Here is a 72,089-nt window from a genome sequence, read left to right on the forward strand (position 1 = left end):
GTATTCAATTATAACTATTTAAGAAAGAGTTTGTAGCTTACTTAGAGTTTCGTTGCTTACTTAGAGTTAGTAGAAGAGTAGGCCTTTCTTTTATTGATCTTCCGTTGAATGCTAATACCCGAAAGGTGACGATTGGATGTATCAGTAGGTAATGTGTTAGCTGCAACAGTAACAAGGAGTTGTCCTCTATCATCAATGATTATTTTTATGTTGGCATTCTTTTTGAGTGCAATCATCTCTGGAGATCTCAATCTCGCATAACCACCAACATAAGAGTGGAATTTTTTCGTTATTCCAAATAAATTTAATTACTTACTGTCATGACAATGCATTCATACATTTACAATAGTTCTACCAACTTTACTTGTTTCAAAGTTTAAATACTTCTCTTTGTCATCATTCAATTCTAAAATAACCTTGTTATGTAAACACACTTTATTAAAATTCTCCATCTTCACTTTTTTTTTAAAGATATGACTTATGTGTTTATCATTCCACTGCGTAAAAAATACTGATTTAATACATGCAATAGATTAGGTAGTGTCAATAACCGGTCATAGAATACCGGTGGGGAAGTCACATCATGTCTCTGACCAGTCACAGAGCGCAATTGTTAGAAGTGTAAGCATATTTTGACATTTTAAGTTATGTACAAAAATAAAAAAATAAATAAAGTTGAAAAATTTCGAAGTTTTAAAAAAGATTTTTTTTTTTTTTAGAAAGAAAAAAAAAGAACAACAAATGTTTACATAAAAATAGTACTTAGAGTTCACTCTTAAACATCCACAAACGATGGTCCCATGATATAGAATAGTTTTTAACATGTCTTATGGATTTATCACGATCAGGTATGCTCTTAGGTATCCACTGTGCGAAGAACGTAACCTAGTCTTCAGGACGGTGATAACACCCCTCAAATTTAGGACACTTAAACTCTTCTAGATTGAAAAGTGGAATCCTATGGTCACACTTTTGAATTAAAACTTTATCCGCATGTACATTGCCCTTTTCGAAGAGTGCTTCAACTCCGAAAAAGCTGCAAATTCCACTGACTTCCTCCTGGACATTTCTCAGTTCCTGACCAGTATTATTAAGTGGTGTAATCACTCTATCATAGAATCCCAGTCCGTTTATATAATGTAATGTAGTACTCCACAAGCTTTTATCATACTCAAACAGATTACAGTTCACTAAGCAATAACCATATAGGGTTAACTTACCTTTTTAGGGGGTGACCATTTAGGGTTCTCCTACATGCTGAATATGAAAGTGTGTTCCCTGGCATGCTGGATCTGAAAGCTCTTTACTAGCAGTTGAAAAAACTTTTTATTAGATTTCAGATAGTTTTTCAGATAATGCCGTGAAATCCCCCCCTCTTCCATGAAAAATACTCCGACGAAAAATATCTCCATGGAAAGTTCCTCCCTTTGAAAGTCCCCACCCCCGGAAATTCCCCTTAAAAAAAATTATATTTTCACTTAAAATTTCCCCAGGAAAATTTCAGGCGCACAATTAGGCGTGGGATATTCTCCTAAGCCTACTTTCACTTGAGAAAGGTTTGTTTTCTATATTAGTATGTGATTGTTTTTCAAATCATTCCCGAAATCCCCCTCCACGGAAAATTTTTCCTGGAAATCTTCCCCTACCAACAGAAATATTCTCCCATGAAAAATTCTCCCACGGAGAATTTTTTCTGCAGAAAATACCCCATCTCCCACAGAAAAACCCCCCAGACGATGCCAACCCTGCGGAAGATTTCCCCCTTACCAGTCCGCAGGGAGATCTCCACGTGTAAAATTGAGTCGCCAAAGAGAAAGTTCGACAAATCCTGGAAACTACAATGAAATCTGGCAAAATCCCCTGTGTAAAATGTCTTCTGGAAGGTTTACCCCCGGGAACTTCCCTCCCTACGGAAAGTCCTTCCTGTGAAATATCGCCCCTGCGGAAAATCTCCCGCTCGCAACAAAAAAAAAAATCCGTAGGCTATACTTTCCAATGCTAACAATGGGCAAATTTCATACCTTACATTCTTAACCATCGCAGTACCTTTACGCTAATACCTCTTCGCAAAAAATTCGCAAATCTCGTAAACTAAAGAAGTAATTACATCACTGTTGTTAGCTCCACTCCTTACTTTCAGTTGAAAAACTTTCAACTGAAAGTTTTATTTATTTAAACTAAAATTAAGGAGCAACATTCGTAGTTCGAAAATGCTTGTTAATCTAATTTCAGGCCCTTGTGTTTCAGGCAAGTCGTTCTTAATGAATTGGGGTGTCACACTTTAGTGTAAAAAGCTAGGTATTGAGGAGGGGGTAGCCCCCTCATATACGGAAAGATTTCTGTTCGTATTAGGCTTTAATCTCGCTCTTTACTACCAGTTGAAAAAACTTTTTATTAGATTTCAGATAGTTTTTCAGATAATGCCGTGAACTCCCCCCCTCCTCCACGAAAATTACCTCCATGGAAAGTTCCTCCCTTTGAAAGTCCCCACCCCCGGAAATTCCCCGTAAAAAAAAGTCTATTTTCACTTAAAATTTCCCCACGAAAATTTAAGGCGAACAATTAGGCCTGGGATATTCTCCTAAGCCTACTTTCACTTGAGAAAGGTTTGTTTTCTATATGAGTATGTGATTTTTTTTTAAATTATTCCCGAAATCCCCCCTCCCCAGACAGTTTTTGCTGGCCCTCGCCCCCTCCCAACAGAAATATTCTCCCATGAAAAATTCTCCCACGGAGAATTTCTTCTGCAGAAAATACCCCATCTCCCACAGAAAAACCCCCAGACGATGCCAACCCTGCGGAAGATTTCCCCCTTACAATTCCGCTGGGAGATCTCCACGTGTAAAATTGAGTCGCCAAAGAGAAAGTTCGACAAATCCTGGAAAGTACAATGAAATCTGGCAAAATCCCCTGTGTAAAATGTCCTCTGGAAGGTTTACCCCCGGGAACTTCCCTCCCTACGGAAAGTCCTTCCTGTGAAATATCGCCCCTGCGGAAAATCTCCCGCCCGCAACAAAAAAAAAATCCGTAGGCTATACTTTCCAATGCTAACAATGGGCAAATTTCATACCTTACATTCTTAACCATCGCAATACCTTTACGCTAATACCTCTTCGCAAAAAATTCGCAAATTTCGTAAACTAAAGAAGTAATTACATCACTGTTGTTAGCTCCACTCCTTACTTTCAGTTGAAAAACTTTCAACTGAAAGTTTTATTTATTTAAACTAAAATTAAGGAGCAGCATTCGTAGTTCGAAAATGCTTGTTAATCTAATTTCAGGCCCTTGTGTTTCAGGCAAGTCGTTCTTAATTAAATGGGGTGTCACACATTATCGTAAAAAGCTAGGTATTGAGGAGGGGGTAGCCCCCACAAATACGGCAATATTTCTGTTCGTATTAGGCTTTAATCTCGCTCTTTACTACCAGTTGAAAAAACTTTTTATTAGATTTCAGATAGTTTTTCAGATAATGCCGTGAAATCCCCCCCTCCTCCACAAAAAATACCTCCATGGAAAGTTCCGCCCTTTGTAAGTGCCCCCCCCCGGACAGTCCCCTGAAAAAAAATTATATTTTAACTTAAAATTTCCCCAGGAAAATTTCAGGCGGACAATTAGGCCTGGGATATTCTCCTAGGCCCACTTTCACTTGAGAAAGGTTTGTTTTTTATATTCGTATGTGATTGTTTTTCAAATCATTCCCGAAATCCCCACTCCACGGAAAATTTTTCCTGGAAAGCTCCCCCGACCAACAGAAATATTCTCCCATGAAAAATTCTCCCACGGAGAGTTTCTTCTGCAGAAAATACCCCATCTCCCTCAGAAAAACCCCCCAGACGATGCCAACCCTGCGGAAGATTTCCCCGTACAATTCCGCTGGGAGATCTCCACGAGTAAAATTGAGTCGCCAAAGAGAAAGTTCGACAAATCCTGGAAAGTACAATGAAATCTGGCAAAATCCCCTGTGTAAAATGTCCTCTGGAAGGTTTACCCCCGGGAACTTCCCTCCCTACGGAAAGTCCTTCCTGTGAAATATCGCCCCTGCGGAAAATCCCCCGCCCGCAACAAAAAAAAATCCGTAGGCTATACTTTCCAATGCTAACAATGGGCAAATTTCATACCTTACATTCTTAACCATCGCGATACCTTTACGCTAATACCTCTTCGCAAAAAATTCGCAAATCTCGTAAACTAAAGAAGTAATTACATCACTGTTGTTAGCTCCAACATTAATCTCCAATAATGTAAATGCACCACTCATTTTTTTCCTCTACTAATATCCTTGCAAATAAAAACTATTCTCTTTGAATTCAATTCTCTTACTAATATGAATTGTAAAGAAAACTAAAAAGATACACCGGTTTTTCCAACACGGATTTAACCTAAAAAAAACTAGTATATCATGAAATAGAAATTCAGTTAATTGTGTCAGAAAAAACTTGAACCAGAGCAGATTAGAAATGGTACCTCTTTGCAAATGACCCTGGTAACCCAATTACTTGAAAACCTACACACATATCTATGCCACAGGCGTAAGTTTGCATTTAGGTTCTGTAGTAATCGGGCGCTTACTATTGACGAATGATTACGAACAGCTAAAGCAAAAGGTATTAAACAAGCGAAACCGAAAATTTCATTGAATATTTGCCAAACTATGACTTAAGAATAACACAATAATTTTGCCAATACGTAATTTAGAAACTTCAGAGGTTATGTGCAATGAAATATTCCTGGTTGTTACTGAATTACATAATGACGCCGATAAAGTAAAAATATTATTACTTGGAAAGAACTGGATTTAATTCACTCGTTTCTGTATCTATGATGGCAAACGATATTATACAAGATTATGAATGAATCTGAATTGCTAAAGCAATTCAGTTTGGTGAAATTGTCTTAGTTAAAGGTGAATGAAACTGAATCACAACGAGATAGGTAAAAAGAAGTCATGTGACAACAAGCGTCACAAGGAACCACAGACAAAACTGACGGACAACGAAATCTACGGCCATAAGACAAGCGTCAGCTAGGAAAACACTGCATCATAACCGATATGTCGCGTAATGGATTCTGTGGTTGGCTGAAATACAACAGCAGGAATTCACAACGAATCCCAGGCAGTGCAACTGGATTATCTTTGATTGGAGTCCTCTTAGACCAAGGACTTTCAGGACTCAGTTCCAAGCCAATCCAATGGAGTATTTTGAGGATCATCTTAGAGGGGCCCATGGATGGCCCCAACCTATTTTGCAGAATGTAACCTTGACGCAAGAACTCTTTGACGCAAGTTTCAAGCTGATCAACACAGTTTTAGGGCCCTTTTTGCGGGGGTGGAATTCCCCCAAATTTTTTTTTTAGCTAGGGTCCTCTTTCCTACTTATCATCCTCATGAAGTAAGTTTCAAGTTGATCGGAAAAAATAATTTGGCCCTTTTTGGGACCCCACAGCGGGGGGGATGGACTCAAATCAGATTTTGTGCTTGTAAATTGGGGTTCCCTTGAGCCAAGGAGTCAGGAATGTAAATTTAAGACCGATTAGAGACAAACACATTTTCGGTCCATTTTCAGCCCCTGTATCACCCTTTACCATCCCTATTAAAATATGCGGTCTAATTAATAATATGCGTTGCGGTTGTCCAAAAGGCATCATTTGACTCATTTTGGAATACTTCAATTTATAGTCCATTGCCTCAAATTGAATACGGTAAGCTAGGTTGTTTGAATCCAACCTATTGTCTTCTATCTTATTTGATTTTTTTACACACATTTAGAACTTTTTCTTCTATTCAAACTTTGCTGGCCTCCTCACTCACTCATCACCCTTTTCTTCATTCCCAGACATAGTTTGAAATTGAAGATCTTGTTAACAAAATTACCTTTGTCACATCTTAGATACCTAAGCATATGTCTTTTACTAGCATATTTTTCAATTGTTTATACTCTCCTGTAAAATTCCTGTTGAATAGAATATCGTTTTTAAATTAATACAGCTTATAAGGCTCATCTACGGTCATAAGACAAGCGTCCGCTAGGAAAACATTGAATCATAACCGATATGTCGCGTAACGGATTCTGTGGTTGGCTGAAAAGCAACAGCAGGACTACCATAGCTGAAACGCCATTGCATCCCTGCAGATTATGTGTAGAGATAATTTTGTATTTTTCATATTCACATGCCCATTGAATTTAATCTTTTCATAAAATGGTTCGGTTTTAATATCTTTCTTTCTGACATAAATTACCCTTGTCAAAGCTATTTACCTATACGTGCCTTAGGGAAACAATGCCGTTTAAACTTGGGCGTGACGCAGTCAAAAGGTTTCATAAGTGTTTCCAAGCAGTGGCGTTACTGGAATTTGTCAGACCTCTTTCTAAATCTTGAGGGGACAAAGTTTGAAGATTGCTCTTTTTTAATAGATAAGCAAATAAAATTAAATACAATAAATTAATGGGTCCATTTTCTTCGATTGAATCAGCATACCACCAATCCACTACGTCAAGGTTATCCTGAAAAAAAAATACATTCGATGATAAGGGAATAATTCATTATGTATGTAAAGTTAAAAGAACGGCTAATTTCGTTAGTGCTTGATAGGGGGGAAAAATTTGATTTCTTCCAGTTTATAACTGAAGTAATATAATTAAATCATAGTAAATAAGTAAGTATATTTATAACCCGTAATATTACAAAAATTAATGCGTAGTAAAGAACAAAGAAAAAAGTATAACCAGCAAGGAATCCAAACAAAAGCACAACATAAGAACAACAAAACATCGCAATATTCACCGATTACTAACAACAAAAGCACGAAGAACAACAGGGAAATCTTTTTGTAAGACAGTGAAGATAATTTGAATGAATATTTCGGCCCTATGTCCAAGGGCCGTCCTCATCAAGACACAAATATATAAAAGAAAAAAGACTCATAACAACTTGCGACCAATTAAACCAAAAAAATTTTTTTTTTCAAAGCAGTCCTAGAATCGTTACTTCAGCGAAGTTCAACCAGGAGTCCAGGACTGATAAGAAGTGAGGTAAAACAAAGCGTTTCAATGAGATGAAAGAAAAATAATTTAAAAACACGTTCTTAATGCTAATCCAGCCTTTTTGGCAGCTAACCTCAAAGGTCTTTTTGTGACCGGTTCTGTGATAACGTCTATTGTTTTTTTTTTAAATATTTTGTAAGATAATTTTTAATTAAATGATGCAACTGCGACCCAAGATCGGACTGCTCAATTTGCTAACAAAATTATAAATGAATTAAAAAGTTTAAAACAAAATTACTCCACAACTATCTAATAAATTTTTTCCACGTGGTAGCTTTTGTCCTAAGTTTTATGGTCTACCAAAATTACATAAGCAAGGCATCCCTTTAAGGCCCATAGTAGCTTGTAAGAAAGCCCCCACGTCCAATATTGGGAAATGGTTATGTACAGCCTTTAAAACCTTTGCTTTGCTCTCATAAATCCTATATATGGAGTTCGGTAGATTTAGTTGAAAAACTCAAAAACGTGAATATCTCAGAAAATACAATTATAAGTAGCTTTGACATTGTTTCAATGTATAAAAATATTGATGTAGCAGTATCTGAACAATTATTTCAAAATAATATCAAAGAAAATTATCATTTAATGGAAGCTTCAGCAGCAGGAATAGATTGCCAAGTCTTAATGACCTTGTTTAAACTCTGTAATAAGTACTCAGTGTATTTCCAATTCCGTAATTCTTTTTACCAGCAAATTAATGGTTTAGCGATGGGCGCGCTCTCTGGGTTACTGGCGAACATACATGTGGAACATATTGAAAATTGGGCATTAGGTTCGTATTTTTTGAAACATATCTTTTGGGGACGTTACATGGATGACATAATTTCACTTTGGAGTTATGGGGGAAATGAACATAGTTTTTTTTTACAGTAAAATTTACAGTTTACTTTAGAAATTGAAATCGCAAATAAAATCCCATTCCTAGATGTGTTAATTATTCGTAGCTTAGATAAACCCAATTTTACTATTCATAGAAAACCAACACAAAATAATATAGCCTATATTTGCATTTTATATCAAACCACCCCCCACAAGTTAAAACAGCTGTCGTAATTTTTCTTGTCGATCGTGCCCTAAGCATTTGTTCTGATGCCCACATCACAGCAGAGCTGAGCTCTATCAGGGATATACTTTGTGGAAATGGGTATCCTATTTCATTTATCAATAGTGTAATTAACTGTAGACTGAAAATACACTCCAGTAAACTCAATAGTAGTTTACCAGGTGAGATTTCCGACCAGCCTTCAGGCATACTTTACCGCCCTTACATCCCAAAAACCCCTACAAATCTTAAAAAAGTTTGCACACAAAATAATCTGTATTTAGTATTTACCAATTATTTCAAAGTCAGAGATTTCCCAAATTCTTGTAAAGATAAAACCCCAGTTACTCCCCAAAGAGGGTGTCTATCAAATACAATGCGATTGTGGCATATACAATGTTGGTAGATCACGCCAGAATTTAGAGAAACGCATACAAAAGCATAAAGATGATATTGCCAAAGCTCTAAATTTTAATATTTCTACTGTTTCATTTGATTCTGCTTTAGGCAGCCATGTATTTGAAAATCCTAGCCACAACATACTTTTTGATGAATCTGCCCTTATTAGCCATGACCAAGGCATAACAGAGCTAGTCCGAGAAGCAGTTGAAATCAGACTTAGATTAATAACATTATCATAGGCAACGCACCAGCGCTGCCTAAGAAGAGAACGATATTGGCACAATGTATTGTTTTTTTTCTCCATATCCGGGCACTTCGTATCGAAGAAGTTGTCTTACAAAGTTCAAAAAGGGTTGATTTGATTGAAAATTGGATTGGCCAGTGCCCTTTTTAATTGTCGAAAGTAATTGGAAGGCAAATAGCCCCCACACGCCCATCATTCCCAAATACGTCCAATGAAAATTTTGATATAGCCATTTTGTTCAACGCAGTTGATTTCCAGATAGAAAATATGTTTTTGAGGAGGACACTCCCCCACAACCCTCGGGGCAAGGGTTTAAGTTATGCCCTGGGGGCATATAAGGTTTTTATAGAAGGCGTTGTCGTAGAAACTTCAAAACAGGCTCATTCGATTGGAAATTCAAAGGGCTAGTGCCCTTTTCTAATAGTCGAAAGTGATTGGAGGGCAACTAGCCCCCCCCCCACGCCCATCATTCCCCCAAACACATCCAATCAAAATTTTGAGATAGCCATTTTGTTCAGCGTACTTGATTTCCAGATGAAAATATGTTTTCGAGAAGGACACTCCCCCACAACTCTCGGAGCAGGGGTTTTAAGTTATACCCTGGGGGCGTATAAGGTTTTTGTAGAAGGCGTTGTCGTAGAAACTTCAAAACAGGCTCATTCGATTGGAAATTCAAAGGGCTAGTAGCCTAGTACCCTTTTTAATAGTCAAAAGTGTTTGGATGGCAACGAGCCCCCCCCCCCCACGCCCATCAGTCCCCCAAACACATCCAATCAAAATTTTTAGATAGCCATTTCGTTCAGCGTAGTTGATTTCCAGTTAGAAAATTTGTTTTTGAGGAGGACACTCCCCCACTTCCCTCAGGGCAAGGGTTTTATGTTATGCCCTGGGGGTATATAATGTTTTTAAAGAAGGCGTTGTCGAAAAAACTTCAATAAAAGCTCATTCGACTGGAAATTCAAAGGGCTAGTGCCCTTTTTAATAGTTGAAAGTGATTGGAGGGCAACTACCCCCCCACACACCCATCATTCCGCCCCACACATCCAATAAAAATTTTTAGATAGCCATTCTGTTGAGGGTAGTTGATTTCCAGACAGAAAACATATTCTTAAGGAGGACACTCCCCCACAACCCTCGGGGCAAGGGTTTTAAGTTTTGCCCTGGGGTCATTCAAGGTTTTTATAGAAATCGTTGTCATAAAAACTTAAAAAAGGGCTCATAGGGTTTGAATTCAAAGGACTAGTACCCTTTGTAATAGTCAAAAGTTATTTGAGGGTAACTAACCATCCTCTCTCGCTCACCCTTTCCCAAAACACATCCAATCAAAATTTTTAGATAGCCATTTCGTTCAGCGTAGTTGATTTCCAGTTAGAAAATTTGTTTTTGAGGAGGACACTCCCCCACATACCTAAGGGAAAGGATTTTAAGTTATGCCCTGGGGGCATACACGGTTTTATAGAAGGCGTTGTCCTAGAAACTTCAAAAAAGGCTCAGTCGATTGGAAATTCAAAGGGCTTGTACCCTTTTTAGTAGTCGTACTTGATTTGAGTGCAATTAGCCCCCCCCCCCCCTCACGCCCTTCATTCCCCCAAACACATCCAATCAATATTTTGACATAGCCATTTTGTACAGCGTAGTTGATTTCCAGATAGAAAATATGTTTTTGAGGAGGACACTCCCCCATATCCCTCAGGGCAAGGGTTTTAAATTACGCCCTGGGGGCATATAATGTTTTTAAAGAAGGCGTTGTCGTAGTAGCTTCTAAAAAAGCTCAGTTGATTGGAAATTCTAAGGGCTAGTGCCCTTTTTAATAGTTGAAAGTGATTGGAGGGCAAATGGCCCCCCCACACCCATCATTCCCCCAAACATATCCAACCAAAATTTTGAGTTAGCCATTCTGTTGAGTGTAGTTGATTTCCATACAGAAAACCTATTCTTAAGGAGGACACTCACCCAGAACCCTCAGGGCAAGGATCATAAGTTATGCCATGGGGGCATGTAAGGTTTTTATTAAAATCTTTGTCGTAGAAACTTAAAAAAGGGCTCATTCGGTTTGAAATTCAAAGGACTAGTACCATTTTTAATAGTCAAAAGTTATTTGAGGGCAACTAGCCCCCCTCTCTCGCCCACCTTTTCCCAAAACACATCCAATCAAAATTTTTAGATAGCCATTTTATTCAACGTAGTTAAAAGTTTTGGAAATTAGGTCTTGAAGGATGAAAACCCCTCCCCCCACAGCCCTCAGGGTAGGGGTTGTAAGTTTCGCCCTGGGGGCATATAAAGTTTTTAATGAAAGCGTTGTCGTAGAAACTTTAAAAGGGCTCATTCTTGGAAATTGAAAGGGCTAGTGCCTTTTTTAATAGTTGAAAGTGAATGGAGAGTGACTACCGCCCCTCTCACGCCCACCATTTTCCCAAACACATCCAATCAAAATTTTGAGATATCCATTTTGTTCAACGTAGTTGAAAGTTCTGGAAATTAGGTCTTTTAGGATGATAACCCCCTCAGAGCCCTCAGTGCAAGCATTGTAAGTTATGCCCTGGGGGCATATAAGGTTTATATAGAAAGTTGTTGTATATGATTTATAGAATAGATTTTAGTCTACCTCAAATCCTATTTTTATAGGTTTAAAAACTAAATGTTGACTTAAGATTAAATCAAAATGCACTGTGATAATGCTAATTCCAATAAAGCATCTCAGCAGTATCCCAAGAACGACACAGGGTATTATGTTCAAACGCGTAAGTGTATCCAAGCTATCAAAAAAAGTAAACAGATTTTTTTTGCGAATGGTATTACAGGTCAACTATAGGAGTTATGAAACTAAATTAAATAGTACTATTTGTGTCCAGATTTTTAAAAGGGTGTATGCTGTTAAAAATTGCGGAAAATTTTTCTCCGGCATACAAATAGCAGGCCAAACTATAAAGTTTTAAAAAACGAAAAGATTTAAATTATTATTTTCTTTTTCCCTGAAAACACTGTGTCAATACAAAAGGAACAGAAATTAATTAAAAAAACCTTTTCCACAAATAAGTCTTTCAAAGAAAAGTAAAGAACTCCATTAAAAAAAAAAAATGAGCAAAACTAAAATCAAATAATCTACCAAGCGTGAAACTACCACAAATCAGCATTGATAAATAAATGAAACCCAAAACGAAGAGAAATTACAATAATTAACCGAGTCAAACTCAAAACGAGCAGAAATTAATATAAGTTGGGCGCAAAACCCCTACGCCTTTCCAAGGCCAAAACAAAATTTGCACTTTACTGAAAAAATAAAAATGAATGTACATTGTCAGTTTAATAAACATATACTGATATTTAGTAATCAAAATGTTAATATTATTTGATTTATTAAAGTTATAAAAGTAAAAACATTTATATTTTTTAAGTAAAGTGCAAATTTTGTTCTGGCCTTGGGAAGGCATAGGGGATTTGCACCCAACTTGTGTTAATTTCTGATCGTTTTGAGTTTGACTCGGTTAATTATTGTAATTTCTGTTCGTTTTGGGTTTCATTTATTTATCGATGCTGATTTGTGGTAGTTTCACGCTTGCTAGATTATTTGATATTGTTTTTGCTCATTTTTTGTTTTATGGAGTTCTTTACTTTTCTTTGAAAAACTTATTTTGTGGAAAAAGTTTTTTTAATTAATTTAACTTAGGGGAATATACACTAAATGCTCTATTCACAAATTTGATTAAAAATGAGCTTACAAAATATTTTAAAACCCAACAGACATTAAAACAGAACCGATCACAAAAAGACCTTTGAGGTTAGCTGCCAAAAAGGCTGGATTAGCAATAAGAACGTGTTTTTAAATTATTTTTCTTTCATCTCATTGAGACGCCTCGTTTTACCTCACTTTTTATCAGTCCTGGCTGAACTTCGCTGAAGTAAGGATGCAGGGACTGCTTTGAATTTTTTTTTTATTTTCGGTTTGATTGGTCGCATGTTGCTGTGAGTCTTTTTTCTTTTATATATTTTTGTCTTGCTGAGGACGGCCCTTGAACATAGGGCCGAAATATTCATTCAAATTATCTTCACTGTCTTACAAAAAGATTTCCCTATTGTTCTTCGTGTTTTGTTGTTTGCTTTGGAAAGGCAGTGTGGTCTTTGTCGCTATTTTCACCGATTACCAGTCTGGAAAAAACAACATAGAGGATCACTGGCACTCATCTTTTTCGGAGTATCAGCTCTCAGTCCAAAAATAAGAAATAGTAGGCCCGTTTTTTAGCACTAAGATCTTACATCTAAGATCTTACATCTTTCTGCAAAGATTATCGTTTTTTAACTGATCTTTGTTCTAAGATCTTACAGCTCACTGATGTTAGCAAAAAGTGTGAAGACCGCCACTGTTCTGCCATATAGAACAATGATGAGAGAACATTGATGATCTGCTCATCATTGTTCTCAGACCGCTGATCGGAGCAGAATGATGACAGACGTTTGCACAAGAACGACCAAAGATGTAAGATCTTTGTTAAAAGATTTCACTTTTAAGCGTTTTCTGACAAAATATGTAAGATCTTAGTACATTGATGAGTGAAAAAACGCCCCTAGTCTTTCGGTGTTTATATCATCTCGGTAAATATAATGAAAATTTGCAGTATTCAAAATAGCCTCTCCTTAACTGAAGGTCTTTTTTCCGCATTAAAGGCTGGAAACCAGAAAGAAACAGAACTGTTGAAGAGCAAAAACTACGGTGAAGTTTACACAAACCTCGACGACTATATCTTCCTCTATTTGGCGAGATTTTACCATAAACTGTTAAGTACTAGTAACCGGAGACGGGCAAACCGCCAAAGGAGAAACAGAAAAAATAATGCCAAGCAATTTTATATTTGAAACGCATTAAATTACCATGAACGTAAATTAAATTCCCATGATCTACCATGTTAAATCTAGTTAATAAAAGCAAATTTTTTTATGTTTTTGAACTAAAGTACCAAGTTTCAAAGTAGAAAACCTGATAATCTGTTTCTAGTCTTCCTCTTATTATTCTTCGTCCTGTATGGTTATTTCGAGACACTAATTTTTTATCGAAATCCATAGTAATAAACTTCAGCAGAAATTATTTTTTCTGTCTTTGTAGTTTTCTCGTTTATTAGTAAACACTTTTGTAGCTTGCCAAGTAACCCTACTGGTGGAAATTATCAAAAAAGACTTTGGTCAACCCGAGTTAGCTAATCATTTTATACCCACAATAAATACACAGTCACATACAAAAACACATATACACATGTTAAATAAAGAATCTGTCTTAATTTGGTATCTGTCATTCTGTCAAGTCCTCACTGAGTACGTCTTACCATGAGCAATATAACATATCATAAATTATCTCAGAAAGAAAAAGTGTCTTGTCCGTCCAAATGTCTTGCCCGTTAAAAAGCAGGTCTTGCCCGCTGCCAATGAACCCTCGTGCAACCCAACCCCTTTTAACTGAACCTTCGTACAACTCAATCCCCATTTAACTGAACCCCAATGCAACTAAACCCTTACAAAACTCAACCTCCGTGCTACTCAACCACCGTGCAACTTAATGTCCCCTCCCCCTTATTTCAACCCCTGTTCAGCTCAACTTGCGGGAAATTCAACCCTCATGTAACTCCATCCTCACTCACCTCATACCTCAATCCCCCGTTTAACCCACATCTGTCTTACTCAACCCCCAAACAAATGGACTGCGTTCAGCTCAGCCCTCCTCAGGTATACTTTAATTAAATATTTAATATATAGAGTTGTTTAGGTTAGGTATTTAATATAATTAATTAAAAATCTTTTTCCGCAAAACAAGTTTTTCAAAAAAAAGTGAAGGGCTCCATTAAACCAAAAATGAAAAAAAATAGAATCAAATAATCTAACAAGCATACAACTACCACAAATCAGTATCAATAAATAAATGAAACCCAAAACAAACAGAAATTAAAATAAGTAACAGAGTCTAACTCAAAACGAGCAGAAATTAATATGAGTAGGGTTCTAAAACCCTATGCCTTCTAAAACCCAGAATATAATCTGTATTTTGCTGAAAAATTTTAAATGAATTTACTGAAAATAATTTGCATTGTCAGTTTAATATACATATGCTAATATTTATTCCTGAAAATCTTAATTGGCTTTTGATTTGTTAAAGTTATAAAACTGAAAACATTTAAAAGAATTTTTTTAGTAAAACACAAATTTTTAAATTGATTTCTTATTTTTTTCTTAAAAAAAAGTTTTTTTTTTTTAATTGATATCTGTTCGTTTTATTATGACATAGTCTTTTTCAGGGAAACAACTGAGCCTCTTCTAAAGTTACACACACATCCCTTCCATAAGAACCTTAGATACCCTCTGGGTATAACTCGCAATCCTTGCCCCTAATCTCTGGGGTTTGTTTCAACCCCAAAAGCCTTTTTATATGATGTTTAGAGTATTTTGAATAGAATAGCTATCTCGAAATTTCTATTAGATACGTTTCGGGACAATAAAATGTGTGTATGGGGGGTGGGGTATCTGCCCTCCGATCACTTTGACTCTTAAAAAGACCCCTAGAGCGTCTGATTGCCAATCCAATGAATCCCCTCCGAAATTTATATGACCAAGATTTCTATAGAAACCCTATATACCCCCGGGCATAGCTTACAACCTTTGCCCTGAGAGCTAAGAGGATTTGCTATACTCAAAAACATAATATCAAGACCTTTCAAATACGTTGATCAAAATACCTATCACAACATATTTCTGGGCATTGTCGGAAGACATGCGAAGCGTGGGGGGGGGGTCTTTGGCCCTCGGATAACATTCACCTAATATGAAAGGCACAAATCCGATCGATATCCAATCGAATAAGCTCTTTTTGTAGCTTCTACTAAGCAACTTTCCGTAGAAACCTCTGACGCCCCGAGGTCACTATTTAAGACCATTGTCCTGAAAGGATTTGGGGGAGGGCTGTTATTCTCAAGGACAACATTATCAAACCTTTCAATTGCGTTGAACGAAAAGGACATATAAAGATGTTGCTTGTAAACATCTAGGGAAAGGATGGGCGTGAGCGGCGTGGTGATTCTCCCTCTGATTACTTTCTGCTATTTAAAAGGACATTAGGCCTCTCAATTTCCAGTTGAATGAGTCGTTTTTGAAATTTTTACAACAACGCCTTCTATAAAATACCTTAAATGCCCCCATGGCATAATTTACAACCTTAGCCTTGAGGGCTGGGGGGGGGGGGTTCATACTCAAAGACATAATTTCGAGACCCTTATGCCTTATATGCCCCCAGGGCATAACTTACAACCCTGAGGGTTGTGGGGGGTGAGGTGGTTGTCATCCTCAAACACCTAAGTCCAGAACTTTAAACTACGATAAACAAAATGGTCATAGCAAAATTTTGATTGCAGGTGTTTGGGGAAATGGTGGGCATGAAATGGAGTTAGTTGCCTTTCAATCACTTTCTACTATTAAAAAGTGCACTAGCTCTTTCAATTTCAAATCGAATTAGCCCTTTTTGAAGTTTTTGTGACAATACTTTCTATAAGAAGCTTATATGCTACCAAGGCATAACTTAAAACCCTTACCCTGAGGGGCGTGGGGGGGGGGCTGTCATCCTCAAAGACATAATTTCCAGAACTTTTAACTACATTGAACAAAATGCCTATCTCAAAATTTTCATTGGATGTGTTTGAAGAAATGGTGGGCGTGAGAGGGGGTTAATTACCCTCCAAATACTTTCGACTACTGAAAAGGGAAATAGCCCTTTCCATTTCCCATTGAGTGAGCCCTTTTTGAAGTATTTACAACAACGCTATCTATAAAAAAAATTATATGGCCCCAGGACATAACTTACAACCCTTGACGTGGTGGGTTTGTCTTCCTCAAATACATAATTTCCAGAACTTTCAACTACGTTGAACAAAATAGATATCTCAAAATTTCGATTGGATGTGTTTGGGGAAATGGTGGGCGTGAGGGGGAGGTTAGTTGCCCTCCAATCACTTTCGACTATTACTAGCCCTTTCAATTTCCAATCGAATCAGCCCTATTTGAAATTTTATACGACAACACCTTCTATAAAAACTGTATATGCCCTCAGGGCATAACTTACAAACCTTACCCTGAGAGTTGTGGGGGGGGGGGAAGTTGTCATCCTCAAAGACCTAATTTCCAGAACTTTAAACTACGTTGAACAAAATGGCTAACTTAACATTTTGATTGCATGTGTTTGGGGGCATCGTGGGCATGAGAGAGGGGGATAGTTGCCCTCTAATTACTTTCTACTATTAAAAAATGCACTAAACCTTTCATTTTCCAATCGAACGAGTCCTTTTTGAAGTTTCAATGACAACCCTTTCTATAAAAATATTATAGGCTTCGAGGGCATAACTTACAACCCTTACCTTGAGGGCTGCGAGGGGTTGACATCCTCAAAGACATTTTGAGTAAATGATGGGCGTGAGAAGGGGGTTAGTTATCCTCTAATTACTTTCGACTATTAAAAAGGGCACTAGCACTTTCAAATTCCAATTGAATATACCCTTTTTGAAGTTTCTACGGACAACGTCATCTATAAAAACTTTATATGCCCCCAGGTTATAATTTACAACCCTTGCCCTGAGGGGTGTGAGGGAAAAATTTCCAGAACTTTTAACTACATTGCACAAAATGGTTATCTCAAAATTTTGATTAGATGTGTTTGAGGAAATGGTGGTTGTGAGAGAGGGGTTAGTTGCCTTCCAATTACTTTTGACTATTAAAAAGGGCACTAGCCCTTTCAGTTTCTAATTAAATGAGCCCACAGTTTCAGTTTCTAATAAACTACCACAAATCAGCATCAATAAATAAATGAAACCCAAAACGAACAGAAATTACAATAAATAACCGAGTCAAACTCAAAACGAGCAGAAGTTAACATAAGCTGGGCGCGAAACACCTAGGCCTTCCCAAGGCCAGAAAAAAATTTGCACTTTACTGAAAAAACATAAATGTTTTTACTTTTATAACTTTAATAAATCAAATAATATTAACCTTTTGATTACTAGATATCAGTATATGTATACTAAACTGACAATGCACATTCATTTGCATTTTTTCAGTAAAGTGCAAATTTTGTTCTGGCCTTGGGAAGGCATAGGGGTTTTGCGCCCAACTTATGTTAACTTCTGCTCGTTTTGAGTTTGACTCGGTTATTTATTGTAATTTCTGTTCGTTTTGGGTTTCATTTAATTATCGATGCTGATTTGTGGTAGTTTCACTCCTGGTAGATTATTTGATTTTATATTTGTTCTTTTTTGTTTAATGGAGTTCTTTACTTTTCTTTGAAAAACTTACTTTGTGGAAAAAGTTTTTTTAATTAATTTCTGTTCATTTTATATTGACACAGTTTTTTCAGGGAAAAAGACAATATCTCTTTAAATCTTTTCGTTTTTTAAGACTTTATAGTTTGGCCTGCTATTTGTATACTGGGGAAAAATTTTCAGCAATTTTTAACAACATACACCCTTTTAAAAATCTGGACAGGAATAATAATGTTTAATTTAGTTTCATACCTCCTCTAGTTGGCCTGAAATGAAAAACTTGATACCATTTGCAAAAAAAATCTGTTTACTTTCTTTGATAGTTTGGATACACATACGCTATTTTGATTTGGTTAAATTTTAAGAGCAGAAGTAGCCCTGAAAGTATGAACATAAATACCCTCAATGGTTTTTGGGATAGTGCTGAGATGAATTATTGGGAGTTAGCATTATCACATTGCATTTTGATTTAATCTTAAGGCAACATTTAGTTTTTGAACATAATGGGCGAATGGGATGGTGGGCATGGGAGGGTGGGCGTGGGAGGGTCGTCGTGGGAGGGTGTGAGTGGAAGGAGAATTAGTTGCCCTCCAATCACTTTTCACTATTAAAAAGGGCATCAGCTATTTCTTTTTTCAATAGATTCAGCCCTTTTTGAAGTTCCCACGACATCTCCTTTTTTACGAAGTGCCGTTTTCTAAACAACAACAACAACAAAAAATAATACACAATACCCACATCGATCTTTACTATAAAAATGTCAAGCCTTCCAATCACTTTCGACTATTAAAAAGGGCACTAGGCTTTTCGACTTCCAATCGAATGAGCCCTTTTGGAAACGCCAACGCTTTCAATAAACACCTTATATGCCCCCAGGCATAAATTGCGACCCTTACCCTAAGGTCTGTTAGGGTGGTTGTCATCCTCTAAGACCGAATTTCCAGAACTTTTAACTACGTTAAACAAAATGGCTATCTCAAAATTTTGATTGGATGTGTTTCGGGAAATGGTGGGCGTGAGAGGGGCGGTAGTCGCTATTCAATCACTTTCAACTATTAAAAATGGCCCTAGCCCTTTCAATTTCCAATCAAATGAGCCCTTTTGAAGTTTCTACGACAAAACTTTCAACAAAAATCTTATATGCCCCCAGGGCATAACTTACAACCATTGCCCTGAGTGCGGGGAGGAGGGTGTAAGACCTAATTTCCAGAACTTTCAACTACGTTAAACAAAATGGCTATCTCAAAATTTTGATTGGATGTGTTTGGAGGAATGGTGGGTGTGAGAGGGGGGTTAGCTACCCTCCCATCACTTTCGACTATTAAAAAGGGCACTAGCCATCTTAATTTCAAATTGAATGAGTCCCTTTTGAAGTTTGACGACTACTCTGTCTACGAAAAGCATATTTGCCCCAAGGGCAGAACTTAAAACCCTTACACTGTGGGCTTTGCGAGGTTTGTCATCCTAAAATACATAATTTCCAGAACTTTCAACTACGTTGAACAAAATGGATATCTCAAAATTTTTAATTGGATGTGTTTGGGAAAATGGTGGGCGTGAGAGGAGCATTAGTCGCTCTCCAAACACTTTCAACTATTAAAAAAGGCACAAGCCCTTTCAATTTCCAATTAAAAAAGTCCTTTTTGAAGTTTCTACGCTTTCAATAAAAACCTTATATGCCCCCAGGGCATAACTTAAATACCTTGCCCTGAGGGCTGTGGGGGGAGGGGTTGTCATCCTTAAACACCTAATTTCCAAAATTTTCAACTACGTTGAATAAAATGGCTATCTAAAATATTGATTGGATGTGTTGGAGAAAAGATGGGCGTGAGAGGAGCATTAGTCGCTCTCCAAACACTTTCAACTATTAAAAAAGGCACAAGCCCTTTCAATTTCCAATTAAAAAAGTCCTTTTTGAAGTTTCTACGCTTTCAATAAAAACCTTACATGCTCCAAGGGCATAACTTACAGAACTTGCCCTGAGGACTGTGGGGGGAGGGGTTGTCATCCTTAAACACCTAATTTCCAAAATTTTCAACTACGTTGAATAAAATGGCTATCTAAAATATTGATTGGATGTGTTGGAGAAAAGATGGGCGTGAGAGGGGGGGGGGTTAGTTGCCCTCAAATCCCCCTCAACTATTAAAAAGGGCACTAGGCCTTTGAATTTCCAATAGAATGAGCCCTTTTTCAAGTTTCTACGACAAGAATTTCAATAAAAACCTTATATGTTCCCAGGGCATAACTTATAACCCTTGCCCTGAAGACTGTGGGGGGAGTGTCCTGCTCAAAGGTATAATTCTCTGACTTTGAACTACGTGGAACAAAATGGCTATCTTAAAATCTTTATTGAATGTGTTTGGGGAAATGGTGGGTGTGGAAGGGGTGTTAGTTGCTTTCCAATCACTTTCGACTATTAAAAAGGGCACTAGCCATTTCATTTTCCAATCGAATGAGCCCTTTTTGAAATTTCTACGACAACGCCTTCTATACAAAAACCTTATATGCCCCCTGGGCATAACTTACAACTCTTGCCCTAAGGGCTGTGGGGGACAGTCCTAAAAAACATAATTTCTATCTGGAAATCAACTACGCTGAACAAAATGGCAGTCTCTAAATTTTGATTGGCTGTGTTTCGGGAAATGGTGGGTGTGGAACGGGTAATAGTCGCCTTCCAATCACTTTCGACTATTAAAAAGTGGCACAAGCCACTCCAATTTCAGAGTGAATGAGCACTTTTTGAAGTTTCTACGACAACTTCTTCGATACGAAGTGACCTGTTCAAAAGGAAAAAATTAATAAATAATATATTGTGCCAACATCGTTCTTATATGCCCCCAGGGCATAACTTAAAACCGTTGCCCTGAAGGTTGTGGGGGAGTGTCCTCCTCTTTACTTAGTCTCGTTTCTGGTCTCGTTCTCGATTGTCCCCGTTCTTTACTTAAGCAGCGCGATCGCGCTGCCTATGATTTATGCAGCAACTTTTTATATAAACCTTATATGCCCCCAGGGCATAACTTACAACCCTTCCACTGAGGGTTCTGAGGGGGTTATCATCCTAAAAGACCTAATTTCCAGAACGTTCAACTACGTTGAACAAAATGGATATCTCAAAATTTTGATTGGATGTGTTTTGGAAAATGGTGGGCGTGAGAGGAGCGTTAGTCGCTATCCAATCACTTTCAACTATTAAAAAAGGCACTAGCCCTTTCAATTTTCAATTGAATGAGCTCTTTTGCAGTTTCTACGACAATGCCTTCAATAAAAATTTTATAGGGCCCCAGGGCATAACTTACAACCCTTCGCACTGAGGGCTCTGAGGGGGTTATCATCCGAAAACACCCAAGGTCCAGAGCATTGAACTAAGCGGAACAACATGACTGTCTCAAAATGATGGTTTAATGTTTTTGTCAAGACAGCAGGCGTCAGAGGGGTGCTAATTGTTCTCCACTCACTTTCAGCTATTAAAAAAGGCACTAGCCCTTTCGATTTCCAATTGAATGAACCCTTTTGAAGTTTCTACGACAACGCTTTCAATAAAACTTTATATGCCCCCAGGGCATAACTTACAACCCTTGCCCTGAGGGCTGTGGGGGGGAGGGGTTGTCATCCTTAAAGACCTAATTTCCAAAACTTTCAACTACGTTAAATAAAATGGCTATCTAAAAATTTTGATTGGATGTGTTTGGGGAAAAGGTGGGCATTAGAGTTGCCCTCAAATCACTTTCGACTATTAAAAAGGGTACTAGCCCTTTATTAATATTTTCTATCTGGAAATCAACAACGCTGAACAAACTGGCTATCTCAAAATTTTGATTGGATGTGTTTGGGGGACGGCTGGGTGTGGGGGGGGCTAGTTGCCCTCCAATCACTTTTGACTATTAAAAAGGGCACTGGCCCTTGGAATTTCCAATCAAATGAGCCTTTTTGATGTTTCTACGACAACGCCTTCTATAAAAACCTTATACGTCGTCAGGGCATAACTTAAAACCCTGTCCCTGAGGGTTGTGGGGGAGTGTCCTCCTCAAAAACATATTTTCTATCTGAAAATCCCCTACGCTGAACAAAATTGCTATCTCAAAATTTTGATTGGATGTGTTTGGGGGAATGATGGGGGTTTGGGGGGGGGAGTGGCTGCCCTCCAATCACTTTTGACTACTAGAAAGGGCACTAGCCCTTTGAATTTCCAATCGAATGAGCCTTTTTTGAAGTTTCTACGACAACACCTTCTATAAAAACTTATTTGCCCCCAGGGCATAACTTAAAACCCTTGCCCTGAGGGTTGTGGGGGAGTGTCCTCCTCAAAAACATATTTTCTATCTGGAAATCAACTACGCTGAACAAAATGGTTATCTCAAAATTTTTATTGGATGTGTTTGGGGGATTGATGGGCCAGGGGGGGCTAGTTGCCCTCCACTCACATTCGACTATTAAAAAGGGCACTAGAACTTTCTATTTTCAATCGAATGAGCCCCTTTTGAAGTTTCTACGTCGACCCCTTCCATATGAAGTGCCCTTCTCTAAAGGAAAAAAAAAATAATAAATGATACATTGTGCCAACATCGTTCTTATATGCCTTCAGGGCATAATTTAAAACCCTTGCCCCGTGAGTTTTGGTGGAGTGTCCTCCTCTAAAACATATTTTCTGTCTTGAAATCAACTACGCTGAACAAAATGGCAATCTAAAAATTTTGATTGGATGTGTTTAGGGGAATGATGGGTGTGGAGGGGGGGCGGTAGTTGCCCTCCAATCACTTTTGACTGTTAAAAAGGGCACTAGCCACTCCAATTTCCAATCGAATGACCCCTTTTCAAAGATTTTACGACAACTCCTTCGATACGAAGTGCCCGGGTATGGAGAAGAAGAAAAAAGAAAAATAAATAAATAATACATTGTGCCCACATCGTTCTTTACTTAGTCAGCGCTATCTCGCTGCCTATGATAAACAATGTTGTGTTTTTCAATGTGCTAATGAAGAATATATTGTTGTTGCAGCCTCAGGATGGCTTCATTTGTTTCTATCTCTTTGTGTTTTTTTTAACTTTAATTAATGATGCTTCCGTTTCAAATTGTATTTTCAGTCAGTGCACATTTGAGTTTAAGGAATTTAGTATTTAAGAATTCCAAGCTAAGAAGAAAAAGAAATATAATTGTTCTGACAATTGGCCAGAAGTGGTGATTCTATCAGTGCAAAAATTGTTTCAATGAGATCCTCAAAAATGGTCTTGTTCTTAATGTTCCGTTGCATAGTATATGCTTTAATGTATAGTTAGTATCAGGCTGTAGCTTATCCTTTTATACATAAATTGGGCTGAACAACTGTTTGCCCCCCCCCCCTAGCTTCTTGGTTTTAAAGGTCAATTCTTTCTGTGGTTATCGAATAATCCAGCTTGATTCATTTGATCAAACAGTTCGTGGTAAGGAACTTTTTGATCCCCGAAAACGGGAATTTGGAACCAATAGATACATCAAAAGAATCAGATTTTAATGCTGATCTCAAATATGTACGTTTCATCAAGTTTAGTTTTACCCATCAAAAATTACACGCCTGAAAAAATTTGGCTGATTTCCGAAAAAAGGGGGAAAGACCCCCTAAAAGCTATAGAACCTTAATGTAAATCACACCATCAGATTCAGTGTATTAGATAATCCTACTGTAGAGGTTTCAAGCTCTGCAAAAATGTGGAATTTTGTATTTTTTGCCAGAAGAAAGATCACTGATGCGTGTTTATTTGTTTTTTGTCTGTTTTTTCTCCCTAGGGGTGATCGTATCGGCCTAGTGGTCCTAGAATATCGTGGGAGGGCTCATTCGAACGGAAATTAAAAGTTCTAGTGCCCTTTTTAAGTGACCAAAAATTCTTTAATTTTTGAACGTTTAATTTCCGTTCCAATGTGCCCTCCAACGATATTCTAGGACCACTGGGTCGAGATGATCACCCCTGGAAAAAAAAAAAACAAATAAACACGCATCCGTGATCTTTCTTCTGGGAAAAAATGTAAAATTCCTCATTTTTGTAGATAGAAGCTTGAAACCTCTACAGTAGGGTTCTCTGATACGCTGAATATGATGGTGTGATTTTGATTAAGGTTCTATGGCTTTTAGGGGGTATTTTCCCCTTTTTTCTAAAATCAGTCAAATTTTCTCAGGCGCGTAACTTTTGATGAGTAGAACTAAACTTGATGAAACTTAAATATTTGAAATCAGTATTAAAATCTGATTCTTTTTGTGTATCTATTAGTATCTAAATCTATTGGTATCTATTGGTATCCGTTTTCTAGAGTTTCGGTTACCATTGAGCCGGGTCGCTCCTTACTTACAGTTCGTTACCACGAACTGTTTGACAACCTCTGAAAATAATATCTGGAATTTTTGGAATTGAAATAATTTGCAAAATATTTGGTAGGAATTTTATAAAGTACAAGTAATAAAATGAAAACCACTTGTTGCATAAAATGTGCCTCTGGTTAGTAGAAAAAAATACTAGTTGGTTTTCGTTAAACATTAAGGGATATGTGTGCTTGAAACAACACTCTTGTTGTAAAAGTTGTCACTAGTAGAGTCAGTGTCTCTGTTTCAACAAGTCATAGCCTAATTATATAAATTTATTTTGTTTATGTGCTACTTACTATAGCTACCCATAGATGAAACCCATAAACATTCCAGCAAGAACCCCAAGAATTCCTGCCAAGTACCCCTTACCATAAAGGGGAGCTAGCACCAGCGATCCTCCAAGGTTGAGTCGATTCAAGAACTCAGATAACCAGTTTCTTGCAGAACCAAGGACAATCGATCCACCGGGATTAAAGGTCTCTCCCAGTTGGTTAGCCATTGCTTGTGCCTGGTATTCTGCTGGCAGTAGGGCCACAGAGCCTCCCATCCTACTTAATGTTCTATATACAGCAGGTATGACGTTAAACAATAGTCTTAGCAAAAGGAATGGTGGTGAGTTTGAAACTAACTTCCATAGTAAGCCGAACAATGATGTGACTCCCTGAAAGAAAGGAAATAAGAAATAAAGTTGAAAAATCCTTTGTTTAAATTCTGGAATCTACGATTCTCTTTCACTCTGTTGGATCAATATTTTAAGCATAAATTAAGTTCATTATTAAAGTAACAAAAATGAAAGGAAAATCTAATGTTTAACAAATATTCTTAATCAAATACACTTCCAAAATAAATTTGGAATATTGCAATGTATTCTGCTGGCTCATGGAACTTTGGTCAATACATATTTGGTCGAAGAGGCAATCCGGATATGGCTGACAGAATTAGCAATTTTACGGAAAAAGTATTTTATTGAAAAGTAAAGTGACATCAGAAAATAAATTTTGAAATTTGCTTAAACTGGTTTTCTTTTGTTGTGCAAAAAATAAAAAAAAACTACACCACCAAGAACCACCGCAACTAGATTTATTTTCAGCTCGGGTCCCCTTGTCTCTGAAATTTCAATTGAAGTTTCTTCATGGCCGGAAGTTTTAAGCAGATCAGCAGAAAAAAGAATATTTAGCACTAGTAAATCAAAGCTACTACAATTTCTTTCAAATATATGTGTCCCTTCATAAGCCCCTCTGCCTGCCCTCCCTAGTTAAAATTTAATGGATTCCTTGGCCAATACTCCCTAAAAATTCCGCTAGATCCCTTATTCCGTTAATGTTTACCCTTAGCTGTGCCTGAATAATGCAAATAAGCCCTTTTGACAATCTGGATGCACATAGTGTATTTGGATGTAATTTAACGACCCCCTCGACATTCCCCGGAAGTATCAACTTAATATAATTTGCCTTTCCATAAATATGACAGTTACACCCCTATGACCACTTGGATGTACGTAGTGTCTTTTTATTTAGTTCAAAATTGCCTGAAACTTTAAACTTCATACACTTGATAGTTCCTGATATATTGTAAATACACCCTTTTGACAACCGAGATGTAAATAGCGTATTTTTCATTTAATTCAACAAGTTCTAAAAGTTCCAACTGTGTTTCTAGACTTAGTCAACACTCACTTCAATATTCCTAGAAAATTTCAACTTAATACATATAGCCGTTCCTGAGGTTTAGCCTATTCACCTTTTGACAACCTGGATGCAAGTACCGTCTTTTGATTTGCTCCAATATCCCCCTCAACATGCCCAGAAAGTTACAACTTCTTACCTTTAGAAGATCCTCAGATATTGCAGTTACAAACTTTTGAAAACCTGGATGCATATATTGTCTTTTGACTGAGTTCGACAACCCCCTCAACATTCCCTAAAAGTTTTCTCTTAATTCATTAGATCATTTGAGATACCAAGGACCCCAATCCAAACATATCCCCGCCCCAATGATAAAACATGTATGAAAATAATGGGCAACTTACATAATTTACAGCCCTTGTTCCGAGCCCAGTGATAGTTATGTCATCCCAGGTGACATTGCTATTGAATCTTTCAAATTTTGTAAAAAAAAAAAGACTATCCCAAACTTGATCAGATTCTCCATGAGAAGTGGAGGTGGGGAAGACAGCCTAAGAAAGCAGCGGAGTAGACTGTTTGCCCTCCAGTTGTTCTCAAGTAGAAATAACACTAGAACTATTAAATTCCGAATGAATAGGCACCTCCAAAGCTTTTACAACCACTGCTTATATACAAAAGGGCCTAAGCAAGAGAAAAAAAAATAATACATTGAAGCCATATCACTTTTTTTGTTATACAACGCTATTGCGCTACCTAAGCTGAGAGTCATAAATCTTATATTGCCCTTATGATCGTCAGCAAAAATAAAGTGATCTTTAATCACCTAAATGTTTCAAAAGTGAAGTTTCTGTTAATAAACCTACTTTAAAGACAAATTATGTTCAATACTTTAAACAAAAATCAATGTCATGACAAATGAAGCATTTGTTTTCAAATTTTATTTCACGTTCACACAACTTAAGTAATATACAAGGCATTGACTGTTTTCACAGTTTAATTTTTAAATTTACTGTTAAAAATTTTTGGATCGTTGGATATATTAGAAAGTCTCATCCTTCCCGACAAAACGAGATGAAAAACGTCCAAATTAAAAATTGTATGTAAGTCCCGGCTTTTTCTACCTTTATTTCAACAGACTTTCATTTTGTATTTTGTGAACTTTTTGTTTTATAGAAAATAAATAATAGAGAATGATCCTGATGGCCGGAGGGGGGTTGACTCTAGAGCACAGTCGGACGCTAATATATTTCATTTTATATTACTTAATCTCTCTTAATATTACTATTTTGTAATTCAAAACCTGTTATAGAGTAAATACTGCCCACTATGAAAGACAAATAACAAAAAAAAGAAAACATACTGACATCATAACAAATAAATGGAAACTTCACATTCCGTGTGACCTCCAACTTGGCGCTGAAATCTGAGCTGATAGAGTGGGGCATAAAACCGATTTCTGCCAAGAAAAATTTAAGAATATATCTCTCTCTGTCTCTTTCACTCTCTCTTTCTCTCTGTCTCTGCCTCTGTCTGTGTGTCTGTCTCTGTCTCTCTCTCTCTCTCTCTCTCTCTCTCTCTCTCTCTCTCTCTCTCTATCTCTCTCTCTCTCTCTCTCTCTCTCTCTCTCTCTCTCTCTCTCTCTCTCTCTCTCTCTCTCTCTCTCTCTCTCTCTCTCTCTCTCTCTCTCTCTCTCTCTCTCTCTCTCTCTCTCTCTCTCTCTCTCTCTCTCTCTCTCTCTCTCTCTCTCTCTCTCTCTCTCTCTCTCTCTCTCTCTCTCTCTCTCTCTCTCTCTCTCTCTCTCTCTCTCTCTCTCTCTCTCTCTCTCTCTCTCTCTCTCTCTCTCTCTCTCTATCTGTCTCTATTTATCTCACTCTGTCTCTCTGTCTCTTGCGCTCTCTCGCTCTCTCTGACCCTCTGGCCCTGCCAGTGTCTCTGTCTCTGTCTCTGTGTTTCTTTCTCTGTCTTTCTCTCTCTGTCTCTATCTCTTTCTTTCACACTATATCTCTTTCTTTCTCTCTCTCTCTCTCTCTCTCTCTCTCTCTCTCTCTCTCTCTCTCTCTCTCTCTCTCTCTCTCTCTCTCTCTCTCTCTCTCTCTCTCTCTCTCTCTCTCTCTCTCTCTCTCTCTCTCTCTCTCTCTCTCTCTCTCTCTCTCTCTCTCTCTCTCTCTCTCTCTCTCTCTCTCTCTCTCTCTCTCTCTCTCTCTGTATCTCTCTGTGTTTCTCTCTATGTTTCTGTCTCTGTCTGTCTGTCTGTCTCTCTCTCTCTCTCTCTCTCTCTGTCTCTCTGTGTCTGTATGTATCTCTGTTTCTCTCTCTCTGTCTCTCTCTCTCTCTGTTTCTCTTTCTCTCTCTCTCTCTCTCTCTCTCTCTCTCTCTCTCTCTCTCTATCTCTCTCTCTATCTCTCTCTCTCTCTCTCTCTTACAAATTAACTACAAGAAAACCCACATATTTTACGAAAATACACCACTGACAGTAAAAGAAAAAAGAAAAACCTTAAATTGACCATTTGGCCACATACTTCTATTTTCTGATTTTTATTATAATTTTAATCTTTTTTTATGCATTTCCCAAGCATGCTTAAAAACAAAAATGATCAACAGTTCGTGGTAAAGCACTGTAAGTAAGAAATGAACTGGCCCATAGCAACCGAAACTCTTAAAAAAAGAAATTTTGAAAATAATTAATACATCAAAATAATTGTTTTTTATGCCGATTTCAAATATTGGTCTGAGAAAATTTCCCACTTTTCAAAAAATGGGTACCCCCCCCCCCCCCCTCCAAAAAAACAAAGTTAAGTGATCTTAATAAAAATTATGCATCCGTGAAAAATCACGGATGAGGTTTTTGCCGAGAGGTAATCGTATCACACCAATGGTCCTAGAAAGTTTTGAGAGGGCCCATTCAAATGGAAATATAAAGTTCTAGTGTCCTTTTGAAGTGGCCAAAAAGATTGGAGGCCAGCGTGGTGAGACGGCTTAAGAAAGACGGCTTAAACAGTCTGCTCGTTCAATTTAAATCAGAGATATTAAAATAAAACTTTAAGACTTGAGTGTAAAGAACGAGAGTTGAGCAAGAGGCAGTCCGATAAAGGCAGAAACTGATAGTTTCTTAAATAATTTTGGATCGGTATATTTATACATTTTTCACCAGGTCCAGCACTATAAAACCAAACAAAACAATAAATGATAATTTTATTTTGAACTTTCTTTTGATAATTTGGTAGTTATTCTTTTCTAAAATAGATTCCTCTTTGTCCAAACTGTAGGCCTAACAAATTTTCGAAAATGACTATCATTCAAAAGTGAACTCAACTCCCATTAAATGCTGATTGTATAAGCTCCACTTGCCTTCAAGTTTTTATACCTCTTTGCCTTTCAAGTTTTCAATTCAATTGTTTTCAGAATTTCCAGTGGTTAAATATTTAATGCAATACTGAAAATCAGAATTTACATCCTCTAAAAATAAAAGAAAGTTATCTTTTCTTTCAAGTTTCGTTTTATCAAAATTTGTTCTTCTAAAATTCCTCGTAAGCCTCACCAAGACTCAAAAGGTGTCATAAGGGACACATACGACACTCAACAGCGTATTCCCCTTCGCTTTATCTAGTATAGGAGACATTTAGCTACAAATCCCATGAATACTATAAGATTATATGATTTAATATGACAAGTAAGTATGATTCATAAGCTGATGAAAATAAAGGTTAGATTTGAAAGATTAAGAGGAATTAGCTAATCATGGCAAGCAACATAGATTTATGTTTGTAGAATAAACTTCTTTGCAAAAGAAAAAATCATAAGTGCAAAAATTGCAAAAAAGTAAAACACCTAAATAGATGTTTAAAACGCAGCCCTTTTATTTCTATACGTTACGACGGTCCCTTTTGGATTTTATCGTGCAAAAGCAATATTTTAATCTTACAATTTTTACAAATACAATATATAATTTTAATCTATCTCACAAAAAAGTATTCTACTATTGAATATATCATATTTAACTTTTCTGTCTAATCATGTTTCTAATTCCAAATCAATATTTGTTTTTGCTTTACTGTCCAGAAAAGAACCACATTATGCACGAAAAACATATTTTGAGTAACTAAAATTCGGTCAAAACAAAATATGTTTCAAATATTAATGCACCAATAGGTGAAGCCAAAGGGAGTCTCTGCCAATGCTAGTGGATATAAATTGTGTACCTTAGTGCAGACATAATGCATAATGAAAATATACATGCATTTGTCGAAAACCTTCATTTGATATGTTCAATATAATTTATTTGATATGGATGCAAATGAGTAATTTAGATATCAATTGAGTTTAAGTGTAAGTGAAAATCAGTGAATAATATGCGGTTTGTAGTTGTTTTTTCTTTTTCCTTTTATCAGACTCGCATTATATTATGCACTATTGAGATGGTGTCTTTGTGTTGAATCACAGTCCAAAAAAGTAGCTTTCATATCATTCTGCAGCTATCCACAGGCCTGGATTTACCAATATGCCCCCTAGGCACGAGCTTAGGGGCACACAATACCAGGGGTGCAAAAAATTATTACTGAATGATTTTTTTTCTTAACAAAAATTAGACTGACGTTATTTATCGTCAAAGTTCTAGGTTCAATCCGCCACCTATTCACAGAAAAGTGATTTTAAAACAACATGGTTACTTATAAACTGTCAGATGTCTCCAAAGAATAGCAGCTAAGAGTTCGACATCACCTCTCACTTTCATTACTTTTGGCTCACCAGTTGCGTTCTGTTCAGTGCTTCCAAAATCCGCGAATTTTCGGAGACCTCCCTGAAAATCTCGCAAAAAAAGGAGCAGTAAAAACGATTGAGCCTAGGAATGCTAAAGCTTTAAATCCAGTCCTGGCTATTCAGATTTCCCAAAGTAGATCTTAGAATAGCCAGTTATAGAAATGCGAGTTATTTTGCTGTATTTACATTTTTTGACTCTATGAGGTTTAATTGAAAGTTAACATTGTCGTCTAAGGAGTGGTGAAGACGAGGGGCTTTAATTTTTGTAAGGTGCATACTGCTGCATTATCCAAAATACTCACTATTCATTTATTTGATCTTCTTTTCTCCCAATTTAGTCATGTGCAACAAATGGTCACAAAAACTTTAAGAATATCTAATTTGATCTAAAATTAAAAGTCTTAGTCAAGCCATCCTCTTGAACACCTTATTTGCCCCCAGGCAAAACCCACTGCTTCAGAGGCTATTGAACCAGAATTTCAACATAGTCATATCAACGAAAATGGACAGAATTACAGAAAATGTGTCTCTGGGAGACATCTCTTATCTTATTCATGAGACTTCATTGAGACTTTTTAATTCAGGGCGTTTTGAATTCGAGACATAAAAATATATATGAATCTTAACAGCTGTTTTTCCTATGTTTTTTAATTTATTTTATTTATTAAATTTAGCTTAGACAAATTTTTAGAGAGACAACTCAGCATAGATCCAGAGAACGGGAGGGCATTTAAATTCTTGGAGTGGGCATAGTTTAATTCTAGGCAGCTTTATGCATATTAGTGGATCTGTAGACTCTATTCCATATGTTTTGGAGCCATTGAGTTATGAAAAGCTTTTACTTACATTTATTTGAATTTTAAGCAGAAAAAATAAAAAGAGAGGGTATTTCAAATACTAGTCTACAAATCTTTCGAGTGAAAAAGAGAAAAATAACGTATTGAATATCTCAATCAAAATCCTCAAGTCCTCAAAACTAAAAAATAGTTGAAACGAAGAAGTTATAATGCTTAAAGCTACTAACCAAAGTTCTTCCAGAGATTCTGTCTGACATAGATGAAATGTTATCTGGAAAACTCTCGACTTTTGTGACATTTTCTGCATAAGCGCCAATAAAAAACAATGAAGCAAGAAAGATGATATGGTAGCCTGGAAGAAAAAACAAATTAAGAAGCTTGAGTTGTTAGCTTAGTTGTTAGTTCCCGAGAAATTTAGAAGTCAAAGTAATGAATATGACATAAACACTTCATTACAATCATATTAGTTTAACAAATTGAATTACATTTGTAAATGATTTATGTCCTCTTATATTGTGATATATTTCATATTCATGGGTGACTTTGTGCCAATAAAAAGAAAAAAAAAGAACCCAAGGAATGTAAAATGGACTAGGTATGATGACACAAGGATCAGCAATATTGGGCAAGAAGGCCTAGGAGCCTTTGGGGGATTAGTAGAATGTATTTTCTTGTATGATTAATTGATTATGAATAAATCTTATCTTATCTTAAGCAAATTAATGTCTATGGAGAAAGGTCTAGGCAACTCCTAACCCTAATTGTTAACAACGATGGCAGACTGAAACTAATGTACTAGTTTGATGGCAATTGATTGACCTACATGAAATTGATTTGCCTGATAAGGTATATGGTCTAATGTTGGATTATCAGCAACATCGATTTAATTAAAAGTTTGCTTCAGAATATTAATGCTACATTTAGCAAAAAACGGCCAATGAACAACTGATGCAGGAAAGTTGATTTGCTTCATAAAGTATATGGTCTAATATTGGATTATCAGCATAGCATCATCGATTAAACTTAAAGTTTGTTTCAGGATGTTAATGCTACATTTAACGGAAAACAGCCCACGGGTAACGGATGCAGGAAAATTGCAAAAATGTTCACACAGAAATGGTTCACTGAAGCTGTTGAAGCACAAAAAATATTGTGATATATTTAAACAGCATATGCATAGGAATAGGCTAATTAAGTTCTAGAAGCCAAGACAAATATTCAAAGGGCTAACCTGTATTAGCCTAGACTAGCTCTGTCTAATTCAGAATATATTTCTTACGTTATATCCTCATTTCCCAAGAAACACCCCCCCCCCCCAGGTCTTGAGGATTAAAAGGACATGGCTGTCATGTTATTTGCCAAATATTAATGGAAAACCCCTAATAAACATGATTAGTATTTCAGTTACTTGAAATTTAAGGTTCTAAAAAGCTTTCAATTCAAAATAACACTGGGATTTTCAACAGCTCAGTGGAAATATTTCAATGCAGCCGCTGAAACGTTGTGACGCACAAACTTCCAACAAAAAAAAATGAATGAAATTTTATAGATCCCGCGAAAAATGGCCGTCTTTGCGTAAAATCACATCAGTGGAAGCCCAGGGCTAGAAGCTGCGATTTCAGAGCCAACTTTTATGGCCACAAAATTATAAATACATTACTTTTTGTGGAAAAACTGTAAACTCCAGTTTTTCCTATTACAGCCAAAACATTTTTATCTCAATTTTCATTATATTCGGGAGTGTGAATGTATTTTTTTTCCTATTGTTCAATTTTCAGTTTTATTTTCGAAACTGTTAGCTGGTCATATGAAACCAGTATTTCAACCATCCCCGAATTTTTGGGATATTTCTCGAAAATTAATGATCGTAAATACACAGAATTTTAAACACAATACAAAATTGTTTACATACGTTGACATCACATTTTTGGAAGATTTCAGAGAACCCAAATTTCTTTTCGGGAACTTCTGGAAAGACAAACAAATTTAGTTAATTACTGTATGAAACTGATAATGCACTGATGTAAACAGTAATAATGGTCAGTGGTGCGGAGACAGAGAAATAATAAACTTCATGATTAGTTGGTTATTTTACCTTTTTAATTTTTTTTAATCTAGTATTTTTTATTTATTTTAGTCCCTAGCTCAATTTATCGATCAAGAACAAGAATTTGGTCGATATGTGTCAGTATTTTCGTCTTCTTTCGATAATCCTATTCATTTTAATGATAGCGTTTCATTAATAGAAAGCTGAATTGGTAGAAATACCATAAAAGTATTGCGGGGTGGGGATAGTCTATAGTTGGTAGTATATGGTAGCATAGCAGGATAGTGAGTAGGCTATGAAATAGCAATCCTTCATAATTAGTTACTATGGCAGAAATCTTCCTATTTTAGTTCTGTAAAGTTCCGTTTTGATCTTTTTAAGGCAGTTTTTGGGGAAAATGTTTTCTCCTATTGTTTTTTAATTATAAAGTCTCTTAGTTAACTTAAAGTACACGGATAAAGGCCTAAAACTGATTTTTAAACAGCCTTCAAGGCTTTTAATTATTAAATATTAAATTTATATTAAATTTTATTCCTATGTGTACGGGGTTACATCAAGCAAGCAAAAGCTTAAAGAGGGTTAGTTGTTCTGTTGTATTGTTTTTTTTTGTGTTTTCTTTGTGTATTTTAGTTGCTGTTTGCTTTCTTGAATAGACCCCGTTATTAAATTGAAATTGAAAGGCTAGGGTTTGAGTTGTCGCTTTGAAAGACAATGTATTCGGTTGAACCGGAACTTCCGTACTATCCGGCCAGGTAAATACAATATAATACCTAGTAAAAAAAAAACATTCATTCGCCTAAGAAGCTATCTTTTTAAGCAATGAGTTTCCGGGCGTTACCCATTTTTACAAGCTCATTGCATATACTGTAGGTTACGAGTTATATCCTACATTATTTAAAATGGTCCTCCATTAGTAAAATTTGGGACCCGTTTCATGAGAAGCCCCCAGCTGCAATGTCATACCTAAGTAAACGCTGATTATTGTGGTGCTAGACTCAATTCGTGTGCTTTATTCTTAAAAATTACTCTATGTTGTTAATATCAGTTTCACATAAATATGTATTCAGACGTGGGCTGCACAGAAATTAAAGAAGCATTGTGCATCCAGCTCGCTGCGCATCTGCCAACCTCCAACACGAATGTATGCTAATCAAATTATTATGACAAAAGCATTACTTGAATGAGCTCTTGCCTCCAAAGCCAAATCTTAAATTTGCTAAGGTTTAAACTTGAGTAATCCAGTGAAATTTTTTTTTACTCTAATTTTCTTGTAGTTTGGTCACGTATTTACGCTGTTATTCACTGAGTGATTAAGAACGAGTCCTCTGGGACAGATCCCTCTATATGTAGAAATAATACAGACAACTGTATATGATAAGTATTTTGAGTGATTGTGATATTGACCATGACCAGGAGCGGCTGGAGCGGATGTGCTGTCTCTGAAAGTAGTGAAGCAAGTTTTACCCGTGATATTGCCGAGTTACATTGATTTAATGAATGGTCGCCTTGAAGAAGGGGAATTTCCCGATCAATTTAAACATGTCAGAGTAGTGCCATTGCATAAATTTGGTGACCAAAAAGATTTCAGCAATTATAAACCTATTTCGCTACTCCTTATTCTGTCTCGAATTTTTGAAAAAATATTATATAAACGAATGGCTGAGTTCCTGGAGAGGAAGGATTTCTTTTATGCAAACCAATTTGATTTCAGAAAAGGATACTCTACGGAACATGCGGTTCAGTATTTTACATCTATGATTAATGGTACTTTGGATGGGAAGTTGAAAGTGGCGACTATATTCCTAGACATTTTGAAGGCATTCGGCACAATGGACCATGTGATTCTTCTGAAAAAGTTGGACGACTGTGGTATTAAAGGAAATACTCTTAAAATTATTTCATCATATTTGAGTCACCGATCTATGTATGTGCAACTGAGTGATGTGAAATCAAATGATTAACTTATTCGTTTCGGTGTTCCCCAGGGGTCCCCTCTCGGTCTTCCTTTCTTTTCAATATATATTAATCATGTCCGCCAAACAACCAGGGACTTGAATACGAATGTTGGAATTGGAAACGACAGGTACAAACCTAGGAATGGTCTTCTCCTGTTTACTGAGGATACGAATTTTTCAGCTGCGGAGCGCACCGAAGCTCAGCTTTTAGGGACACTGAGTAATGATATGGAAAAAGTGGAGAAATGGCTAAGGCTAAACAAGCTGAAAGTAAATCACAGCAAATCGGCGTTAGTTGTCTGGGGCAGATCATCTTCATATTACCCCTGGTTGCAAGAGCTTACAGTAGGAGACTCGACAATAAGACGTCAGAAGTCAGTGAAATACCTAGGTGTAATAATTGATGAAACACTAAGTTTTTCAGAGCATGTACAGTGTATATCGTCGAAAGTAGCAAGGATTATAGCTATGATAAGGTAGCTAAAGCATCAGTTTCCGCAGAAAGTTTTGTGTCTTTTATATTTCTCATTAGTCCATCCTTATTTACTATACTGTTGTTCTGTGCGGTCTGGAACAGTTTATGTTCACCTGAAACCTTGGCGTTTTGTCCAGAATTCAGCTGTGCGTGCTATTTATGGAATCAATAGACTTACCTCAGTTAGGAATATTTATCCGCGAGTCCGTATTTTACCGTTTTCAGGGTTGTGCTTATTTTATAAGCTTCAACCAATGTATGATATTATAAATAATATTGCTCCAATGTGTCTTCGTCATATGTTTGAGACAGCTGCTGATGTCCATGGACATTCAATGAGAAAGGTTGGTATGTATAGAAGGCCGAATGGACTGTTGTTGACGTCCACACTCTCTTATCGTCATGTTCTTTCGGTACTGTGGTTTCAGACGCCATCTTCTATTAGGGATACTCGTGAAAGGTCTGGCATCAATGAGCAGTAGTGGCAATCTTGCCTGTAGGTTTATGAATCCTAATAATTTTTTTTTTTTTTTGCTTGTTTTTTTTCAAGTAGTTTTATATGTTTGATATGTTTTATATGCTTGTTTTTGCTTTCTTGTGAAATGGGAACCCGAATGCATTGATGTAAGTGGATGTAAGTTTTTTTTTTTTGGAGTTGCAATACAAGCCCAGGTTACTGGGCTTCATGCTTTTTTGTTTATTTTTTTGTGAATAAATTATATCTCCATTGAAAAGAAAATTTTTTTGATTATTTACTATTGTCCTTCTAAATGATTTTGTAGATATATTCTAGATATGTTTTGGTGGTCCTGTCAGTTATTAGTCTTGGAACCTTCACGCCAATGCTCAGAAAAGGTAAATCTCTTGCACATTTTACTCTTTTTTGTTCAACAACCGTCATAACTGTATTTCGAAAAACATTTACGCTCCTACTTGATGAAGTTAAGTGCAAACACTTTTGGTGGCATAATATAAATATTTTAAATTAACATATTACTATAATTTCATAGTAATGAGACGAGTTTTATCAATGGTAATTCCATATTGCAAAGAAATTCCCCCAAAAATATGAGACTTGAGTAAGCTTTACGAGGGGTCTTCACAAAATCAGTTTAGATAATTTTAGAGTCACAAAATCATTATTGTGCGCGCAGCCTAAACAGTTTCTATTTTCAAAAAGTTCTACCCAATCTATTTTGTTCCACACGGCCAGTATAAAATTTATTGTGGCTGGTATGAAAATTTTCAAGGTTATTTAAAGTGTACCGAATAGTTATATTTGGCATAAGATTGAACCTCCCCCCCCCCCCCCCCTAACCGTATGCTTAGCTATGAAGTGTGACCATTTAACTGATTCTAATCGCAAAAAATAAAATTCAGGTCAGAAAATCAATGCTAAGCAATTAATGCACAGCTTACAAGCACAAGTTATGGGACTTGGAATTTCACGGCCAATAAAAAATGAGCTAACAGAAAACTCCAATGAAAAGTTTTACTTCTTCATAACAACGTAAAGTCTTGTTTGCCAAGTAAGTTTAGAATGTGAGAAAAAATAGTTTCACTGTACCAGTTATTCCTCACAGTTTACTATAAACAGTTATAATCTTGCTCTCAAAATATTTGTCTGGAAAGTAAAGAAATAAAGATCAAAGAGCCATTAATCTGATTTATTAATGAAACACTACCAACAAAATGAATAGGATTATCGAAAAAAGACAAAATTACGCTGGTGACCATAAGCTTTTGAACTGGCTGTCAGAATTGCCATCATACGAAATTGCGTTAAATTTAATTATAGATGGGGTATTAGATGACTCTGTACATTGAAAAGACAATGACTGTGTTTAACCCTCCCCTCAATTATGGTATTTGGCTTTCGTTAAGGTGACTACAGTCTTGTCAACCATAATGCAAACACTGAAATACGCTTCTTTGTAAATAAGGAAATTTTCGGGCCAAATATCCACAGGAAATAAAATGGAGTTTTTTTTTTCTATATATCCCAAGATCAAATTTGTCAAAATTCTAAACTCCATAATGAAAAATCCCAATATTCTTAAGTAACTACTTGGTGATCGTACTAAGTGGTACGAGTTACAAAAAGTCAACTAGAGCTCGACGGTAAATGGATCGGTGTCGCTTTGACTACGGAGGGTAAAACCTTTGAGGTCGATTGAAGTTCAAATAAAGTCCGAGGTTAAAAAACTCAATGTTTCCGCAGTAATGTTTTGCTTTATTTTTTTTATTTTTTTACTTTAATGTTTTTGATTAGCCTTTTATGATGAAAAATGAACAAAAAAAAACCTTTTAAGATTTTTCACTTTAACAATAATTTAAAAACCAAAGTTAAAGTTTTTTTATTATTGTTAGTAAGCAGCTTAATTTGGAAGTTATGATCCGAAATTATGATTATCTCTTTTGCAAAAATAATTAACAGATAAAAAAAAATTATTTTTTGACAAATACTTTACATTTTGTTCATATACTTGTAAGCTATTTTCGTTCTATATTAGTAAGGATAGAATAAATGGGTAGCCCATTCTTCAAATTTCTTCCAAATAATTCGTAGTAATGAACAGTACAAAGGTTACAAAGAAAGCATATTCCTGCAATAAGAGGGGAGTTATCTTACCGGAACACCCATATTCAGGTTTAGTCCAAATGAACTGATGGAGATTAATTTTTAAATCCCCATTCCCGATCCTTCTCTAAATTCATCTAAAGGTTCACAGAGAGTCTGGAAACTTAATTTTTGGGGCAGCAGGCAACCCCCCCCCCCCCCTACCTCTCACCTACACAATGACCCGCCGGTCCTCCACCATAGTAGCTGATGTGAAATTATATATCATTGTAGGCTACTTAATTTTATCACAAATCAAGTGAATCATCTTTATTTTATATGGACTACGTGACTTTTCGGGAGCAAATGCAGCATTACCCGGCATTACTGCCTCTAAAATTGGGAAGTTAAAAAAAACGTTTTTGATAATATAGAATTGTTTGGATAGTTCAAATCTTTCAACCTATAACAACTTGGCCCTCACTGGGTCATAATTGTAGTTGTGTGCCAATAAATGGAAGAAAATACAACTTTGATTCGGCATAATCTTTTTGGCTTCTTAAAAAGCGGACTAGAAATTTTAATGTATGTTCGAATGAGCCTTCTAACGATTTTCTAGGGCTACTGATTTGATATCAAATCCATATAAAAAAGGCTAAATATTTGTTTGATACAGAAACCCATGAAAAAATAAAAATAAATAAGTACGCATTGGTGGTCTTTCTTTTCGAAAAAAGCAAAATAGGACATTTTTGAAAATTTTGAAATTTTTTGTAGATGAATATTATTATCAAAACACATCTTTTAGAGTTTCAGTTACTGCTACGCCCAGTCACACCTTACACACAATCTGTTAGTAGGAACTATGAGAAAAAAAGTACTGTTTTCCGCTGTTTGGTGGTGTAAAACAACAATTCTGATCCTGAGAGGATCCAAATATAATAAAGCGAACAGTCTGAAATTCCCAATCAATTAAGAAGTACTTAAAACTGCATATTCAGTTGCAGAGTTTCAGATACAATAATGCCGTGTGATTGCGCATTTATTCGTGAAGGTACATGCAGCCCATACAAGATAAACGGTTGATATAGACAACTGCTTCGTTCATTTGAGGCTTCACAAAATTAAGAGCAATGATTTATAATCCTTAAAACAAAACTGGCCAATCGTGCTCGAATGACAAACCTAAGAATTATAAATTTTCCAAGTAGGTTAAATTTAGAAAAAAAGTAAAAGAACAGAGTTCATTTTCCGAGCGATATTCTAGCCTTTTCAGTTTTTTTTTCTCCTTTTCTTTCTGGACACGGAATACGGGTCATGAAAGCTTTGAAATATTTGCAAATGACTTTCGCTTCTATCAGGCTGCTGACGTTCGTGGTTTTAAAAATTATTTTATCTTGTTAAAATAATTATAAAACTTGTCTTAACAGCAGTTATAAGGAAAAATAGTGTTGATGACTAATTTTTAATTAGCTATTTATTGTAAGGATAAGTGATTCCTCCATTATTTTATACATATTCAACCATAATATCCAGTTAACTGTGTTTAGCCGTCATATTCCCTCTAAGTTAGAAGACTAGGAATTCCCTGGGCTAACAAGGTGTTTTGAAACACCATTCTAAAAATGTGCGTTCAAAAAACTAAAAGTAATAACAAATTTAGCTATGAAAATTTTCATACACAGACTTGAAATCTTATCAATAAAACTTGCTTCAAATCCATTTTATACTTGAAAGAAGCCTATTTAAAGGGTATTTGCCAGTCTTGCCTTATTCCTTGGCTTACTTGTATCTGTGGACATGAGCCTGTGAGCAAAACTTGGATTCGATTAGACAGCAAGGGTATAAAAATAAGTCACACAAAGCTGTCTCCGTCTTCATTTACAAACCAATAAAGGGCGGATAGAAGATAACAAATATTTACAATAAAGAAAAATTAAAAAAGTAAAGGTTTGGATGGAATATTTTTTCAAAGGGTACATTTCCGGAACAAAAATCCAAAAGGAAGGAGGATAATGCTTAAGTTCCATTAGAACAACAGGATTACGATAAAATGACACCATCATCAAATACTTTTATTTTTCACAAAACTTCCGTTGAAAGTGATTTTAAACTCACCAAAAATGTTTGCCATAGCTCCAAGAATAAAACCTTTTAGTATTCCGAAGTTTTTGAAAGAATTACACGCTATATTAAACTGTGTCTATGCGTTATCTAAAAAAAGTGTTTCAGGAAAAGTTTACTTCCTTATTTTTTAATTCTATTTGCATATTAGATCGCTTCTATTTCAAGGAAAATTTAAAATGAATTAGGTTAATGGTTTAACTATATAATTCCACATTTGAATTAGTACGATTTCTTATGGTTCCGTAAGTTTCTAAAATGGCAAGTGTATTTCATAAAGCCGAGTAAGGATAAACACACGCTGAAAATATCTACCTAGGAAATATTTGCCTGAAAGCTGCTTGTCTTATTTGTATCGTTTAAATCTTTCAACTACTAAAGCCTGTTTTGTAATTTGTAATAATTAAAAAAAATTATGTCCCACAAAAGACATTTTTCAAAGTAAAGTAAAGAGCTAACCAAAGACGAACAGAAATAAATTTAGATAATAATTCAAGCATATAATGACCAAAAATCGCTATTAATAAATAAATGCAAGCGTCAACGAACAGAAATCAGAGGCAACGCTATAGCGTTGCCTATAGTAAAGGCCATACGGCTCCAATGTTTTAATATTTATTCATTATTTGTTCTTCCCCAGAGGCACTTCATATAGAAGGGGTCGTCGTAAAAACTTTAAGGAGGCTCATTCGATTGGAAATCGAGAGTTCTAGTGCCCTTTTTAAGGTTCAAAAGTAATTGGAAGGCAACGAACACCCCTTCTACGCCTACCATTTCCCCAAACACATCGAATCAAAATTTTGAGACAGTCATTTTGTTCTACGTAGTTGATTTCCAGATAGAATCTATGTTTTTGAGGAGGACACACCCCCACAACCTTCCGGGCAAGGATTGTAAGTTATGCCCTGGGGGCATATAAGCTTTTTAGAGAAGGCTTTGTCGTAGAAACTTCAAAAAGGGCTAATTTGATTGGAAATTCAAAGGGCTAGTGCCCTTTTTAATAATCGAAAGTGATTGGAGGGCAACTAACCCCCCTCACGCCCACCTTTTCCCCAAACACATCCAATCAAAATTTTGAGATAATTTGTTCAACATGGTTGAAAATTCTGGAAATAAGGTCAATGAGGATAACAACCCCCCCCCACAGCCCTCAGGGCAAGGGTTATAAGTTTTGCCCTGGGGGCATATAAGGTTTTTATAGAAAGCGTTGTCTTAGGAACTTGAGAAAAGGCTCATTTAACGGGATAATCAAAGAAATAGTGCCCTTTTTAATAATCGGCAGTGATTGCAGAACAAATAACCCCCCTCTCACGACCATCAGTTTCTCGAGCCCCTCCAATCAACATATTGAGATAATTTTGTTCAACATAGTTGAAAGTTATGGACATTAGGTCTTTGAGGATAACACCCCCCCCCCCCACAGCCCTCAGGGTAAGGGTTATAAGTTGTGCCCTGGGGGCATATAAGGTTCTTATAAAAAGCGTTGTCGTGGAAACTTCAAAAAGGGCTCATTCGATTGGAAACATTTTCCCAAACACATCCAATCAAAATTTTGGGAAAGCCATTTTGTTCAACATAGTTGAAGGTTCTGGAAATGATATCTTTGAGCATGACACTCCCTCCCAAGGTCTTCAGGGCAATTGTTATTAGTTATGCCCTGGGGGCATATATGGTTCTTATCGAAGGAATGCTCGTATAAACTTCAGAGAGGGCTCATTTGATTGGAAATTGAAAGTTCTAGTTGACTTTTCAAGCGTCAAAAGATATTGGAGGGTAACCTGCCCCCCCCCATGCCCTTTTTTCCCAAATGTATCCGATAAAAATTTTGAAATAGCCATTTTGTTAAAACTAGTTCAAAGATCATGTAACAAAAACTCCGGTGTCGACACAAACCCCCCAGGGACCGGGGGCAGGTGATGTCAGTTATGCCCTGGGGCATAACCCCTGGGGCCATATATGGTTCTTATGGAAGGGTTGCTCGTATAAACTTCAAAGAGGGCTCATTCGGTTGGAAATTGAAAGTTCTAGTTCACTTTTTAAGAGTTAAAATAGATTGGAGGGCACCTATCCCCCCTCCGCGCCCTTTTTTTCTCAATACCATCTGATAAGAACTTTGAGATAGCCGTTTTTTTAAAAATAGTTCAAAGACCATATAACGAAAACTCCGGGGTCGACACAGCCCCCCAGGGCCCGAAGGCAGGCGTTGTAAGTTATGCCCTGGGGGATTATATGGTTCTTATGGAAGGGTTGCACGTAAAAACTTCAGAGAGGGCTAATCTGATTGGAAAATGAAAGTTCTAGTTCAGTTTTTAATAGTCAAAAAAGATTGGAGGTTAACTAACCCCCCACGCCCCTTTTTTCCCGAATGCATCCGATAAAAATTTTGAGATAGCCATTGAGTTAAAAATTGTTCATAAGTCAGATAAAAAAAACTCAGGTGTCGACACAAGCCCCCAAGGCCCAGAGGCAGGAGTCTTAAGTTATGCCCTGGGGCATATATGGTTCTTATGGAAGGGATACTCGTATAAACTACAGAGAAGGCTCATTTGACTGGAAGTTGAAAGTTCGAGTTCACTTTTTAAAATTCAAAAGAGATCCAAGGGCAACTAGATCCAAGGGCAACAGGGCAACCCCCCCACGCCTCCTTTCTCCAAACCCATCTGATAAAAATTTTGAGATAGACATTTTGTTAAAAATAAAATAGTTCAAAGGTCGGATAAGAAAAACTCCGGTATCAATACAACCCCCCAAGGCCCGGAGAAGACGTTCTACGTTATGCCCTAAGGGTATGTATGTTTTTTTTTGAAACGGATGCTCGTATAAACTTCATAGAGATCTCGTTTGATTGGAAATAGAAAGTATATATCGTTTTTATGGAAGGGACGCTTGTATAAACTTCGGAGACGGTTCATTTAATTGGAAATTGAAAATTCTCGTTCACTTTTTAAGAGTCAAAGATATTGGAGGGCAAATAGCCCCCCCCCCCCCCACGCCCTAAATGCATCAGATAAAATTTTTGAGACAGACATTTTGTTAAAATAAGTTCAAAACTCAAATAACAAAAACTCCATAGTCGACACAGCCCCCCAGGGCCCGAGAACTGGCGTTGTAATTTATGCCCTGGGGGCATATACGGGTGTTATGGGAGGGATGCTTGAATAAACTTCATAGAGGGGTCATTTGATTTAAGATTGAAAGCTGTAGTTCGTTTTTTAAGGGCCAAAAGTGATCGGAGGGCAGCAAGCCTCCCCCCACACTTCCCATATAGAAAGGGTCGCCGTATGAACTTCAATGGGGGCTCATTTAACGGGGGACAAACTTTTTTCATTTTGATATTGTTACTTTGATAGGCCTACCATGTTTGATACTTTTGTGAAGATTTGATTTTTTTTTTAATTTTGATTTTGAAATAAGGAATTTTTAAAAACTTTAAACGTTTTGCAATCAAAAACGTTCAAAAGTTAACTAAGAAAAACACTTTCCGAAAAATAAGTTTTTCAAAGAAAAGTAAAGGCCATTTTAAACCTAAGCTCAGCAGATAAAAGCTCAGCAAAATGTTAAAATTCAAACTCAAAACGTTTAAAGAATAAATGAAACCCAAAACGAACAGAAATTAAATAAACAATCATAGGAAAAAACATACAACAAGTAATAATAAAAATGAATAAATATATCTTAAAGCGAGTAATGCTTAGATTGAATATGAAAAAAAACTTAAAACTAAAAAAAATATTTTGTTATTGAAGTATAAATGAAACTCAAAACGAACAGAAATTAAATAAACAATCAAGGCAGGCAAACACACAATAGATATTGATATAAATGAATAAATAAATCTTAAAACGAGTGAAACTTAAATTGAATATGCAGATCAAGCTTGAAATGAACATAAATCACTACAAACAAGAGTTTGGGTATCGCCTCCTCCTCTCACTGTGAAAGTCTAAAACCTACTGCGTCATTGGCGCTTTACTGAAAACTATATGCGTCTTGAACAGTCTTGGATAGTATAAACAACTTCAAACTGAAAATTTATATATAATGATACTAGTTCTTGAAAGATCCATCAATTCAAGAATTTATTTCACTCTAATTTTATTTTTATTTTCAATGCTGTAAGAACTGGAAAAGAAAATATTTGTAGCCTAATATAATTCGTTTTCAGTGAAGCACCAATGACGCAGTAGGCGTTTGGTTTTTATTTACAGTTACGGAAGGGGGCAGTATCCAAAATCTTGGTTATAGAGAAACTATATTCGTCTTGAACAAGTTTAGAAGGAACTGATAAATTAAACTAAATATTTGATGTATAATAATATTAATTGCTGAAAGCTCATCAGTTCAAAATTTTACTATAATTTAATGTTTATTTTCAATGCTAAGTACAAAAGAAGATATCTATAATTAAATTGGTTTTCTGTCTATCTGTCTTGGACAAGCCTGAAATATTCATAGTCGGATTCACAAGCAGTCACAGTGGTAGTAGCAATGCCACAGAGGCAGTGGCAACAGTAATAGTAATAGTAATAGCAGAGTAAGTAGTAGTCGCAGTAATTAGTATTATTATCATTAGTAGTAGTGGAATTAGTTGAAGTAGTAGGAGTAGTAGTAATAGTAGTAGAAGAAGAATAAGTATCTCTGAAAGTTTCAACTGAATACACTCGGCCATTCCTGGGATAGGCCTTTCGTCTATTGCTGATCAAGGCTGTATCCAGGTGGGATGTGTTAGGGGTTTTGAAAAAAAAATCCTAGATACGACCCTGGTGCTGATACAACTTTTCGATAACTTGTATGCATATAGTGCGTTTTGATTTAGTTCAGCATCCATGTCAGTGCTCCTTGAAAAATTTCACTTTAATTCCTTTACTCATTCCAAAAATATTATAGATACACCCTTTTGACATCCTAGATACACATAGTCTCTTTTGACTTAGTTCGACACTACCTTTAACATTCCCTGGAAGTTTCAACTTGATACCCTTAAACATTCCTGAGATATGGCAGATATATCCTTTTTACAACTCTGGATGCACATAGCTTATGTGGAGATCCTACGGTCAAAACGTAAAAAATCTTGGCCATGTCAAATAAAAAATGTTTTAGATGGAGTAGGATTATTCTATATTTGGAATATGGGGCTACGACCCTTAGATCAGGGTGAACCGTTTTTGGCTATGGTTATAGAAAGAATACTATAGAACGCTACTATTGGGCAGCGTGTGTCATCATCGGTGCCAGTATTTGATCAAGATGGAGATTTTCGTCAGTTCCTACCTGAAGATTGTGATGTGTCTGCGTACCTTAAATCTGTAACTATTGATGAATTATTTGATGTTATAAATAATATGAAAAATGGAGCATCAGGAGGAGATTTTATTTCGTTGAAGGTTTTGAAGTCGATTTTACCTGTTATATCTAGTCATTTTTTAGGACTGATAAATAATTGTTTAAAAGCTGGAATATTTCCTGATTGTCTAAAGTGCGCGAATGTTATCCCGATATTTAAAGGAGGGGATAAGAATTGTTTTAGTGATTATAGACCGATTTCTTTACTGCCATTTATTTCTAGAGTGTTTGAAAAGTTGATTCATAGTAGGATGGTAAGTTTTTTCGAAAAAAGACAATTTTTTAGTTCTAGTCAGTTTGGGTTTAGGAGTCATCATTCTACAGAGCATGCAGTTTTGTTTTTAACAACTTTTATTAATGATGCTTTAGACAAGGGTCTGAAGATAGCTTCGATATTTTTGGATATTACTAAAGCATTTGACTCTGTTGATCATGATATACTAGTTCAAAAGCTATATAGTAGTGGTATACGTGGTGATTTTTTAAATGTGATAGTTAGTTTTCTTAGTGGAAGGACTCAGTGTGTCGTGATGGATGGAGTTACATCTAAAATTGAATATATTTCGATTGGAGTACCCCAGGGTTCCGTTTTGGGCCCTTTGTTGTTTTTGGTTTATATTAATGACCTTTGTAGAGATTCAAGTAATGTGTCTTGTTCTTTGGACCTTGATACTTACGGTACAAAAGGAATTCTACCATGTTTTGCTGATGATGCCCATTTCACCGTAGCTGCTAGAACTGAAAATGAGTTGATGACTATATTGAAACAAGGTATTTCTTCGATTGAAAAGTGGATGCGAGTAAATAAATTGAAACTGAATCATAATAAGTTGAATTTTATGATTTATGGTAGAATTACTGGACATTATCCATGGATTAATAGTATAGAAGTAGGGCACCATACTATTGTAAGATCTACTAGTACTAGATACCTTGGTGTTATAATTGATGAAAGCCTTAGTTTTAAAGACCATATTGCATCTGTTAACAGCAAATTGTCTCGTAATATTGGTATTATGCGTAAACTTAGGCATCTTTTTCCGTGTGAAATTCTGAGAATGTTTTATTTTTCTATGGTTCACCCATATCTCATTTACTGTTGTATGGTTTGGTCGAAAACATTCGTAACTCACCTCCATCCGCTCTGCGTAACACAGAATATGGCAATTAGAGTTCTTTATGGTAATCAAATTGACCTATCTGCATCGGTGAGGCATCTTTACCGCGAGTATAAAATTCTACCGTTGGCAGGAATATGTGTATTCTATAATGCTCTGTTTATGTTTAAATATTTAGCTTCGGAGTTACCATCATGTTTTTCAGGAATGTTTAGTCTTGCGTCTACTACTCACGATCATTTGACACGATCTTCTCAGTTGGTGCGAAGACCAGCTGTGGTCACGTCTAGGTCTAGGTTTTCAATTCGCCATGTTGTTCCATTAGTTTGGGAGAGTTTGCCAGAGGATTTGAGGAATGTTGGGGGTTTGCAGGACTTTCGTAAGTCGCTAAAGAACCATTGTTTTGATGTGTATATTTTGAATGGATTATTCCACGCCACTTAAGTTTTGTCTTTGAGGAGGGTTTAGTTGCAGCTGAATATGATTATAATTATTATAATTTTGTTGGGTGTTGTTTGGAGGTTTGTTGGTTTTCGGGTCCGGTAAGTTGAGCTCTAATTATTTTTTTTTTTTTTTTTTTTTTCTATTTCTTTTTTTTTTTTTTTCTTTTTTTTTTCTTTTTTGGTTTCTTGGTTTTTTGATTTATTAGGTGGGTTTTCTCCCGCACAAGCATTGCTTCAGGGAATCGATGATGTATATATATTTTTTTTTTTTTAAATAAACCCATTGTTACTTACTTAATAAAAGACCAGGAAGTCCAAATGTGGACCCAGGCAGTTAAAACATCTGAAACATTGAAGTTTTATTCCCAAGTAAAAGAGATATTTGGATTTGAATGTTATTTTAAACTAGGATTACCGGGGGAGACATTGAGAACTTGGTTTCGGATCCAAGCGAATTGCCTGCCACTAAAAACTAGAAAAAGAGTATTTGAAAGAAAAAGGGTGGCCCCAGATGCAGATGCGGATTACTCTTGCCCCAGATGTAACCTAGGTATTGAGGTTGTGGCCCATATTCTCGCCGAGTACCAGCAACTTTCTCTATTATGGGGAAAGTTTTTTTAGGGTGGAAACTTGGAGTTCCCGGGGATCCTGAAAACGACTGTAAAAAGGACAATCAGGCGGTTATGCAGATATATAAATGAAGCGCTGACATCAATGATTGAAACTTGATATTTATTTGATTTTTCTTGTGGAGTGTATTTAAGAATACTGTGCTGTATGGCCTGTTTTTATGGCTTATAATAAATTATTAATATTGTTATTGTTATCATAGTGTCTCTTCATTAGGTCAACATCCTCTACAATCTGCCCTGAGAGTTCCAACGTAATACCCTCAGCTGTTCCTTGGATATTGCATAGACACCCTTTTGACGATCTGGATGCACATAGGGCGTTTTGAGTTAGATCTACATCCGCCTAAATTTTTCCTGAAAGTTTCATTTCAAAATTCTATTTTGATCCTGAGATACAGTATCTATGCCATTTTGACAATCTAAACGTGCTTAAACCGTTTCGATTTAGTTCAATAGTAGCAGTAACAGCAGTCATCACCCTGAGAGTTTCAACTTAATATCCAAAACCGTTTTTGAGACATCACAGATGCACCCTTCGACAACCTGCATACACATAGTGTTTTTTTTATTTAGTTTTTCATCCCCATCAGCTTTCCCCGAAAGTACCTTACACTGTTCCTAAGATATTGTGCTTATGCCATTTTGACAAGCTGGATGTAATTAAAATCTTTTGATATAGCTCAGTAGTAGCAGTACTAGTAGTCGCAATAGCAATAGCAGCAATAGCAGCAGTAGATATTGTATTAGCAGTAGTAGTAGTAGCAAAAGTAGCAGTATTAGTAGCCATGAAGGTTTCACTCTCATACTCTATGCCATTACTCATATATTGCTGATACGCCTTTTTGACAACCTGCATTCATATTGTGTGTTTTGATTTTATTCAACATTCTCTCGTTATCATTTAAAGTATCACAGTAATTCCCCTAGACTTTTTTGAGACCCTAAATCAACATGCCACCCTTTCCAAATAATTAAGTAAAATTTTGCTCTTTTGGATTCCTAAGAAGCCTTCTTGTATTAAAAACTAGTTTTTAATAACAATTTAAAAAAATGCATTTAAAGTTTTTTTTGGCTTCTTTATAGATTATATGTCATGTAGGCTAAGGCTGAACTGCTGCTTTTTAATTGGTTTTGGCTGCTCTTTTGGATATTATTAATTTTTTCTTTCGGGGATTCATTCCTAATTATAAAAACTCATAAATACCTAATATCAGTCAATGTACAAACTGCATCTAAAAGGAGTAAATTTATCAAATTGAAAAATACATGATGAACACTTCACATGAGAGCACTTCAATTACAGTGAAACAAAAAACACTTAATGGTTTATTCGGTATGAAGAAAAATGAAGTGCCAGCTATTTTCTTGGGTAAAAAATGAAAAGCTCATCCGTTTTAAATGTAATTAAGTGAAATAATATGCAGGCTGAAGCGGCTCCAGGAAGATGTTGAGATTTTCTTCCTAGTTCGTCACTTTTAATCCAAGAAAAATGTTACGACACTTAGTATCAGCTATTGAGTTTAAGCTTTGATTTCCAAATGCTCACAAAAATTAGCAAATTTAAGAAAGTCACAACAATAAGTCACCTGTGGTCAAAATAGGCTACTCAAAGACTCCTCTTTGATCCCCACCCAGGCTCAAAGCTTCTGCTATGGTTATATCCATGGAAATCTCCAAAGAGTTTGTTTTTAAAATAGCTTTCAACCATAGTTAGGGTATTTAGCTTTTTTGCTTTTCTTCAAAGCTTTGAAAAAAGTGTTATAATATTCCAATGTTACATTTGTTATATTTGTGGATAATTTTGGTAATCATTTGTGGGGTGATCGAATTTTTTTAACCACTGTAGATACATAAGAACGTTGCCACACCTAGTACCCTTAGATCATAAGACTGTCAAAGACTCCTCCTTGAACCTCCCAAATTGAAAGCTTTTATTATGACCTGGCCTTTTAATATAACTTGGGCAGTGGACCAAGGGCACCATTGTCAATCAAGCACAACGTTAGGTGGGGATGTTGATATTGCTTTCGTCACACCAATTGGTTTCAGAGTGAATCTGTCTGGTACTTATGAATGAATGTTTTTAAAGTAAACCCGTTTCATGAATAAGAAAAAAACGGGTTGGACGCATATGTCCCTTTCCGTTTGGACGATAAAACCATACAAGCGCTGTATCAAGTATAACTCACGAAAATCTTGTTAATTTTTGTCAACTTTTCAGCTTATTGGCATCCCTGCTTTCAATAAAAAAAAAAATCAAGATACTATCAATTAAACATAATAACTCCCTATGCAAGAAAGTCAAAGCTTGCTCGGTCGGGAATTTTTGTCACCGAGTACCTAACATCAAAAAAGAAGCAGATTCTTGACCTGGCTAAGATTAAGCTTGGAAACAGAAATGCTTAGTCGAATAACGGGACGATTTTTGGAAAAAAAACTCAGTGGGAGAGATCCGTAAAATTCGAGCTATGGTTGAAGTGGTTCGTTTGCCGAATCTGACCGTATAATTTTGTGTTGTGTAAATTGTGCTGTTGAATTACTTTTATGCGTGTTTTCCCTTTTGTATTTTTTAGCCCAATTTTCAGTTCCTTTTACGTTTTTTTTTCTTTTCTTCTCTTTTTCATTTTTCTTTTATCTTTCTGCCTATCAGAATGTTTTTTTTTTGTCGTAAAGGTAGTCACCCTCTTCAATGAGTGCGAATATACATTACGACACTTTGAATGAATTTGAAAAAAAACGGGTTTATTCTTGGAAGCCAAGCTCGTGACACACTTGTGGGGGATAATGAATGCATCGATAACTTTTCGTTGAATTGTCGCCCAAGTAATTATGTGAATCCGAATAATCTTTATGAGTATTCAAATCCTGCGAGTTCAGAAAGAGCGATCGTTTTCTGGAATTGTCAAGGTCTAAGAACGGCATATTCTTCTTTATGTGAGATTTTAAGTTCGCTAGATAAGATACCGTGTATTGTAGGCCCTTGTGAGACATTTGTTTCTAGTAAGTCACTGCCATGGGATTTTTCTTTCCCAGGATATATTTGCGAGCGAAGAGAACGGACGACCATGGAGCGGGGCGGTCTAGGCCTTTTGATTAATGAAGGTACCCAATATTGGGTTAGGGATGACCTTTCCCTGTGGCTTGGATGTAGGATTGAAACACTTTTCATTGAAATAAAAAATGAAGGGGAAAGGAACTTGATTTTGGGATTAATTTACACAAATCCGTCATATGATATTAGTTTTTTTCTTGATGAATTTGAACCATTGTTAGATAAAATTAATAATGAAAATAAAAACAAATTTATGATGGGAGATTTTAATATAGATTTACTAAAAAGAGCGAAAAGCTCAGATTTTGTTAATATGATGATGTCACATGATAGTTTTCCTCTTGTGACTATTCCAACTCGGATTTCGCATCTCTCGGTATCTTTCATTGATAATTTTTTCGTTAATGGGTGGTTGCTTCAAAGATCCCAAGCACATGTGGTTGTGTCCGACAGCTTAGATCACCTTCTTTTAATAAGTGAAATAAAGCTGAATCAGCCAAAGGAAAATAAACGAAATGGAAGGACTTCATTTTACTGTAAAATGAATAATAAGAACCTAAAGAGTTTTGCAAATATGATGGATGAAACAAATTTCTCGCGTGTAATTAAGGAAAAGTGTCCAAATACTGCATATGACCTATTCAGTGAGATAGTGACGAATGTAATGAATGAAACATGTCCCTTGCGAAGAATAAACCCTAATAGAAATTTTCCTAAGAAACCATGGATAACAAAAGCTATTCTAGTTTCAATAAAGCAGAAAAAAAGACTTTATGTGAATTATTTAAAGGATCATTCATGTGACAATTTTATAAAATTCAAAAGATTTCGGAATATTTGAATTCAGTAAAACGGAATGCTCAGAAACTTTATTTTCAAAATGAATTTCATGAAAATCAAGGGAATATGAAAAATACATTGAAAACAATAAATAAACTTTTGAGTAAATTTCATAGTAAGGAGGAGGTGAGAGCCATGGAGACGACAGGAGGTCGTTTTACTGATTCTCAAGACATATCTGAATTTTTGTGTGGTTATTTTGCAAATGAAGGAAAAAGACTTTGCGATCAAGCGCGGGCTAAACTACGCACATCTGCGAGTTTTGGATCTGTCTTTGAAAGACAGCCTGCAAGTGAGAATTTCTTTGAGTTTGCAAGATATTCGGAACGGGAAGTGGCACGATTCCGGGCTGCGAAGAAGTCAAGCTCTAGTGGTATGGATGAGTTTTCCCTGAAACTCATAAAGGCCATAAAAACGAGTGTCTTACCTGTCTTGACGCACCTCATCAACCTTTCTCTAGGTCTTGGAGTCTTCCCGGAAGCACTAAAGATTGCAAGAGTGGTTCCTCTTCATAAAGAAGGGAAAAAAGATGACCCCTTGAATTGAAGACCTATATCTATTCTCCCATTTTTCTCTAAGTTATATGAGAAAGTGGCACAAGCCCAGTTAAGTTATTATATTGAAAAGAATCAAATTCTAATGGAAAATCAATTTGGGTTCAGAAAGGGGCTATCTACGGATATAGCAGTTCTGAAATTGGTTGATTGGATTAGTGATGCATTTGAAGCTGGTCTCATACCCGCAGCTGTGTTTTTGGATATGAAAAAATCGTTCGGTAGACAACTCAGAGCTTATTCAAGCTCTTGACTCGATTGGGGTGAAGGGTTCGAGTCTGGAGTGGTTTTCATCGTATCTACACAATCGGTATCAGATAGTTCACAATGGGTCATTTTTATCTTCAAAAAATGAAATAGAGTGCGGGGCCCCACAAGGGTCAATCCTGGGACCTCTAATTTTCATTATTTTCCTTGATCGAGTGAAACACTACCTGTCAGAGGCTGGTGTCATCCTGTTTGCAGATGACACTTTGCTCTTTCTGGCAGCGCCTTCACTTGATGTTTTATATATTAATCATAATGCAGTTTCTGAATTTCTAACTTTTTCTCAGCAAAATATGTTAACCCTAAACTTTTCTAAAACTTTTTTCATGATATTTTCTAGACTTTCATCTGGTGCTGGAAATGACCATATCACGGTTCAAGAAAATGTGATAAAGAGAGTAGCAACAACGCAGTTTTTGGGGTTTTTAATTGATGAAAACCTGTCGTGGAAAAACCATTCATGTGCAATATCTGGAAAATTAAGCAGAGGCCTTGGGGTGATGCGAAGAATTAAAAATCTAGTCCCAAAAAAGATCCTGAAAATGATTTATTTTTCTATATTTTACCTATATATTAGCTACGGGTGCTCTATATGGGCAAGTAATTTTATAACATGTTTCAAAAGAGTACAAAAACTTCAGAATAGAGCTGTCAAATTATTATCTGAATTTGATGATTCTGATGAGGTTCCTGCTCATGAGCATTTTAAAAAGAATAAGTTAATGGATGTGTCCCTAATTCGAAATGACGAGGTTGCAATTTTATTGTATAAATATTTGAATCTGCTGCTCACCCCTGCTTTTGAAATTATTTTTACTCTTAATAGAAACCGTGATGATCATAATGAAATAAAAGCAAATGACTTAACTTAATAGTTTAAGAGTACCGCTTGGGCATCTTTTGTGATTCCCCATTATGGTCCCCATGTTTGGAATATATTGCCCGAATGTGTGAAAAATGTGCCTAGTCTTCTGGCTTTCAAGTCACGGACATATAAGTTTCTTTTACCTTTTGATTGAATTGTGATTTCAAGCCCGTTCCAGGTTGTCATTCTATTTAAGGTATTTCCCCAATTTACTTTACTTTTTTGTTTTTTTTTTCTATCTACTTCTTGTCTTTTCCTCTTTCTCTCTTTTTTTCCTTTATTCCTTCATCAGACAAGTTTCTTGTGTGTTGAGTAGCAAGGTATGAATGTTGTTTTAATTAGCTGAGAGTGATAACCTTGCTTGCCCTTTCAAGCTTATTGCCTTTCTTGGCAGGCGAAAGGCGAATAGTGTTTGTTTTCATTTTTAATAAATGTATATCTTGTATCTTATCTTAAATATGATAGCTCACTACCCCCCCCCCCCTCTGGATACCACCTGGATACGATGCCGTCTCTTCTTTAAGCTAAATTAAAAAAAACTAACTTTTTGGAATCCCTGCTTTCAATAAAAAAAAAAAATTCGACATATTATCATTTAAATGTAATACCTCCCTACCCCTCTGGATACCACCTTGATAGGATACAGTCTCATCTTTACATTAGAAAAAGAATTCACTTAACAATTTACAAGGTCACTATATGATCCAAGTCAACGCGCGCAATATCACTAAACAGCTTAGTGTCCTTGAAAAAAAATTGTGGCTGTGAGTAAAGGGCTACAATGACAACAACAAAAATGTCGAAATTATTCAGATATACCTCAAATTCCTGGAAAACTGAGTCATAGATTTGCCGTGGCACTCAATAACATCCAAGGAATCTAATTAAAAGGGAGCACACACAAAAGTCAAATTAGGTCAGTAGCCTATGAGAAATTGAAAAATACCAAAGACAATGAACAAGTCCCAATAGGGGGACCTGGATCTATCAAAATATTTCAATGGTTTCCCAGGAGATTTGATATCATTTTCTTCCGTCTCCACTTTAAATGAAAAAAATAACTACCGTTTTGGCATCCCAGCTTTCAATAAAAAAATGAGGTATTATCATTTAAAAATGATAGCCCCCTATCCCCCCCCACCTATAGGCAATAATTTACGATTTGTTTATGAATCATATTTTTAGGGCAACTTTCGTTTCAATCTTTAATTCCCCAACCTTGTACATAGCTTAGTCTATATCTAAATTTTGTCTCAATAGAAGGGTTTTTTGGGGGGGGGGGGAGGGGGGTAAAAATGTTTCAGAAAGGAGATTGTATTTTCTATAAGGCGTTCAGCAAATAAGTATTAAACAATAAGACAATCTTATCTAAAAACAGCAAAAGACAAAAAAAAATCTGCAAACCTACAATTCATCTGTAGAAACAATCTGTCAGCTGTCAATTTCAAAATCCAACTGAAAGCTGAAGCTGTATAGTAGTGAATGCGTTCTGTAATTCTATTCAACTTGAAAATAAAATTCTTGACTACGAATGATGTAAGAAATAGCGATTGGGAAACTGCATTCGAAATGGTTTAAACTCATTTCATTAAGACGATACTTTTTTTTGTCAACTTATGAAAAACTTTGTATATTGCAATATTTGCAATTGCATATTGCATCTGTCTGGTTTTTATGCAAAGTAACATAAAGAGACTAAAATTAACGAACAGGAGAGTAGTGAAGAATTATGGTATGCAAAGTAATATTTGACAGGAAAACTCACTGGTGACAAATCGCTAGTGGTGGCACCGTGATTGCGTGATTTTTTGGGATTCGGGGCACCAAATTTTTTTCCGGGATGACGCATAAATTTTCAGGGAAATACCCGACAATTCAGGCTAGTGCAAGCCCTGCTTGATTTGTAATCAGGAAAATTGAAATACTAAACCACCCGAGAAGGAAAAGCTCCGACTTTGCGTTTGACGCAATAAAGAATTGCTGCAAAATTAATTTAAAGTCGACCGAACGCCGCAGCCTCTGCTGGTGGCGGCACAACTGCGGTGCGAAGATGGCGTTGCGACACTTCGGTGGTGGTCGACAGGGCCTCTCGTCGGTGGCATTCGGTCAATCAGCCGGCGCTGCGCCGGGGTCTAGTTCTAAACCCCTATGCTTTCAAAAGCCAGAATATAATTTTTACTTTACGGATAAAAATATGCATTGTCAGTTTAATATACATATGCTGATATTTATTCCTTAAACACTTAATTAATTTGCGATATCTTAATGTTATAAAAATTAAAACTTTTAAAAGAATTTTCCCTGAGGGGGTTATCCTCCTCAAAGACCTAATTTCCAGAACTTTCAACTACGTTGAACAAACTGGAAATCTAAAAATTTTGATTGAATGTGTTTGGGGAGATGGTGGGCAACTGAGGGAGGTTAATTTCCCTCCAATCACTTTCAACTATTAAAAAGGGCATTAGCTTTTTCAATTTCCAATAGAATGAGCCCTTTTTGAAGCTTTTACGACAACGCTTTTTATAAAAACCTTATATGCCCCCAGGGCATAACATACAACCCTTGCCCCGAGGGCTATGGGGGAAGGAGGTTATCTTCCTTAATGACCTAATTTCAGAACTTTCAACTGCGTTGAACAAAATGTCTATCTCAAAATTTCAATTGGATGTGTTTGGGGAAATCGTGGGCGTGAGAGGGGGGTTAGTTGCCCTCAAATCACTTTCAACTATTAAAAAGGGCGTTAACCCTTTAAATTTTCGATTGAATGAGCCCTTTTTGAAAATTTTACGACAAATTTTTCGACAAAAGCTAATATACCCCCAGGGCATAACTTACAACCCTTGCCCTGAGGGCTTTGGGGGGGGGGGTTCATCCTTAATGAACTAATTTCCAGAACTTTCAACTACGTTGTACAAGATGTCTATCTAAACTTTTGATTGGATGTGTTTGGGAAAATGATGGGCATGAGAGGGGGGTTAGTTGCCCTCCAAGCACTTTTGACTATAAAAAAGGGCTGTGGCCCTTTGAATTTCCATTCCAATTGGCCCTTTTCGAAGTTTCTACGACAAAGCTTACTATAAGAACCTCATGTGCCCCCAGAGCAAAACTTACAACCCCTGCCCTTAGGGCTTTGGGGGGAGTGCCCTCCTCTAAGACATAATTTCCAGATTCTTCAACTGATCTTTCGTTGAACAAAATGGCTATCTCAAAATTTTGACTGGATGTGTTTGAGGAAATGGTGGGCGTGGAAGAGGTGTTAGTTGCCTTCCAATCTCTTTCGGCTATTAAAAAGTGCACAAGCCCTTCCAATTTCCAATTGAATCAGCCTTTTTCGAAGTTTCTACTATAACTCTTTTAATACGAAGTACCCTGGTCTAAAAGAAACAAAAAAAAATAATACATTGCACCAACATCGTTCTTTACTTAGGCAGCGCTATTGCGCTGCCTATGATGAAAATTATATATAAAAAATGGACAATTTGCATAGCTTACAGCCCTTACTTCAAGGTTTGAGTGAGACATGTCATTCCCGGAGACGCTGTTATTTGAACTTTCAACCATTTTGAACAAAATAGCTATCAAAAAATTTTAGTCAGATGTCTTTGGTAAGAAGCTAGCTAAAAGGGGCACGTACGGCACACGAGGGGGAGGGTTGCCCTCCAGTAACTATTGACTCTTAGTACAGCACTAGAATTTTCGCTTTCGGATCTAATGAGCTCCTTACAAGATTTTTAAGACAATTCCTTTCGTACGAAGTGGTCTGGGAAAAAAGACAAAAAATGAAAAATCAGTAAATAGATAGGAGCCCACTTCATTCTTTATTTTGGTAGCACTACTACGCTGTTTAAGATTTATTCTAATACAGGGTCGTGCATAAGTCACTTCACCATTTCGGAATGGAAAATCATTTTTACCATTTTGAAAACAAACAACAAAAGTACGAAGAACAATAGGGAAATCTTTTTGCAAGACCGTGTAGATAATTTGAATGAATATCTCGGCACTATGTCCAAGGGCCGTCCTCAGCAAGACAAAAATATAGAAAAGAAAAAAGACACACAACAACATGCGACCAATAAAACCAAAAATTAAAATTTTTCAAAGCAGTCCTAGCATCCTTACTTCAGCGAAGTTCAACCTGGACTGACTAAAAGTAAGGTAAAACAAGGCGATTCAATGAGATGAAAGAAAATAATTTAAAAACACGTTCTTATTGCTAATCCAGCCTTTTTGGCATCTAACCTCAAAGGTCTTTTTGTGGCCGGTTCTGTGTTAATGTCTATCGGTTTTTTAAAATTTTTTGTAAGATCATTTCTAATTAAATTTGTGTACAGAGTATTTAACGAATATTCCCCCAAGTACCTAATTAAGGAAATATTATTATTAGTCTTAAGTCTGATTTCAATTGATTCTCGGACTACCTGCTTTATGCCTAGGTCATTGCTAATAAGGGAGGATTCTTAAAAAAGTATTTTGTGGCTATGATTTTCAAAAATATGGCTGCCTAATGCAGAATCTGATGAAACAGCGGAAATATTAATCAATCAATCAATTTATTCAATCAATAAACTCAACAAAATACACTTCAATATCTACTCCCCCGTAAGGCTCTATGGCCAGGAAAAAAACGGGGGAGAAACAAAATGAAGCAAATACACAAAAAACAAAAACATTTTCTGCATCGTACATTCGCACCTTTAAGAGACTCAACACAAGAAAAAAATAAATAAAAAAAAAAAAAAAAAATAAACAAGAAAAAAAAATCATAAAATACAAAGATCCACATAAAAAACAAGAGAGAGAAAAAAAATAAAAAAATAAACAGGGGACTACCAAGCAATCAATTTATTCCACGTGGACTACCCTATGATCAATCAATCAATCAATTTATTCAACCAATAAATTTACGACAAAAACACTTCAATATAGAACCCCCCGTAAGGTTGTATGGCCATGAATAAAAACAGGGGAAAAACAGAAATAGCATAAATACTAAAAAAAAAAAAAAAGGTAATTTCAACATAATGCATTTCAACCTTTCAAACACACAACACACACATACAAAAACAAAACAAAAAAGAGATAAAAAACAATAATTAAAAGACCCAAACAAAATGCGATGTTTATGAGACCCCACTCCCGAACAAAAAAAAAAGAACAAAAAAATGTAGGACAATCCTATAAATTAAACCAAATTTCAAAAATATAATTGAAACCAAGCCAAAAAAAATAATAGTTAAACTCATTACCCCTCACAACAAACGTTTCCAACCCCGGCTAATTACACCCGCCCCCCCCCCCCCCCAAAAAAAAAAATAAAAAAAAAAATGATAAATTTAAACATGAAAAATCAAGACATTAAAATTTTTTTTTTAATTCTTTTGAAACTACCAAACGAGTGACATTCTTGAGCTGACTCAGGTAGGCTATTCCAAACGATATAACAAGCAGTGAATGGAACAAAGTCAGACCTCACAGATGGAGTAAATAAAATATTAATATTCCTTGAATTGCGAAGATGATGCGAAGACCTATCAGCGACGAAAGAAGGAGTAATTTGAAGAACTGTGGGAACATCACCATGAATTTGATGAAAAGTGAAAGACGCGCACGAAAGAATGTAGATAGACTGCAAATCAAGTAATGGGCTAGTTGGGTTGGATGTCGAACAATTTGTTTCCTGTGTAATTCTTCTTGCCTTATCATATAACTTAGAAAGTGGTTTCAAAAAAGAAGGGAAAGTTGACATCCATATTGTAGGGCAATAAGAGACGTAGGACTGAACTAAGCAATGGAACAGAATTTTTAAAACTGATCCAGGGAAAATGTGTTTTAGCTTCCTCAAAATTCCAAGACTCCTTGAGATCTTCATATTAATTAGTCCAATATGATGCTTAAATGAAAGGTTTTCATCGAGAAGAATACCGAGAAATCGGACATATCGTTCCTTAGGTCTACTCAGAGAGCCCCTTGAAAGGTGGACATTAGTTAACTTAGTGCACGCCAGAGAAATACGGGACAAAATTAAAAAACTTGACTTAGCAACATTTAGTGCGAGGAAATTTACATCAAACCAAAGAACAACTGTCTCAAAAAGCTCAATTAATTTGGGAAGCATCTCAGACTTAGATCCTACTGCAGTACCAATGGTACTGGCATCAGCGAAAGCAACGAGGTTGTCTATATCCTGAAACCATGTATTTTTTTTAGCTTAGAAAGAATCAAGATGGCATTGGTGACAGCTCACTGTAGGTTTTGATTCGTAACCGCAATTATCAGGTGATTAACCAAACTCAACTTCAGACGAAAAGCGGGAAAGGGAGTCTACGGAGATAGTTCTACCTGACAAATAGGAATCAAACCAAGCATGAGCCTGTCCTCTTGCACCACTTGATAGCTTATACAGCAGAATCTAATGAGTTAAAGAGTCAAAAGCCTTACGGACATCTAGGAATATAGCTGCAGGAATCAAACCAGAGTCAAGCGCGGTGTGGAGAAAATTTAAAAGAGTTACACACGCATGCTCCGTAGAATTTTTAGCTCGGAAGCCAAACTGAAAATCATGAAAAAATCTTTTAGCCTCTAGAAAAGCAAGTAGATGGAAAAGCATGGTCTTTTCAAAAATTTTGCTAAAAACAGACAGCAAAGATATAGGACAATAATTGGCTGGATCACTTCTTGGTCTACCTTTATACAGAACAATTACTCTAGCTCGCTTAAGAGAACTGGGGAAAATCCCATTTTCAAAAGAAAGATTTATAAGCTTTGTCAGTGGAGAAATGATTGAAGGAAGAATGAATTTAACTACCATAGTTGGAATACAATCAGGGCCAGACGACGAAGAACCCTTCAAGCAACTTACAATCATGGCTACTTTAACAACAGAAGCAGGATATAACACCATCGATTTGAGACAAGGTGGACTAAGATAGGATTTGTAATCTGGTTGTGAATACCTGACTGAAGAAGCAGTGGTTTTCCCAATATTGGCAAAATAAGATGTAAATGCTTCTTGAACACATGAAATACCCTCAACGACCACATCACTAACTACAATAATTGGAGGGATAGAAGGAGCCTAAGAAGAACGTTTCAGGATGGAATTGATCACTTGCCAGGTTTTTCGAATATCTCTCCCACAATCCGAGAACTTTTTGGAATAATAAAGGAATTTAGCCTTTCGGCATAAGGAATTGAAAACATTCCTGTAGAGTTTAAATTGCTGAAGACGTGCAGCATACAAAGATGGCTTTGCTGACTTAAAAGCTTTCCAAAGATTATTTTTTCTTCTCCAACTCTTTAGAAGACCATGGGTCATCCATGGGTTAAGAGGAATAGATCTTTTGACCTAGAAGTAGAGGGAGACAGAGCACATACGTCAAACAAAGACTCCTTTACTGACTCATAAAAGGAATCAAACTTTGAACAGAAATCATTATCCTCACCAAAAATGTTCCTTGGTTTCTAAGATAAATGAGATCTAAGGTGCATCATTTCATTCAAACTAAACCTAAATGAAGCCGAAGCAGATGCTAGAGTGTCCCTATTCAATGTTTTTTCAAAAATAAAACTCGAAAATACAGGATAATGGTCTGAAATATCACTCACTACAACAGAATTCCGAACCAAATTAAGAGACTAAGAAATATTATCAATTAAAGACGCTGTCGTATCAGTTACACGTGTCGGAATACAGGTTGTTGGTAGAACCCCAGCAGCGAGCATATCTGAGAGAAAATCCACCGTAGTAGAAGAAATCTTGTCAGTTAGATTCCAATTAAAGTCTCCTATTATTATAATTTCAACTGGACATCTGCCCATTAATGACAATACCTCATCAAGGACCTGAAGAAAAGAAGGGACTAATCCACTGGGAGATCTATAAACATTACCAATTATCAAAACCTTATTTTTTAATTTAATTTCAATAAACTGGGATTCAAAAACCTCTTCGTCATTCCTTGACAGATCGCTTCGAACAATATAGGGAAAAATGTCAGAAATATACATTAATAGTGTACCCTTTGCCATCCTTCTGCGATTTAGTCGCTCCATTCCGTAACCGGGTATATCTAAAAGCATTTCATTACTAGAATTAAGAAAAGTCTCACGTAAGCCGATAACATCGGGTCGCCCATCAAAAACTATCTGCCTCAACTGATCAATCGATGAGCATAGATCCTGAGTATAAAGTTGAAGGACCGAAAAACGATCATCTTGTCTAGTCAGAAACAAAATCAGAAACATACTAGTCACTTTAAATCAGAAACACACTTACTATTAATTGATTGGGAAATATTTAGGGAATTTCTTTTAAATTGACCAATAGAATTATTAATAATGCTCAAAACATCTAAGGGGTTTCTTAAGAAACCCCTTAGATGGAATTTAAACCCCTTAATTAATTCAAACCCCTTAATTAGAATTTAGATCTTTGACTATATCATCTTTATGCTGCTCTATGCGCTTTTCAAAATTCTGGTGTGTTCTACCTACATAATATTTGCCACAATCGCATGGTATTTGATAGACCCCTCTTTGGTGAGTAACTGGAGTATTATCTTTACCAGAATTTAGAATTTTAAAATGATTTGTGATTACTACATACAGATTATTTTTTGTGAAAGCTTTTATAACATTTGTAGTGATTTTTGGGATGTAGGGGAGGTAAGTTATGTTTAAGGGCTTGTCAGAAATCTCCCATGGTAAACTATCATTAATTTTACGGGAATGTCTTTTCAGTCTACACTTAATTACACTATTAATAAATAAAATAGGATACTCATTTCCAAAAAGTGTGTCCTTGATAAAGTTTAATTCTGCTGTGATGTGGGAATCAGAACAATTGTTAAGGGCACGATCGACGAGGGATATTACGACTGCTCTTTTAACTTGTGGGGGGTGGTTTGACTTAGAATGCAAATATCTATTATTTTGTGTTGGTTTTCTATAAATAGTAAAATTGAGTTTATCGAAGCTACGAATAACTAACACAGTTAGGAATGGGATTTTATTTGCGATTTCGATTTCTAAAGTAAACTGTAAATTTCTATCGTATGTATTAAGGTGATCTAAAAAACCCTTAAGCTCATTTTCCCCATAGTTCCAGAGTGATACTACGTCATCCATGTAACGTCCCCAAAAGATATGTTTCAAAAAACACGAATCTAACGCCCAATTTTCAATATATTCTACATAAATATTCGCCAGTAACCTGAAGAGGGGCGCTCCCATCGCTAAGTCATTAATTTGCTGGTAAAAAGAATTACGTAATTGGAAATCATTGATTACTTGTTGTACCGTGAGTAAAATGTGATATATTTAAAATATAAAAAATAAAATTCCTTTTTCTAAAGATAATTCCGACAGAAATTAAACGTCCCCTAATTGAGTTCAAATACCGTTCCCAAGAGTCTAAATTCTTAATCAGAAAAAAGAGAAATTGCATTTTAGCTTCAGTCAAACAATTCAGGCAATTCAGGCTTCAGGCATTGCAATTCAGTCATTATTATTATCTCTGCTCCTATTTGTCGTCAATTGAAGTGAGCATTTTTGTACACCTAAAATGTAAGTCACAATAAATCTATTGCCTTTCTATTTGTGTTTATTTTATTTTATATGTCTGTATCTAGAAGCACGACAGGCAATTACTTCATATACCTCCATGGTAGAGTTCCCAAGGATCTGATTTTTACATACTATAACGGGTAGCTCATTTTAAGATAATCCAAGGAAAGGAGGTTACGTTTATATCATTAAATATTTTATTTTATCACTTTCTGCGAGTGGCGCGATCGGTACACCGCTTTTAATCATAATATTACATATGGCGCTGTCTTTAGTGCTAGAAGTGGCGCTATTGGAGAAATTATAAGCTGTAAGTTCACAACTTTAAAGCATAAAATTACATTTGACGTGGTCAATCTTTATTACCACAATCTAAAAATTTATCGCTACATTGTTACAGAGTTTAACCAAGGTCATTAAGACATCACAATCTATTCCTACCGCTGAAGCTTCTATTAAGTGATAATTTTCTTTGATTTTATTTTCTAATAACTGTTCAGATAATATGAAATCAATATTTGTATACATTGAAACAATGTCAAAGCTACTTATAATTGTATTTTCTGAGATATTTACGTTTTTGAGTTTTTCAACTAAATCTACCGAATAACATATATATGATTTTTAAGAGTAAAGCAAAGGTTTAAAGGCTGTACATAACCATTTCCCAATATTGGATATGGGGGCTTTCGTACAAGCTATTATGGGCCTTAAAGGAATGCATTGCTTGTGTAATTTTGGTAAACCATAAAACTTTGGGCAAAGGCTACCGCGGGGGAAAAAATTATTGTATAGCTGTGGATTAATTTTACCATTTTGTTTTAAACTTTTTAGTTCATTTATAATTTTGTTAGCAAATTGATAAGTATGATCGTGGATTATAGTTCTACATGTTGTCTCGTCATTTAGATGAAAATAAATTTTTGTGTCGTAATCTGTCGTATCCATGACAACCAGAGAATTGCTTTTATCTGCTTTAGTCAAACAGTTCGTGGTAACGAACTGTAAGTAAGGAGCAGCCCGGCTCAATGGTAACCAAAACTCAATGGTAGAAAACGGAATTTTGATACAAATAGATACATCAAAAGAATCAGATTTTTTTATTTCAAATATATAAGTTTCATCAAGTTAGTCTTACCCTTCAAAACTTACGCGCCTGAGAAAATCTGGCTGATTTAAAAAAAAGGAGAAAAGACCCCCTAAAAATTATAGAAACCTAATGAAAATTACACCATCATATTCAGCGTATCAGAGAACCCTACTGTAGAGGTTTCAAGCACCTATTGACAAGAATGTGGAATTTCGCTTTTTTTGCCAGAAGAAAGATCACTGATGCGGGTTTTTTTCCCCAGGGGTGATCGTATCGATCCAGTGGTCCTAGAATATCGTGGGAGGGCTCATCGGAGAGGAAATTTAAAGTTCTAGTGCCCTTTTTAAGTGACCAAAAAAATGGAGGGCAACTAGGCCCCCTCCCGCGCTAATTTTCTTCCCAAAGTCACCCGATCAAAATTTTGAGATAGCCATTTTGTTCAGCATAGTCAAAAATATAATAACTATGTCTTTCAGGATGACTTAACCCCCCAAAATCCCCGGGGGGAGGGCTGAAAGTTATGAACTTTACCCAATGTTAAAATATAGTATTTGTTATTGGGATGTATACAGACGTTTTCAGGGGGGATTTTTTCTGGTAGGTTGGGGGGGGGGGGGTCGGGGGTTTTATGGCAGGATCTTTCCATGAAGGAATTTTTCATGGGGGGAGGGACATTGCTATGAAGGGGTGAAGGATTTCCCAGCATTATTAAAGAGAAAGATCAGAAATTAAATAAAAAAAAAACAAGTTTTTCAACTGAAAGTAAGGAACAACATCAAAACTTAAAACGAACAGAAAATATTACGTATATGATTGGGTTCCCCCCTAGTCAATATCTCGCTCTTTAAGCCAATGATTTTTTAGTACTTTCATAAGAGCTATTTATTCTAATTAACGGTCTTTGTGATTAAGGGGTCATTTTTAAAGAATTGGAACAAAACTTGAACTTTAGCTTAAAGAGCAAGGTATTGACTAGGGGCGAACCCCCTAATATACGTATTAAAAATCTATGAATGTAGAAGTTCGTTACGTAAGTTAATTCGTAAGTTACGTATATTTATTACTAATAAAATTAAACAAAATTAAACAAGTTTCGAGAAAGCCATTTAACCAAATAAAATAAAATTAATATGCAAATTTTGTTTTAATTATTCATGTACGGTGAGCCAAAATCAAAACCTGCATCAATTCAAAAACGTTCAAAAATTAAATAAAAAAAAACAAGTTTTTTTAACTGAAAGTAAGGAGCGACGTTAAAACTTAAAACGAACAGAAATTATTCCGTATATGAATGGGGCTGTCCCCTCCTTAACGCCTCGCTCTTTACGCTTAAGTTTGACTTTCTCACAAGTCTATTTTTTTAAACAATATAAAACTTTAGCGTGAAGAGCGAGGCGTTTAGGAGGGGACAAGCCCTTTCATATACGGAATAATTTCTGTTCGTTTTAAGTTTTAACGTCGTTCCTTACTTTCAGTTAAAAAAACTGTTTTTTTATTTAATTATAATAACGGATGAATCTTTACGGAGATTAGATAGTATTTTTAGGTCATACAAATTATCTGGTTTTTTATTGGCGGGAGAAATTAACCTATTTTTTATTGTTGTAAAGGGTATCTATAAGATACCCTTTAAAACATTTTGAAATGGAAAATATTTTTTTTAGTAGATTATTCTTTCTTTTTTCTTTTCAGGATTGTAAAGTTATATCAATGGAAATTCTAATATGCATAAATTCCCAACCAAAGAAAGAGTAAAGATAACTGATTTTTTTTCGGAAATGATGGATCTCAGAGATAATGTTAGGCATACTCCTACTGATCGTACAATAGTTATCTTAGTGACTTGACAATAATTAGCTTGTTTTCAAGTATTTAACCAAAGGATCTTCCTTCAGAGGTAAAAAAAAAAAAAATATAAACGCTATCTTGACAAAATTACAGGTGAGAAAAAAGTCGTGATTGCTGTCTTTAGCGGCATTTGTTTAAGTCCAGGATTATTTTTTTTTTTGCAAATAAAACAACTTGGCTACCTAATTTTAAGACCTAACGTTTTTAAAAACAAAAAGCACCCAGAACAAAATTAGGTAGCACGTTTCTGTTGTAGTTTTAAGGAAAAACTTGAAAAAAGGCAGGATAAGAAAAAAAAAATGTTTCGCTTTCTGTTTTTAGGATATATATTAGTAGGAATGACTTAATATCTCCTGGGGGGACTCCATATATGGGCTTAGAGTCCCCAGGGAGAACACCTGGGCTGTCAGTCCTGAGGGGGCACCATATATGGGCATGGAATCCCCAGGGAGAACACGTTTCCGAGAAATTGGTGTTCGTCCAGGAGAATTGTTTCCGGGCGAAGTTTATTAATGTCTTTGGAGTTCGTCCAGGAGAATTGTTTCCGGGCGAATTTTATTAATGTCTTTGGTGCTCGTCCAGGAGAAATGTTTCCGGGCGAGGTTTATTAATGCCTTTGGTGCTCGTCCAGGAGAATTGTTTCCGGGTGAAGTTTATTATTGTCTGACGGATGATGTCAAGGTTGATTGACATGTCACGAAACGGGTATTAATTTGTTGCTTCTAAGGGGAATTATTGATCTACGAAATGGGAAATAATTTGCTTTCTCTAAGGGGAATTATTGATTCACAAAAAGGGGAATTAATTTGTTGTTTCTAAGGGGAATTATTGATTCAAGAAAGGGCAATTAATTTGTTGTTTCTAAGGGGAAGGTGGAGAAGAGATATATTGATCTTGGACTCGAGAGGGAAAATGGATTTCCGAGAAATTGATTGCGTAACCCAACCTAACCTCATGAGCACATGATGGGACTCCATATATGGGCATAGAATCCCTCGAGGGGAGAGGAATCCCTCCGAGAAATTGATTGTGTAATCGAAGGGAGAGAATTCCCGAGAAATTGATTACATAATCGGCAGAACCCTATCAGGAGCTCGTGACGGGAATCCATTTATGGGCATAGAATAACGTAATCGATTAGGACAAATGGATTTCTGAGAAATTGACTACATATCGGTAGAACCCTATCAGGAGGTCGTGACGGGGTCCATATATGGACATAGAATGACGTAATCGACTAGGACAAATGGATTTATGAGAAATTTACTACATGATCAGTAGAACCCTATCATAATGGCTAGACAGTACTCAATTTATGGGCATAGAATGACGTAATGGAATAGGACATTCGGGTTTCTGAGAAATTGTTTACATAATCAGTAGAACCCTATCAGAAAGTCATGACGGGACTCCATATATGGGCATAGAATGACGTAATTGACTATGACAGTTGGATTTCTGATAAATTGATTACATAATCGGTAGAACCCTATCAGGAGGTCATGACGGGAGTCCATATATGGGCATAGAATGACGTAATCGACTAGGACAGTTGGAATATTTCAGTAGTGGTTTGTCGTTGTTTACCTTGTCACAGTTACATTCTCTTGATTTTTCAAAGTTCATTTTGAATTTCTTTTATTGAAATGCAAGAACTGGAATATTCCAGTAGTGTTAAGTCGTGGTTTACCTTGTCACAGTGACATTCTCGTAATTTTTGAAAGTTCATTTTGAATATGTTTAATTGAAATACAAGTGTTGGAATATTTAAGTTGTGGTTTATTGTGGTTTACCTTGTAACAGTTACATTCTCTCGATTTTTCAAAGTTCATTTTGAATTTATTTCATTGAAATGCAAGAGTTGGATTATTTCAGTAATGTTTTGTCGTGGTTTACCATGTCACAGTTACATTCTCTTGATTTTTCAAAGTTTATTTTTAATTTCCTTCGTTAAAATGCAAGAGTTGGAATATTTCAGTAGTGTTTTGTCATGGTTTACCTTGTCAGAGTTACATTCTCTTAATTTTTCAAAGTTCATTTTGAATTTCTTTCGTTGAAATTCAAAAGTTGGAATATTTAAGTAGCATTTTGTTATGGTTTAACTTGTCACAGTTACATTTTCTTGATTTTTCAAAGTTCATTTTAAATTTCTTTCGTTGAAATTCAAGAGTTAGAATATTTCAGTAGTGTTTTGTTGTGGTTTACCTTGTAACACTTACATTCTCTTGATTTTTCAAAGTTCATTTCGAATTTTTTTAATTGAAATGCAAGAGCTGGAATATTTCAGTAGTCTTCTGTCGTGGTTTACCTCGTCACAGTTACATTTTATTGATATTTCAAAGTTCATTTGAATTTCTTTCATTGAAATGAAAGAGTTGGATTATTTCAGTAGTGTTTTGCTGTTATTTACCTTGTCAAAGTTACATCCTCTTAATTTTTCAAAGATCATTTTGAATTTATTTATTTGAAATGCAAGAGTTCTAATATTTCATTAGTGTTTTGTCGTGGTTTACCTTGTCACAGTTACATTCTCTGGATTTTTCAAAGTTCATTTTGAATTTCTTTCGTTGAAATGCAAAATTTGGAATATTTCAGTAGTGTTTTGTTGTGGTTTACCTTGTCATATTTACATTTTCTTAATTTTTCAAAGTTCATTTTGAATTTCTTTCGTTGAAATGCAAGAGTTGGAATATTTCAGTAGAGTTGTGTCATGGTTTACCTTGTCACAGTTACATTCTCTTGATTTTTCAAAGTTCATTTCGAATTTATTTCATTGAAATGCAAGAGTTGGAATATTTCAGTAGTGTTCTGTCGTGGTTTACCTTGTCACAGTTACATTCTCTTGATTTTTCAAAGTTCATTTGAATTTCTTTCATTGAAATGCAAGAGTTGGACTATTTCAGTAGTGTTTTGTCGTGGTTTACCATATCACAGTTACATTCTCTTGATTTTTCAAAGTTCATTTTGGATTTCTTTCGTCGAAATGCAAGAGTTGGAATATTTCAGTAGTGTTTTGTTGTGGTTTACCTTGTCACACTTACATTCTCTTGATTTTTCAAAGTTCATTTCGAATTTCTTTCATTGAAATGCAAGAGTTGGAATATTTCAGTAGTGTTTTGTCGTGGTTTACCTTGTCATAGTTACATTCTATTGATTTTTCAAAGTTCATTTGAATTTCTTTCATTGAAATGCAAGAGTTGGATTATTTCAGTTTTTTTTGTGCTTTACCATGTCACAGTTACATTCTCTTGATTTTTCAAAGTTCATTTCGAATTTCTTTCGTTGAAATGCAAGAGTTGGAATATTTCAGTAGTGTTTTGTCGTGGTTTACCTTGTCACAGTTACATTCTCTTAATTTTTCAAAGTTCGTTTTGAATTTCTTTCGTTGAAATGCAAAAGTTGGAATATTTCAGTAGTGTTTTGTTGTGGTTTACCTTGTCACATTTACATTTTCTTGATTTTTCAAAGTTTATTTTGAATTTATTTCGTTGAAATGCAAGAGTTGGAATATTTTAGTAGAGTTGTGCCATGGTTTATCGTGTCAAAGGTACATTCTCTTGATTTTTCAAAGTTCATTTCGAATTTCTTTCATTGAAATGCAAGAGTTGGAATATTTCAGTAGTGTTTCGTCATGGTTTACCTTGTCACAGTTACATTTTCTTGATTTTTCAAAGTTCATTTGAATTTATTTAATTGAAATTCAAGAGTTGGATTATTTCAGTAGTGTTTTGTTGTGGTTTACCTCGTCACAGTTACATTCTCTTAATTTTTCAAAGTTCATTTTGAATTTCTTTCGTTGAAATGCAAGAGTTGGAATATTTCAGTAATGTTTTGTTGTGGTTTACCTTGTCACAGTTACATTCCCTTGAATTTTTAAAGTTCATTTTGGATTTCTTTCATTGAAATGCAAGAGTTGGATTATTTCAGTAGTGTTTTGTTGTGCTTTACCTTGTCACAGTTACATTCTCTTAATTTTTCAAAGTTCATTTTTAATATCTTTTAATGAAATGAGAAGGTTTGATTATTTCACTGGTGTTTTGTAATGGTTTACCATATCTCAGTTACATTCTCTTGATTTTTCAAAGTTCATTTTGTATTTCTTTCATTGAAATGCAAGAGTTGGAATATTTCAGTAGTGTTTTGTCATGGTTTACCTTGTCACAGTTACATTCTTTTAATTTTTCAAAGATCATTTTGGTTTTCTTTCGTTGAAATGCAAGAGCTGGGATATTTCAGTAGTGTTTTGTTGTGGTTTACCTTGTCACAGTTACACTTTCTTGATTTTTCAAAGTTCATTTTGGATTTCTTTCATTGAAATGCAAGAGTTGGAATATTTCAGTAGTGTTTTGTCATGGTTTACCTTGTCACAGTTACATTCTTTTAATTTTTCAAAGATCATTTTGGTTTTCTTTCGTTGAAATGCAAGAGCTGGGATATTTCAGTAGTGTTTTGTCGTGGTTTACCTTGTCACAGTTACATTGTCTTGATTTTTCAAAGTTCATTTTGAATTTCTTTCATTGAAATGCAAGAGCTGGGATTTTTCAGTAGTTTTTTGTTGTGGTTTACCTTGTCACAGTTACACTTTCTTGATTTTTCAAAGTTCATTTTGAATTTCTTTCATTGAAATGCAAGAGTTGGAATATTTCAGTAGTGTTTTGTCATGGTTTACCTTGTCACAGTTATATTCTTTTAATTTTTCAAAGATCATTTTGGTTTTCTTTCGTTGAAATTCAATAGTTGGAATATTTCAGTAGTGTTTTGTTGTGGTTTACCTTGTCACAGTTACATTCTCTTGATTTTTCAAAGTTCATTTTTAATTTCTTTCGTTGAAATGCAAGATTTGGAATATTTCAGTAGTGTTTTGTCATAGTTTACCTTGTCACAGTTACATTTTCTTGATATTTCAAAGTTTATTTCGAATTTCTTTCATTGAAATGCAAAGGTTGGAATATTTCAGTAGTGTTTTATTGTGCTTTACCTTGTCACAGTTACATTCTCTTGATTTTTCAAAGTTCATTTCGAATTTCTTTCATTGAAATGCAAGAGTTGGATTATTTCAGTAGTGTTTTGTTGTGCTTTACCTTGTCACAGTTACATTCTCTTAATTTTTCAAAGTTCATTTTGAATTTCTTTCGTTGAAATGCAAGAGTTGGAATATTTCAGTAGTGTTTTGTCGTGGTTTACCTTGTCACAGTTACATTGCCTTGATTTTTCAAAGTTCATTTTGAATTTCTTTCATTGAAATGCAAGAGTTGGATTATTTCAGTAGTGTTTTGTTGTGCTTTACCTTGTCACAGTTACATTCTCTTAATTTTTCAAAGTTCATTTTGAATTTCTTTCGTTGAAATGCAAGAGTTGGAATATTTCACTAGTGTAGTAGTGGTTTGTTGTGGTTTACCTTGTCACAGTTACATTCTCTCGATTTTTCAGTAGTGGTTTGTTGTGGTTTACCTTGTCACAGTTACATTCTCTCGATTTTTCAAAGTTCATTTTGAATTTGTTTCATTGAAATGCAAGAGTTGGATTATTTCAGTAGTGTTTTGTCGTGGTTTACAATGTCACAGTTACATTCTCTTGATTTTTCAAAGTTCATTTTGGATTTCTTTTGTTAAAATGCAGGAGTTGGAATATTTCAGGAGTATTTTGTCGTGGTTTACCTTGTCAAAGTTACATTCTCTTAATTTTTCAAATTTCATTTTGAATTTCTTTCGTTGAAATACAAGAGTTGGAATATTTCAGTAGTGTTTTGTTGTGGTTTACCTTGTCACAGTTACATTTTCTT

The 72,089-nt window shown here is 35.7% G+C and overlaps 1 protein-coding gene across 2 annotated transcripts; it reads right to left on the reverse strand.

Annotated features, from left to right (window-relative positions):
* Positions 1–6,388: 6,388 nt before the first annotated feature.
* LOC148949365 (uncharacterized) lies at positions 6,389–40,753 on the reverse strand. Of its 2 annotated transcripts, none has more exons than XM_089092931.1 (4): positions 40,680–40,753; positions 31,752–31,876; positions 24,714–25,005; positions 6,389–6,503 (listed from the first exon to the last, which is right to left on the reverse strand). In XM_089092931.1, exons 1-4 carry the CDS (start codon positions 40,693–40,695, stop codon positions 6,499–6,501), a joined length of 438 nt encoding a protein of 145 aa, XP_088949057.1. In that variant the 5' UTR covers positions 40,696–40,753; the 3' UTR covers positions 6,389–6,498. The 2 variants fall into 2 exon arrangements, with proteins under 2 accessions (XP_088949057.1, XP_088949056.1); XM_089092930.1 differs by having other exon boundaries at positions 24,641–25,005.
* Between the last annotated feature and the right edge of the window lie 31,336 nt (positions 40,754–72,089).

The sequence above is a fragment of the Artemia sp. Qi Xiang Cuo genome, chromosome 8 (assembly GCF_049724085.1).
Source record: "Artemia sp. Qi Xiang Cuo chromosome 8, ASM4972408v1, whole genome shotgun sequence".
Taxonomy (NCBI): Eukaryota; Metazoa; Arthropoda; class Branchiopoda; order Anostraca; family Artemiidae; genus Artemia; species Artemia sp. Qi Xiang Cuo.

Coding starts and splice junctions, on each gene's coding strand:
- LOC148949365 (XM_089092930.1), bottom strand. Junction 25,006..31,751: donor GAATCTCTGGAAGAACTTTG/GTTAGTAGCTTT, acceptor CCTTTCTTTCAG/GGAGTCACATCATTGTTCGG.